Source organism: Ixodes scapularis, unplaced genomic scaffold (genome assembly GCF_016920785.2).
Source record: "Ixodes scapularis isolate PalLabHiFi unplaced genomic scaffold, ASM1692078v2 PGA_scaffold8__174_contigs__length_109621045, whole genome shotgun sequence".
NCBI classification, from domain to species: domain Eukaryota; kingdom Metazoa; phylum Arthropoda; class Arachnida; order Ixodida; family Ixodidae; genus Ixodes; species Ixodes scapularis.
In genome coordinates, this window is record NW_024609883.1 from 84,786,728 (window position 1) to 84,858,527 (window position 71,800).

The following is a 71,800-nucleotide window of genomic DNA, read 5'->3' on the forward strand; positions in this document are numbered from 1 at the left end:
ATCGTCCGTCGGTTGTTTGCTGCAATCCTCGATGGCATCTAAGTAATTAGTTTTTCCACGCTGCTAACAAGTGAAGCATTTACGCTTCGTTACGATAACGTTCGGGGTCTGTTCCTATGCACCGACCGGACTTACGCGAATTTATAAACAGCGACGCTTAGCGACGAGAGCTGTCGCGCTGGCAGCAAGCAGAGCGCACTTGATCGATATTTGCTTCCTAGAAACGCCGCGCCCGTTCGAGTGGCGCCTAGAATCGATATTAGACTCGCGCAAAAAAATAAAATGACTACAAAATGACTGTCGAACCGTCCCCTCTTCCGAGCACGACGCGTGAACCGAAATGCGGGGAAGTGACGAGATGGACAGCTGACTAAGCTACGTTGACGAACGTCACGCGGCGGTTCATCAATGGACGTCAACCACTTTAACAGGCACATTTATGAATCCGGAAAATAAACGCTATATCAGGAACTAATCGATGCTTTCTTTGAATATTTGACGCGTTGGTAATCGAAATGAATGAACTCGGAAAACGCGGCGCGTGAAATGAGCGTTCACGCACAGACGATCAACGGCGGAGTCAACAGACGACGCTCATTTGGAAGGTCATTTAGCAGACGACATCCCTATCGGGCTCGTCACAGACGCAGTTGACCGTGCTCTAACACTACACGGATGCTTTCCCATACCGGCGTTGTTACGTCAACCGGGCGAACGTAACGTAAACCGATCATCCGCAGTGCTGCTTCACCATCGTCGGCTTACCTGCGATGCGGAGGACGGCGCGATCGGCCGGATCGAGCTGGAGGATGCTGAGCGGTTGTTCGCGCACCCACTCCGTCAGACTGGGGCCCAGATCCATGGATCCGGGAGGCGCGTGCGACCCGAATGAGCCGTACCAGGCCCCGGTGCCGAGCACGGCAAGGTCCGCCGCCGAAAGCACCGACGGGCGACGCCGGCGAACTCCACCGCCGCTGCACTCCGACGCGGCTGCCCGTTCGACGGATACCAGGCAGTCCGTCCAACTCCGTGACCGTGGCTTGGCCAGTTTTCGCCCTCACATCACTACGCGCGTGGTGAAAGCCCACTTTCGTTTTCGGGGGAACGGTTGTCACCTTCGGGAGAGCGTGGCGCACAGCACGGAATCAACACAAACGAACACACACAGCCGATGAGCCCGCTTCACCGGCTTCACTCTTCGCGTTTTTTTTTTTTTTTTTCCTTTCAGGCCATCCCGATCACACACACCTCACATCCACCGCGGCTCGCGCCGCCGCACTCGTTGCCGTCGTCGTCGTCGTAGGGTACGCGATCGCACTGGTTTCGGACCGATCGGGAGTTCACGGCGGTAGCACGCAGACTCTTGCCGGTGGCATCCACGGCGTTCACGTAGCACGCTCGTCGAATCCCATGGCCAAACGCGGAGAGCCGCTCAGAGTGAAAACGTACGGAAGGGGAGAAGAATAAGAAAAATGCACCGAGAAGCCTTAGGCCTAACCGGAAGGGAGAGGGGCCGCTGACTTTCACGGACGCGTCGCTGCGCTGCGGCAACGACGCCGGACACAGTTGTCGTCTGCTCTACATTTATGTCCGCGAGGAGGCGCCACCATGTCGGCGAGCACCCTACTAAACAGAGAGCGCGGCAAACCCCCGCTTGCTGCTGGCTACCACTCACCCGCCAATCACGTGCTGTTGATTCAGCCACGTGGTTCTAACCGCCATGTTTTGTCTAGCAATGGGGAGGAGGGTTAGGAGGAGCAAGCGGAAGGCGCCGGTTGGCGCGCGCCGGATTTTCCGGCCACGTGTTTTTCTTTTTCTCCGTCCGAGCTCGATCACGAAGCGCCTTTTTCTCTCGCCGGACAATAAAGAGTAAAAAAGAAAACACAGGCCGGCTCTTCCTTTTCAGCGTGTCTATCTCAGGCTGCGATGCATACGAAGACCGTGATAGTCGCCCGCTCAAAAAAGAAACAAAAACACATTGCAAACACGTATGATCCAAAAGCGGTCAACCTTTTCTTCTTTCGACTCGCGGGCAGACGGAACAGGTAAAAAAGATAGGCTCACTTCTGCGTTTATTTATTTATTTCCACAACGAGCAGCACACAGAGCTGATGGACGACTTTGATAATAAATAAAACACCTTCGCATTGTGCTCTCAACTCTCCTCTCGCGGCACCTCCTGTGCCCGTGTTTTTTTTTTTTTTTTTTTTTTTTTGTTTAGTGGTAAGCCGACAAGGAGGAAACACGGAACGCAAAAGAAAATCTGTATATATACTGGGACACGTGACAGCTACTCACGACACTGATAATAAACTACCCAACGCGCGACGTAACTATAAATAAGAACAGTAGAACGATATCGTATTTCCTTGTTTCGTACCAAAAATGTACAAAAAAAAAGAGTTTTTTTTATTTTTATTTTTTTATTAGTGGTACGTCTCACGCGCCTTCCACCCAGCTGACCCGTTCGTGGTGCAGCACGGCGATTTTTTCGCATCAGCTAAAACGTGTTTATATATATATATGTATATATATATATATTCTGTAAAGGCCGCAGGATATATTTTTTTTCTAGAAAAAGCAACAAACAGGAACGGGGTAGGTGGCAGAAGATATCGATATGCGCACGCCCATGAGACAAAGGGAGAAAGAAGAAAAGTTAATAATAAACTCAGGAGAGAAAGAAACGATACCAAACGAATAAACGAAGACGATTGGTATTTGAATATTCATTTTCTTTCTACGGAGAGAGCGTGCGCCTCTTTCTTGTTTTCCCCGCATGGCCAAAGCAAACAAGGATGGCACGTCTTTCGACCGGAGTGGAAACAAATCATGATTGAACAAGGTGTGCGTGATCGGCGTGATCGGCGTGATCGGCTATCTGGGAACGCCCAACTTCCTCAATAGTAACAAAACGCTTCAGTTGATAGTCGGGTAATTGAGTTCAGAGGGGCACTAAAGTGATTTCTGAGATCGTTTATTTATGGCCATAAGTTATAAGTCAATCTGAAAACTCAAAACATAAAAAAAAAGTATTTTTCGGCTTTTGGTTTTCTAGTAAAAGAGATCAAAGACCGCTACACGACCGTTTTTATGCTATTCGGCGCGGAAACCAGAGGGCGCCATGGGACGTGCGACAGCCAACCGCGAGTGATCGCTTCCCGCTCGCCTACGCGTACACATTAGAGAATTAGTCCGCTGTTGTTGTTGTTCCAGGCGATATAGTTGGAAACAGAAATAGAGGTAATCGTTAGTGTAGGCTCATAGGACCGTCTGTCACTGCCTCAAAGCACTCAGTCCGGCCGTCGGTCGGCCCTTGCCACGCGGGAAGCGATCGCTCACGATCGACTTTCTGTAGCATGTCGCGCGTTCGACGGCGGCTTCTGGTTTCTAAACCGAATTGCAGAAACACGGTCTCGTCGCAATCTTGGATCCTGCTTTTTTAATAAGAAAATCGCACGCGTATGAATCTAACCTCGGGTTTTCTTGCCTGGACGCCGTAGATTGAGTTTTGACCATAAATAGACGACCACCCCTTTAGTGCCCTTTGAGTTCTTTCAAAGCTGTAGTATTGCTTTTTGTTTTTTTAATGCAGAAGCCATAATCGTTTTGATGGATCGAACCGGCGTTATCAGATTCTGAAGCCGCGCCAAACGGCACCCAAGATTTCCCTGTCCCATTGGAGCAACGCCTGTCGACTGTAGTAGCGATTTGATGAATAGTCTCCCATTGGCTGACGCGCGTCATTGTTTCAAGGAACGAGGCTCCCATTGGCTGGCGCGCGGCATAGTTTCAAGGAATGCCACCCCATGGCGCTGCGGGCCCCGTGCCGGTATGAGTTCCTGTACAGGCTCCCTCTACGCCCCGGTAAGAAGAACACGGTTGCGCGAGCTCGGTCGCTTTTGCTCCTTTCGATGATGGAGAACATGGCGGCGCCTCAAGCATCTACATGGTCGACGGCCGCAATTTCGGCAGTAGCGAAACCTGCGCGTTCACGCAAGTACTCCGCAGACGAACTAAGAAAGCGGAATAACGCAGCGCAACGAGCGAGGAGGTAGGTAGCCAAATCCACCATCGTTGTCAAGTCTCCGAATACACGACGGGCGGAGCGAGCAGCGGCGCAACGCACTAGGAGACAGAGCAAAGCCTTTCGAAAGCGTGAGGCGCAAGCGGATAGCGGTTCAAAGCGTACGCGGCAAGAGGACGAGGCCCTTCGACAAAGCGAGGGGGAAGCAGTACGCCGCAGGCTGCATGCTTTCGCATTTACAACTCCTAAGGAGTGCTTAGGTGTCCTCGGACTTTTATTTGTAATGAAATCGTCGGAGGAGGACACCAAGAAGAAAAAATGAAGTGCTGGGAGTTATGCATGCGCTGAGCGAAGTAGTTCTTACAGAATTTGGTTGTCAAAGGAAGAACCGAGGATTTTGGAGTTTGAAACGTGTACGCCTTGACGAAATAGCAGAAGACTAATCTAAGATGCACCTACAAATTCGACAGAAGGGAGAAATTAGTAACGGGGCTCGAGGAGCCGCTTTTGGATTTCCTCCTCAAAGATTTCAGGCTTCCACCATGCTATTTACAAACACCATCGAACTTGTTGTTCACAAGGTAATGACGTCACAAGGGGGAGCCATAGGAGGGCGCCACCAAAACATCTCGCCGCTAATATCTAAATTCGACAGAAGGGAGAAATTAGTAACGGGGCTCGAGGAGCCGCTTTTGGATTTCCTCCTCAAAGAAGGTGACCGCCCCGGTTCGCAGCCATTGCAATTTCCATAATGCCTTCAACAAGACCGTTAGTCCCCTCAGACGTTCTTCCCCGACCCTCGTCATCATAGACATGGGCATCTGTTCGTCCTCCCCAAAACGTCATGCAGAGGCCCTAATCTACACGGTGGGGCCAATCGGGACGGGGGACCGGGACATCGCCACCTGCTGCGATTGGCCAGCTCTGCGCCGCTGACCAATCGCAGCAGGAGGCGATGACGCGGTCTATTCAACACCAGTCCATTGGTCCCGCCGTGTAGATTAGGACCCCTCTATTAGACGTCCTTGCGACCGACGGTCTTTTGTTGACGAGTGATGCAATGACTGAGAAGAACCCGGGCGGCAAACCTCTTCGGAGGAAAGCTTGTGTTGCGTCATTATAAATGCCTACATGTTTGCGGTGGTTATGGGAAGTAGTTGCAGCATGTATTTTGTGCATATAACGAGACCGTGATATGCACACAAATTTGGAGCACGCCGGGATCGACTTTTCCGGAGCGCGATTATTTCACTGGGCGACCGGGATCGAGTCGGACGTGTTCCACTCGTCGTTTTTGATAAGCTCCCAACTCCCATTCCAGATCTCGATCCGAGTCCGAGAAAAGTCGCTTGGCCGATTTCGGCGCATCCGAATGGAAGCCAGCTTGGGCAGCCCTCGGCGCACACACGTGACTTCCTTTCCCGCCGGGTATCTCGCGGGGCTGCGAAAAGGGGATTCTCGGGAAGGTGATTGACGGGAAGGCATCCGCCGATCCCGGAGGAGTGGTCATGGAGATCCGGGGAGGGCGAGACTCCGTTTGGATCGCGTGCTCCATCTCGGATGGGGTCTACTGATCCCGGCGCGCTCCAAAACGGCCAGTGGTATTCGCCATCGGAGGTCATGACTGGAGCTGGGATTTCCGGGACAAGCCCCGATTTTGAAAAGTGACCCGATGACAGTGTCAGCTGCAGTACACAAATAACGAGCAATTTCCATTTTATTTTCATCGCCATTGTTGTACCAAATCGTTCCAATTTTATGTTGAGTGTACCGAAAGTTTCAATATTGTCCCAATCTTCCATTAAGTGACCAGTTGCTTAACTGAAACGTTTGCATACAATGTGCCTTTCACCGATTTTTGCATTGGCAAGGAACCAGCGTGGCAGGCACGTAGCCAGGATTTTGTTCCCGGGGGGGGGGGGGGGGGGGGGGGGGGGGCGCCCATGACAAAATGCTGTATGGGGGGGGGGGGAGGGGGGAGAGGAGGTCCCAGCAAAATAGAAGATTTCGGGGGGGGGGGGGGGGGGGGGCAGGGTCGGGCCCCATGGGCCTCCCGCCTGGCTACGTGCCCTTTCGGAATTTTGGCAACACTAAAAAAAATTTAGCCGGAATAGTAAAACATCTAGCAACATTGGGTGATCGCCGCCATTACGCAGGGTTCGACTCGTTCGACCGGTCGGCGTGCAGCGTAGCCGCCGTAGCGTTTTGAGCTATAGCTTGTGCGGGTGTTTTCCCGCGATCACCTGTTGGTCTAATGATCTATCGATACTGCCACATATAAGTGACAGAGAGATGGAGCAGTTCTACAGGAGCCGGTCAGGCACAAACCGGTGCATGGAAAGAAGCTACAACTTCTTCGTCGAAGCATACGCGGTCCCCGCATCGATAAGGGCTAACTACTCACGGAACAGGCAAGTTCTTTCTTGTTTTGTGGTGATTTTTTTAGTAACATTCTATAATTTTAATACAGTTAATCATAGTGATCGAGCTTTTAGCGTGGCCACTCCGAACGATCCGGTACGCTGCCCCCGTCGTGAGCTTGTCGTTCGGTGACAGCCGAGAACTCGCTAGTTTCGTTTTTCGTACCCCTCCAATAAACTTACGACCGCGTACCAGTAACTGCAAAATGTGCCTCACGAGTCAAAGCCTTGAGTGTTCAAGAAATCGCAATCTCAAATCGTACAGAACAGCAGAAACTGTTGTACGGGTGGGTGGCAGGCAGCATTTTCAATTCCTTCCTCGGTAACCTTTTAATAAAGGCTAAGAAGTTAAGCGGTTTATGGCATTGCTCACAAAGCTACAGAGTAGACTTTTCAGGACCACTGATGTATTGGGTTTATTTCACGGCGTTTGTAAACGTACCACGTTTGTTTGAACACACTCAAAATGCGACATTGCAAAAAAAAAAAAAAAAAGTGTGCTGGAACTGATCTTTATTTGCACAGAAAATATGCACAGCTGTTTGAGTGTAAAACCGGTCTATATTTTTTTTTTTTATCCCATTCAGTGCAGCAAGTTTCTTCATCAAGGGTTCCTGCTACCGAAGCAAGAGGAAGACCCAAGAACAACATACAATCTGTTCAGGAATAAAAACCGTTTAACAGAATAACAATTGTTGAACATGCTCTAAACACCAACTCTTTGGCTGCATTCTTACAAATTTCCAAACTGAATAGTAGCGTAACGTCCCTAAACGTCTAGCGGTACGTCCTTGGCACTCTGTTTAGGCCACCACTCCAAAAGTTCCCACGATCTCAAGGCGGGTTCGAGTAATCTTCAGATTCGGTGTACACTGCATTTAGTCTGTACACCCCCTCCACCCGACGTCTGTTTTCTGGAAAACTCTTTACCGGCGTGAGTAAAGGAAATGAACTTGCGGAAGAAGTAATCATGCATCTACACGCCGAAAAAGTACCTCAAATGGCCTCGGTTGCAGTGAAGAAGCACTGAAGGAGGGAGCCGCTCGCGCATGCGAGCCGCGCACTGAATTGCGGCCTTACCTTTCTAGTTAAAGACGGGGCTCGACACACGGCCACACTACTACAACATATAATCGTTAGCGATGCTTCCGCTTACGGATGATAAAAGCGTTTTCTTGTCTAACCCGCGAAAGTTTAGTAAACAACACGAGGACTCGGTTTTTCTTTTTGAACACTTTCGAACTTGTCTGAGACGTACTTTTTTTCCGTCTCCGTCAACGTATCCATCCTGCGTACACAAAGGTACGCAGCAATGCGATGGCATATTGATGCGGCGCGCGCAGACTGGGACTCGAAAGTGTAAGCAGCACCGTTGTAGGCGATAAGATGCAGGCGTTTCTGGCGGGACCCCTGCGTGATGGCGGCGAACTATAGTTGCAGTTGCGTGCAACAGGTGGCGCTCTACTTCGAAAGGGGTCTTCCAACGGCGTTCAAACCGGATGAGCTGCCTTAGATGAGCCGGCTGCATTCCCTGCAAAGCATGTTGCAATGCTCACGCTCTCCATCGCGTGGCAGCGTAGATTCGCGAGTTGCACCCTACGGTAAATTCACTTGTGTCTGATATGGAAGAAGTGCTCTCAAAATCTTTGAAGCAACGATCGCTCTTCGTCTCCACTACAAACGTATATACCCTCATCTCTGGATGGTAGGCCGATGGGGCATGTTTCGAAGAGCAGCAATGTACTACGCACGAAACCACTGCAAGGTGGCAGACCTTGTGAAGAAATTAAACGGGACAACTGCCGCCGCCGAGCTGCTGCAAGAAATTGTGACCAGCGACGCTCTTGCCAGTGATCTGTACAGTACCGAGAAGTACGGATTTATACCGAACGCGATTGCAAGGCTGCAAACTGCGGGGCTCGACGCAGAGACGCAGTTTGGAACTTTGGATTCTTTGGCAGAGAAGTTGGACGGCTCTACGTGAAAAAAAAATTTGTAAATTGCTTTAAAAAAAAAAAAAAAAAAAACCGAGATAAAGTGGGTACATTTACCAAAAACTCTAAATGGTGTTTATGACTTCGACGCCAAAAGAGCTCTCGGGTTTTTGCCGCTTGTCTCTGTGGAAGTGGAGCGACCGTTCTCCGACAGAATTTGTTGACATAGAAAATGCATAGTAATCACTTGAGATGTTCCTGACCGTTTCCTTTAACGCACTAGAGTAGAACGTGTGTTTTGGTAATAAAAAACAAAACAGAATAAATATTTCAACAATAATAAACACTCTGAGCGTACTCACACAAGCGCCCACAGTGTCCCGGAAAGTGTCCCGATGCTTTGGCATTTCCTGCCCCAATTTTGTCCCGATTTCAGCAGTAATTTTGTCCCGGAAATCCATCTCGGGGCATCTCAGACTCCCCTCAGATTTTGATGGGGCGTCTGAGACCCCATTGGGGAGTAGATTCAACCGTCGCGCTCCTAGCGGCGAAGTTGAGAACTAAACCCGTTGGTACGATCATGAATTATGTAGTAATACTTCATATTTTTGACGACCGTTTTCCAGCATGGTCGACGAACCACAACAGAAACCCCCTGCAAACCGGTGAGAGACTTTAAGCTCTGCATACATGGACATTATGCACGGCCTCCTAGATCGCCGGGGCGCATAGCTCGGACTCCGGCAAGTTCCAAACTCTAGGCCACACAGCATAAGAAACGTCACTTTGTAGTGGGCCTAGAATTTAATAAGCTTGTTCCAATTGATTGATTGGGGTCACGTGGTTTGTCGGCCGTGTTTGCACCAATGAGCTGCGAAAATGTGCCGAGAGCGTTGATCGTCTGCAAGCGTCTCGGCCTCTCCGTCCGCTTTCCTCTCCGCCACGCGACAACGCAACGCACGCGCACTTGCGACCAATTCGAGCGGGAAGTGTCCGCCATTTTTAATTGCAAACGCCCCCTGTGGTTCGAGTACTCCGTTCCTCCAGTCGTCCGGCAGTCAGTGCTTTCTTCCATGCAACGTATACCTTTTACAAAAGATGCAGGGCCGTCCGCAGCGCTCAAACGCGTCACAGGAACGCCCTGTACAGAACCGGATGTAGCAGACGACGGAGTAGTGATGCAAAACAAGGAGAAATTTACTATCGATGCTATCGACAGTTACTAAAACTGTCAATGGTTTTTCCAAAACAAACGAAAACTTTACCATCGATAGTTTGGAACAGTTTTTCCAGAACTATTTTCGATACTATCGACAGTGGACTATCAATAGTACTATAATAGTACTATCGATAGTTGACTACTGATAGTACCATCGATAGTACTATCGATCATCCACAATTGATGGTACCATCGATAGTGCCGTCGAAAGTAAAATTGATAGTTGACTCCCGATTGATTATTGATGCCATCAAAAGTAAAAAAAAAAAAAAAAAAAAAAACACCATTGATTGTTACGAAAATGAAATCAGGACCCAAATAAGGAATGACGACGGATATGTGCTATGGGCAGACACCGCCGGGTTCTGGGAAAAACCTGAAATCAAGAGGAAACTAATCAGAAAGTTGCATTCTCATGATATGAATTTAGAGATAAACAAAAATAGCGTTTTGCTCTTTTTCTACGCGCATATTTTGTATATTCTTGGGGTTCAAACATCAGGCTTCGCACTTTAGTATATCCGCTTTTGCAGAAATTAAAATTCGCAATTTAGTATGCCCACCTTTGTAGAACTTAAATTATACTCAGCTGATATATATATATATATTTTTTTCCTTGTAACTACGGGAAATACTTGCTGAATACATTTAGCATCAGAGTTTTTTTTGCAAGTTTGTTTAACGCTCATGTTTCTTTTATTAGTCAATTGTCACATCTACTAGCTTTCACGGTCTTGAGTCTCTTGACCACTGACTAGTGAGAATGAGTTCGCTGGAGATCATAAATTGTTATCTGCTGATGACCATTCATGACGAATTCCAGATGACCATGAATTAACTGTTGACAAAAGTATGTTAGGCTTGTTTGCCATGATATGTTGCCACTTCGTTTTCGGTTCTAATTTGGCAGATTCTAAAACAATGGCTAGTAAATCATTTACCTGTTGCAATAAAATACAACTTCATGGCAGGAGCCGCCACGTAATGTATAAATAAATATTCTTGATTCTCTAAATGTAACGTAAGTTTTGTTGTGGACACTTCAAATTGAACATTACCAGACAAAAAGCAATGCGGAGCGCAAGTTCGTCTGCTTCTTGCAGAGGGGTTGCGATGATGTCAGAACGCCGAGCTCTTATTGGTTGATTGACAAAAAAAAATATAGTGGGTAGACCTGAAGGCACCTAGCATTGAGGTCTACCCACTATCCTTTCAATCGAAGCCAATCAGAGCACGGCGTCGTTCTGACGTCACCGCAACTCCTGCGAAAGAAGCAGACGACTTACTCTTCACATTCCAAGCCAACATTGTTAGTTAACTAAATCAGAAATAAAAGATAAAAACGAAAGTGTTTTTTGATGACAAAGTAACGATATTATTAGCAGTACTAGGCGCATTATTTTAGTGAAACGAGCTTGTGAATCCGCCGGGTGAAACGGGTTGTACGCCGCGTTGACTGCATCCCTACCGAATGTCACCGGACACTCAAGGCCCGTTCACACTCTTGCGACCGAGTACGACTGAGAGAGACGAGATCTCTTAAAACTTCTTAAATGTTTTTAGAATGAGGGAACACACTGGGCATTGTGGCGCCATCTATGCGGTGACCCTGGAACCACATTTCACAAGAGCGAAGGTTTCGCGGGATTTCCGAGGTCAAATGTGCGTAGTACCCATAGAAAGACTCGTTTATGACATTGACACAGGTTTCTCGAGCCAAGAAAGAAAGGATAATGTGTGAGAAATAAAAAAAAAATATGCCGGACCACCGAGTTTCCACTGCTTCCCAATAGATGGCGCCAGTGTGTTCTCTGGTTTAAGGAGTTTTAAGGAACCCAGGTTTAAGAGGTCGCAAGAGTGTGAACGGGCTTTCGCACTCTAGTGTCCGGCCCATCGTAAGGTCGAACGGAGTATAGATATGCTGCGGGGGCAAGGGACAACGATCTCAAAAGGTATATTAGTCAAAGGAACGACGTCAAGAAAACTGATATTATGTGAGGCTGGGATCGGCGACCTCATGTCCCAACGCGGCTGATAATGCTCTAACAAAAGCTTTTTTTTTTTTTTTTTCGTTTTGCCTTTTTTTATGTATGCAACGGCCGGAGGGGAGCATCGCACACCGCCAATCTCTGAGGTCATGACTTCACCACGGTCGGGCCGGCTGTGCTACTTTCTGAAAAAATACTCAAACAACAGGCGAGCTGGTGACAATCCATATTTGAAAAACTTCGAGACTGAGGAAAACACAAACAAAAAAAAATGTATATTTTCCTCAGCCTCGATGTTTTTCAAAAATGAGCTACTTTAGTGGCGTCAAGCTGTTTCGGTGGTGCCCTCTTATGGTTTCCCTACGTGACGTAACTGACGTCACTACTAGAGTTACAGTAGCAGAGTTACGCGTTCAGCCTCAGCGGGTGACCGTAGCGCCGGTTTTCCTGCACGGCCCTGGATGATATGCTCGTCACGGGACTGAATTCGTCGAATAGTGGCGCCGCGCGCGCCGCCGCGCATGGAAAACAGAAAAGGAGGCGAGGGAGGCGAAAGCAGGGGAACATACGCCGGGGCGTGTGCAACGATCGATCTCGGCGAATAGCGGCGTAACGGTGCGGGGAAAACAAATGCGCAACCCTTCGGAAGAGCATATCGAGGAACTCTACTCACTACCAAGGCCGCACAGGTGTTTGATGAGTGACGTAGATAATTCAGCTCTCTTTGTTATCTAAGTGTTGGTGGTAGGGCCGTGAAACCGGGGGAAGAGGTGAGAGGGGAACACGGAAAAGGCAACATCACGTTGCGGTAACGACTTGGCGGCTTATGGAACGGGTTACGGGAGGGCCCACACTGTGGCCGTTTCCCGTGCGGTGGCAACTTCCTATGCTGCACGTGCTCTTTCCTTTTTGTAGCGTGAGCTACACTGGCCGAAGTTAAGCGGTTTCGCGTGGCTGTCAAAGAGTCGTGCTGCGCAAGCGCGAGGAGCAGTGACGTCACACGGCGCACAGCTGGCGCGCCAAAGCCGCCGCCGTCGCGCGCTCCGCCGCCACCGCGCGCGCCTCGCCGGTCTGCGCATTCCAAAGGAGTCACGTCATAGCCGCGGCAGACGCACTGGCGCCGCCGCGTGCCCAGCTGTGCGCCTCCATTGCGCAGTAGCCAAGTCTGCGGCTGCACCGGAGCCGCTTGATAGCGCCTCTCATTTTGTGCACATAAGCTCACGCTACGTATATCCTGGCATAGCCGAGCTAAGCCACCGCAATTTATTTACCCCTGCTTTTCCTGGGAAGGGGCACCTGAGTCCCTAAAGTGGTATTTCCACGGGGGAGAAATACGCAGAGGAACGTGCGTGACGTCGACAGCGGCAGCCATTCCCTTCCGAGCTTCGTCGTTCACACCGTCGAGGTGCCGGAGCGAGGGATGTCAGCGTTTGCAGTCCGATTGTATATTTTATTTGTATTTTTGCTTTGTTTGCCTCATTCTTGTGGCTGCCTCTGCGCCTTGTAGGCGGTCGAGGACTCGTCAAGCTGTATGCGACAGCGTTTTCCTCCGACCGCCCCCATCAACTGAGGATGTAAATAAAGTTATTACTATTATTAAGTAAATTGTAGGTACATCGTGAGCAACGCACTTGAAGTATTATAAATACAACGCACTTTCAAAATAAAGTACAAGTACTTTTTAACACAATCTTTCATGTTGTCTACAGGCCCGACGCAAAAATAAAACCTTCCAGAAATTCAGTGAGATCTGGTGGCCATAATGACAGTTTAACTTTTGCCGTACTAATGGCGGCAATGAAAATGGAGTCTGTCGTATTTTATCGGGCACCGTCACTTTAGCAAGTCAACGGCAAACGACAGTGTGCGCTTCACAGTACATTTCCTTCTCAATCTCTTTCAGTGACGACAGAAACAAAGATGCAACCAGTCAGAACGAGGCGTCAACCCACGTACACGGCTTGATAAAGTTCTACAAATCAAGGGGCTTTGAAGCACCTTGATGCTACCAAGAGATTGGCTGGGCCCGAGCTAGAAATGAACGCTTACGCAAATCTTGCTTCCAATTCCTGCTTCGCATCGTGCCAACGTCACGAATGCATAAGCCTCGAATTATCTGCCAAGGAGCATCTTCAACTTCGTTCATAAGTAAACAGAAGGCCGCCATTAGTACGGCACATATGTCATTTTTCCGATGATGATGGTGGTCAAAGTGGCCAGACTGAATTTCGGAAAGGGTCTATTCGCGTTTGAACGCGTTTGAGTGCGTTGCGGTGTCCTTGCGGCCAGGAGCGGTCGCTTGCGGTGCGAAGCGCGCCTTCCCGCAACGCTCGGTAGCGCGACGCAAGCGAGTAGAGTGTCGCTCAACTTTCCGAAGCGCGTTGCGGTGCGATAGACCAATCAGAAGCCGAGAGAGGAGAGGAGGGTGAAGTGTTCGCTCGCGCCTCTCGGCGAGGTGTAGCCGGTTCTTCGCTCGCAGAACTTGCTTTTTTCATTTTGGGGAGTGATGGCCGGGGACTGCTTTTTCCAAGGCGATGGTTCAAGCTCGACAAAATGTCGAGGAAGCCAGCGGAATTGTTCCAAGATCAAACACTTCGACGCTGTCACTGGGCGCCGCCCTGTTGCCGCGGATTTCGCTTACTATTGGTGAGCCGCTAGCGACGATAGCGCGTTTTTATTGGCTCTTGACTGCTGACTACGTGTCAGCACAACTGTGTGTACAAGCTTGGCGCAAGCGCTCTTCGCAACGCAACGCGTCCGCTTGCCGCTACGGAACGCACCGCGCTCAAACGCCGATGTGCGCTTCGTACCGCGCCGCCAGTATGATGCCTGGAATGCGCCCCGTACGAAAATGTGAGATCAGAGCGGTTCCAGTTCGGATACGCGCGGTTCTAAACTTGTGAACAGTTCAAATCCGCGTGAATCCAATCTGGTACCGCGCGGTTCTGGGTGTAAACAGTCGGATCCCAGGCGAAAATCAGTCCACTTCCAGCTGGATTATGGAACTGGAATGAGGAAGTCCAGCTGGGTCCAGCTGGACTCCAGCTGGGTCCAGCTGGAATCCAGCTGGACTGCCTCATTCCAGTTCCATAATCCAGCTGGAAGTGGACTGATTTTCGCCTGGGATCCAATGAAACGCAACGCACGGGAACCGCACGGTGATGGGTGGATCCGATCTGTTCCATTTGGTTCCAGTAGGGTGTGCTCCCAGCCAGCGGGAGTGCACATGCGTGACTGGAGGAGAGGGGGGGGGGGGGGGGGGGGAGGGGGGTCGGCGGGAAACTTCCGCGGTCTCGCGCAGGTTACGTGTTAGGGACAGGCGCATCCGCTATGCAGGCGCTGCAAGCCGGCGTTCTCCGCGCACGCGCACCTCGCTATTGGCGAATTCGCGTGGTTCTTTCTGCGCGCTCTCGAGCGCTCTTTCCAGAGCGCGCGAGATCGGGTGGTTGAAAGAGAGTGCTGCGGCCTGATCGGGTGGTTCATTCCGAGGACGCCTCTCCCTCTCAGAGCGCTCTTTGGCACTCCGTGTGTAGCCGTCGGAGTGCGGAGTGGCGCAGGCGTCACGTGGTACTTGGACGGGGATCACGTGGTTTTGTTGACGATGGCCGGCAGTGGTCTGTGGTTCGGTGGTGGTGTGCGGGGTACGGCATGACGGCGGTTGATTTGTGGTTCTACGAAGTGCTTGTGAATTCGACGGTGCGAGGATTACGACGGACGGGACGACATTCCTTTTTCGACCGTAACAGAAAAAGTTTACGTGTGAAGTATTCCCAGTGCTTTCACGAGATCGTTCATCTCACGGCGGTGAATCCGCTAAGCCTAACCGACGAAGAAACAGCTCGCAGGGCTCGCCGCTGTTTTACCGGGTTTTGTGGTCGCTTCAAGACATTTTCAGGTTTGGTAAAAGTGCGTTCAAAGGTTTGTGTTCTAAAATAAAGGGAGAGCCGAATATAATGCACTGTGATTTTGGCCACATGGCGATGCTTGCGCGATATTTCGCCGTGACAAAAATGCGGTTTATTAACCATTTTATATTTGCCTGTTCTGTCGCACGCATGACCGCTATCGCTGCGCGTTCACGGACGAAACCCCGATGAGTTGACAACTCTTTCCAAGCGTTGGCTTTCGTTCCGTTCTGCGAAAATCAATTCGCATGCTGCCGTTTTCTTCTTTTCTTTTTTTACATGTTGATGCGTAAATTAATTTACGTCCCAACACTTATTTCATCACGTTGCGAGTGTAAAATTTGCTCAGTCGTCCACCGTACGCTGTAAGATCGTGTTGTTTTTAATTCATTACCAATGTCAAGAAATATGAATTCCGTGACTGGTCTGAGAATCTTGGAGCGCTCTGAAGCCAGCAGTTGTGATCGGCTGAAAAGGATCCCGAGTAGCTCTGGCGGAGAGGAGGGTGCGCTCTGCTGAATCGAGGTCAGAGGAGAGAGGCGACCACGCGAATTCGCCATATGTCTGTTGCAGTCAAACGAGAGATCGTCGCGATTTCAGACCCAGGCTCTTTCGCCTGGGTCTGAAATCGCGACGATCTAGCTTGTAACGGCTAAGGACATCGCACGAAATACTTTTGTAGAGTTCAACGGTGAACACAGCTGGAATTTCGGCAGCGCAACACCTGGGTCTGAAATCGGGGCACCAGTTGGTACCGCGCGGTACCGGTGGCTCTGCAGAACCACTGGAACCAGCCGGTTCCGCCTGGATCCAAAATTGGGGCACCCGTTTGTATCCCATCAGGAACTGCGCGGTTTCAGGCTGGATACAAACTGGTGCCTCAATTTTGGGTCCAGGCAGAACTGGCATTTTTCATTCCGGCCTGTATCCGACATTTTCGTACGGGCCCACACGAAAATGTCAGATCGGAGCGGTTCCACTTCGGATCCGCGCTTTTCTAAACTCGTGGACAGTTCCGATCCGCGCGATTCTGGGTGTAACCAGTCGGATCCAGGGAGACGCAACGCACTGGAATCGCACGGTGATGGGTGGATCTGATCCGCTCCCCTTGTTCCAATAGGGTCTGCTCCCAGCCAGCGGGCGCGCACATGCGTGACTCGAGGTGGGGAGGGAGGGGTGGGGGTCGGCGGGGAACTTTTGCGGTCTCTCGCAGGTCACGTGTTAGAGACAGGCACATCCGCTACGCAGGCGCTGCGAGCGGGCGTTCTCCGCGCGTGCACCTGGCTTTGTCTGTTGCAGTCGGCGGCAGCGCCGCAGCGCTTTGAGAGTTTAGTTTCTTCGCACTCGTCGGACTGTCGGTCGGCGCTCGCCGGGCGGCGACGTTCGCGCTGCGGGCGCACAGATACTGACGCGCCTATCGTTGCCCTGGATGGATACCCGTTGACCTCGGCTTTGAATCTTTATTTAGTGTGAAGCTGCCGACCCATTGCACCTTGGCTCAGCATCTGAATGCGCTTCGCGCTGGTGTGCTTAGTGACAATAGGTTGTTTGCACATGACGTCAATCCGCCATTTTGTTGTATGTTTTTTCAAACAAATTTACTACATTGTAGGATTACATCGTAACCGGTTGAGATTATGTCAGCGGTACTCTACTACGCATTTGAGGGGTCATGTAAATCCTTGGAATGCTCGAGTTTGGCACACGCCAGACAGCTCACAACAACAAAATGGTGGACGAAATTACGTCAGTGAAAACGCCCTATACTTGGACAACTCGGGTACCGCTTGCCCGCCGGAACTTCCCGATGCACTCAACGCTGGATACTGTGCTTGTGCGTGCTGTGTGTGTGTTCCGTGCACCGTGTTTGGTGACGACGCGCACCTTCCCATCTAAAAATTATCATTAGATCCAATTAGAAACCTAACTGGTTTTAATTTGAACCAATCGGTTTTAATGGGTTCCAATTGGAAGCACACTGGCCAATGGGTCTAACCAGTTGGAAAATATTGTCCAGTTGCAAACTTAATAGGTTTCAAATGGTTCCCATTACAGTGACCAATTGGTTGTCCGAAAACCTAACTGGTATCAATTGGAATTTCCAATTGGAATCTAATGAGAATTTTCGACTGGGTTGCATTGTCTGTTGCAGTCGGCGGCAGCGCTTCGAAAGCTTAGGTTCTTCGCTCTTGTCGGACTGCCGGCCGGCGCTCGCCCGGCGGCGACGTTCGCGCTGCGGGCGCACGGATACTGACGCGCCTTTCGTTTCCCTGGATGGATACCCACTGACCTCGGCTTTGAATCTTTATATAGTGTGAAGCTGCCGACCCATTGCAGTTTGGCTGCCTCTGAATGCGCTGGTGTGCTTAGTGACAATACTTGGACAACTCGGATACTGCTTGCCCGCCGGAACTTCCCGATGCACTGAACACTGGATACTGTGCTTGTGCGTGCTGTGTGTGTTCCATGCACCGATAACACATACCACAGCGCACTATAGCAAATAACACTCACACCTTACACACGAAAAATAAAGCAAAATTCAAACAAACCGGGATTGCGGGTGCGACGTTCACTTGCCATCCTGTACAATTTTAGGCAGGAACAGAAACCAATTAACTCGAGAAATTATCGAAGCAGAACATATCGCCAGGAACTATAACAACTGTATAAGTACACCATCTTTACACCTGACAGAAACAGAGAAAACATTTTTAGGCATCTAGGAGATCGGTGCGCGTGAATTGGGAAATTCGGTGGTGCTAGAGGTTGAAGAAGACAAAGTTATATATCAGTCAGCGCGGTTTGTTTGAATTTTGCTTTATTTTTCGTGTGCAAGGTGTGAGTGTTATTTGCTATAGTGCGCTGTGGTGTGTGTTATCATGTGCAACCAACTCGCCCAAGCTGCTACGTTTCCATGCACCGTGTTTGGTGACGACGCCTGGACGACCGTGTGCGCCGCCGGAATTACCGCTGCGCTCACCGCTGGACTCTACAAAAGTATTTCGCGCGATGCCCTTAGCCGTTACAAGCGAGAGATGGTCGCGATTTCAGACCCAGTCCGCCTGGGCCTGAAATCGCGACGATCTCTATGTTTTAACGGCTAAGGGCATAGCACGAAATTCTTTTGTAGAGTCCAGTGGTGAGCGCAGCGAGTGGTGCATTGCCTGGGTGCACCACTCGCGGTTCCAGGCTGGGTACAAACTGGTGCCCCAATTTTGGGTCTATGCGGAACCGGCATTTTTCATTCCGGCTTGTATCTGACGTTTTTGTACGGGAGTACACAGAAGCTTCGGCAGCCAGGAATTGTGACGCGGCGACGACAGCGACACTCGCGGTCGCGCCTGCTTTTCATCAGCAGTTCTACAACGAACCGCCAGGATCGCGACATCCGGCAAAAGGATGCTCCGGCTTCTGTGACGTCATATGTTACCACTTCGGGACCACCAGAGCCAGGGGCGGATCCAGAACTCCGTTTTTTTTGGGGGGACGCTAACATTTCATCACCATGCGATTCCAGTGCGTTGCGTCTCACTGGATCCGACTGGTTAGACCCAGAATTGCGCGGATCGGAACTGTCCACAAGTTCAGAACCGCGCGGATCCGAAGTGGAACCGCTCCGATCTGACATTTTCGTACGGGCCCGTACAAAAATGTCGGATACAGGCCGGAATTAAAAATGCCGGTTCCGCCTGGACCCAAAATTGGGGCACCAGTTTGTATCCAGCCTGAAACCACGCAGTTCCGGACGGGATACAAACTGGTGCCCCAATTTTAGATCCAGGCGGAAACAGCTGGTTCCAGTGGTTCTGCAGAACCACTGGTACCGCGCGGTACCAACTGGTGCCCCGATTCCAGACCCAGGTGTTGCGCCGCCGAAATTCCGCTGTGTTCACCACTGGACTCTACAAAAGTATTTCGTGCGATGCCCTTAGCCGTTACAAGCTAGATCGTTGCGATTTCAGACCCAGGCGGGGAAATTTGCAAGGATTGCTTCCATTCAAGGAGCGGTTTTCCAAGTTCAGAGTACAAGTGTGCCTGCTAGGGTGCGACCTACCCTATTTTGAACCCTCGTCCTCGAGTACTGAGCCTTCTACCACCTGGCAGGCCGGTAATCAGTTTTATTTCGAGGGGGGGGGGGGGATATGCCCATGTCAAATTGCCCTCCGAGAAGGGGGGAGGGGGGAGTCAACTTAGTTTGGGGGGGGGGGGAGGGGGAGCGGCCGCACCCGTCGGCCCCACCCTTGGATCCGTCCCTGACCAGAGCAGTGGGACAACTTTTGATGTATGGGCACGGGATGGGACACTAACATTCCAGTCGCAGACGTGCTCCAGACACCATAACCACTTCTTGCCACAAGGACGTATAACTTTGAGTGACCAAATCGAACGTTTGCTTCAAGTTCTGAAGGTTGCAATGAAATTGCACTTTTTAAATATAAAAATATTCTGATTCAATTACGCAAATGACATTCCACGTGGGTGATAAATATGCATTTAAAAATCCAGCTGAACTCTAGGTTAATTCCCAAGCTTCCATTTCACTATTAAATCTACTTTGGTTTTAATTTAAGCTTTATTTACAATGTCTACAAACACTTAGATGTTTGTGGGCACTGTACGAGGAGAGCCCTCCTCCCGCGGTGGAACTAAACGACTGATCGCACATAGAAATAAAACCTATATTAGTCCAGCCACACCTAGATTTAAATATCAATTTTGAAAACAAATCGCGAAACATTATGCCCTCATTAGGATACTGCGGTCTATCAAATGCTAGCATCAATTTTATTCTAAAAACAAAAACAAAAAAAACGGTAAGGTAGTATTGATACAAATTTTCACCAAAATCCCATCCCTACTTTTTAACCTTTTTTTCTATAGCTCAACACGTGCGAGTGCACATGCCCTCTCTGGAGGAGAGCTTCTCCTCTCAGCGCGAGGCTGTGCCGCGGCTAAGTGAGCTACACAAAATCGCGATGTCAACTCCGCGGGTGTGGCTTCTCAGCAGTGTACCGATGAGCAGTGAGAAGCACACTCAACAGAGTTAACCCGTGTGAACAGACCACAATCAATCAATGAGGAATGTTGCGAAAGTTCCAAGCACTCCGAGTGCTTGACAGAAAGATAAAAAATGCACACCACATTGTTCGAGGCGATAACCGAAAGTTGTGAAAATTCGCACAAGTCAGTCGTAACAATCTATCAGTGAGGCGACGTTTGAGCTCTAAATTTCCATAGTATGCGAAAGGAACTTTTGGGACAATGTTAGTGCAAATTCTCGACTTTGGGGCAACGTAGCAGGGTAGGTAAGCTCTTTGGTGCAGTCTGGTGTGCAGTCACATCCCTGCACAGTTCAAGGATTAATTGAAAAGATAATTGGCAAATACTGAGGCTTTATTTCATTCCTTGCCCAATAATGACCCCAGCTTTAGGCAAGTGGAAAATTTCTTTTGAAAAAGCACCATGCCAACACCTGACGTAAGCTGCTTACCAGTCAACTTATACCTTTCGTTCTCAGACATGCCAAGTACCAGGACATGAAAATAAGGGAAATCTTGCATAATGAGAGATGGAAAACTGGGAAGGGGGGTGGGAGGGAGGGAAGAATTGAATTATTTTACAGCAAAACTGTTATACGCTAGGGTCTGGGAAAAAATGCGTCCTCACATGTCGACAGAAAACTCCCCATTGGTCGTGGCAAGTATGAATAAATAAAAACAAAAAGAGGGGGCAACCTGCATGAGTCAGCCTTCCTTGGCATTATTAGATAGTGAGGTTCTGATCCTTTGTTATCATCTCTAGGCATCGTCCTCGAGGTCGTCCTAGAAGTCATCCTAGGCGTCGTCCTAGAGGTTGTCCGAGAGGTCATCCTTTAGGCGTCGCCCTAGAAGTCGCCCTAGAGGTCGTCCTAAAGGTCTTCCTTGAGGACGTTCTAGACGTCGTCCTCCAGGCATCATTCTAGACGTCGTAAAGGTAACAGCTTCACTGGTCCTCACTCTTCACGTGAAGTGGAAGGGCTGTACAATATTTTGTTAAAGTTTTCTGGAAGTGGACTGAACCCTTCTCAAGGTTCTGCGACTAGTAGTAGGTCTGCACACTTTTCCAGGTGAGTTTAGAATGTTTAATGCCAATGTCAATGGTAATCAAACTACCGTAAAATACCGGACAAGCACCCACTCAAACTTTGGAGATGATTGCAGAAAAATGGGGGATGGGTGCTTGTCCGGTCATCAATTTTACATATAAATGTACTTAGCCCATTTTCTCAAATCTTACAAATTTGGTAATAGGCGCTTAATGTGGAATGGGCGGATGCGCGGTATTTTACGGTAAATAAATACCATTAAAGCTCGAATACACGCTGGAGGGACAATGGTTATAACCGAAACAATGTATAACTAAAAAAAACAAAGCTCTGGAATTGCAGAACTTTTAGGTCCACCATAGCCAAGCTAAGTCAAATTAAGGTGCCACCCTGGTCAAACTCAAAGTACCCACCAGCCCAATTTTACATTGAGATCGGTTGAGAGTAGGTTTGGAACCAGTCGTCTGAAACACAATCCCCAACTGAGATTGTGTCACCTAGCAAAGTGATGACACTGACAGATGACGGGCTAGGCTACAGAGTTTCCATTTCTATGTGGCCAGGCAAGATCGACTGCAGGTTTTGTGCAAAAAGCAAAAGAGTACTCAATCATAGAACCATACAAACTGATCAAATTCCCACACATTGTAGTAAAAATAATCCGGGGGATAGGGCGCGCATACATATGCACCACAGCACATAAAGCAAACACCCACGCTAAAGAACCCAGTGATCCTGGGCTCCACTCCCCACCCCTGCCCTTTTTCATATGGATGAACATTGTACCGGCGTGCGGGTGGGTGCCGCGTGATGCATTTCAAAGACCTCAGGCTAGCAGCTGTACTGTGCCGGCAATATTTTCGTCCACGGCGGAGATATCAGATGCCCACTGGGGTTGACCAACTTCCCGATGGTTAAACATATACATACACACAACTTACTTCAAACGGCCATCGCCTGCCAAGGAGAAATAACAGGCACCAGAGAGGGAAAACGGATGATGTATTTTTATCAGTGCAAATAGAGGGCTGGTACACAAAGCACATCACTACACACACTCAATGGAATCCCCCCCGTAACGATAAGGCCCTCGTGATGTGAAAGAAACGAAGAAGGAAGGGAAAAATAAAGAAGAAAGACAAGCTGAAAACAATTTTGACCCCACGTTCAGAGCGGCCGCGAAAGCGTTGTCTTCCTCTCCGTCGGCCACGTCTTTGGACTGGCAGCAGTGTACGGGGGGTGAACAACAGCAGGCTTCCTCTAGGTTACCTTTGGAAATAGTATGTACACGTTTACGTTGGACGTCGTTTGAATGCCTCTTCACCGCCGTCCCGGGAACCAGCGTCGCTTGGTGTAGCCCTGCGTTTTAGCAGAACTGGAACGTAGGAGAGACACGGTTAGCACATTTTCCTCCACACAATCACCACAGAAAGTTCAACCTGTCCAGTGGGCGTTTCGTGTGCCTCTAAATGCCTGTTCACAGATACGCCACAGCGGTAACTCGTTGCTATAGACACAGTGCCGACTTTGCGCCGTATCAGCACTTTGCTGCCGGTGACCCCACCTTTCGTCACATATATACGGGCGATGCAATGCTAACTCAGCAATGGGTCAGTGCTGACAGTAGCGACAGTACAGCCGCTGACTTTCCATTGTCGCGCAACGCATGCGTTAAATGATATTACACGGACACAAAGATGTATAATCTGAGCGGTTCACTGTGAACTTTCTGATCGTGCGGGTCTTAAACAAGCCCGCAGTTTCTCTTAGGCAGTAGTCCCGCTGGCTCAACAGACAACTGACACTAAAAACTGACAAAACAAAAGCGGTCTTTTGGCAACACCAGTAACTTTCAGCCGAATCGCTTGATCACAAACAGGTTGGGGACACTCAAACGGAAAAAGGGGACGTCTACAAGCGGAGCTTGTTTGTTTGTTTGCACAGCAAAACAAGGAGTAAAGGTTTTGCTTTGCTTAGACGGGTACTCCGGCGATTTTTTGAGCAACCCCACCTTACTATATTTTCGAAATTGCCATCTTGTCCTTCTTCCGGCATGCTATTTATTAATGTGAAATTCAAAATAGTTATTGTGAAATCGGCAGATGAAAACAACGCCAAAACCAGGATTCGAATATACCTGCGCTTTCCATTGCCATAACGTCACGGGATGGCAGGCTTGCAGTTCGAGCGGGCTGTCTAAAAATGAACTATGCCGAGCACTTGTTTTGTGCTGCTGCGCGGGAGCTGCAGCAACCTTCCAAAGCATTCATTTGACACCATGAAACTGTTTGTAACCAGTTGGGAACAAAGTCTACAGCCCAAAGAGTGAACCCCTGCCTTTCCATGACGTCACTTTTTCAATGTTGCCAGTACTGCTTTTCACTTTGAAAAACACGATGAGGACCAAAATTGTAAATTCCATAACTTCGTGAAAAAAAGTTATTTTGGTCAAATATTTAGGTTACTATATCAGCGATGTTTGTTGGTGTGTTTAGCAAGTTTTTAGGCAAATCGGCGAGTATGAGGAAATTGCTGGACTAACAGTACTATGGCACGAGTGGCATAGTACTGTTAGTCTTCATAGGGGAAGAAATTTAAGTACACTATTTTCCATTTTATGAGTTACCTGTGCAAATGTGGCACGGAGGTTATATTTCTCGTTCCATTCATTGACAAGAATATAAAGGCTCCTGCATGTGCATATATCATTATAACAGTATACCAAAAAATACCGGGCAAGCATCCACTCAAAATTTAGAGATGATCTCGAAAAAATGGGGGATGGGCACTTGTCTGGTCATCAATTTTACATATAAATGTGCTGTGCATATTTTCTCAGATCTTACAAACTTGGTAATGGGCGCTTAATTTAGAATGGGCGGATGCGCAGTATTCTATGGTACATATGTGGGCTTATGAATGCAGCTTTGCCGTGTCTGCTGTACAAATATACATACAAGTGCATTTTACTATATACCAACTTTTTGTGAAAATAGCAGTTTATAGGGGGTGCGACTTATAGACTGAAAATACAATATCTGTTTAAGCCGCCTGCTTGCAACAACCCTCCCTCCCCCAACCTTGAGTTAGGTGACTTATCTCTGTGTAGAGAGTGCACTGGGTGTTTGGAGCCGGCAGATGCAACCTCTAAATCAGAGTAGAGTCAGCTTAATGTAGCAGGCAAGTTTTGATTTGTTCGCCGCCTTTTTTCCAGTCCGCTTATAGGACTTGTTCGAAGTAATGACAACAAGGCAAGACAGACATGTGGTAACTTAAAAAGGCATCTCAGTCGCAAGCTTCCAACGCTCTTTGTGAAAAAGGTTACAGTAATTTAAACCAGTGGCAAACAATGTGTGTGTGTGTGGGGGGGGGGACCTGGGTTTTAGGTACTATAGCCGGTGACAGGTCAAGAACAAAGTGGAAGCTCCTCCCACCTTTTTCCACTTCAGCGGATTGAACTGTGGAGAGGAGGTCGCCCCCTCTCCAGCATTTGCTTTACTAAACTGGAAAGAGGTGGGAGGAGCTTCCACTTTGTTCTTGACCGGTCACCGACTATAGGTGTCCCAGTCACAGGGGGGGGGGGGTGCCACCTCTGACAGCTCTCGAACCCCACCCCGCTTTGCTGGTCGGTTGCGATCTCAGGCAGTGAATGGGGATGGGCTATGAAAGACAAGGTCCCCGGGTGCCGGATGCCCTAGCTATGCCACTGAAAGAGACAATGTAATTTTATCGTCAAAAGAGAATTGTAATTTAACTTTTCTGAGAATAATTGTTTCCACTTCCTAAGGTATAATATTCTTGGTGGATGCTGAATATTTGCTTAAAACAAATTAGGGATTGAATGATTCGGAAATTGTTCTTCCAAGAAGTTTCTCTTCCTCACCTATAATGACAGAACAATTGTGACCTCGTGGGCATGCTTAGCAAAGCCACAATTCTTGAACAATTGTGGCTTTGCTAGAGTTTGAAATTTTAAAAATGCCCTACTTAGTTGACATGCCCACTTTACACATTTGAAACACTGCTTTAAGCACCTTATACAAGCTCCCAGGTTATGGTACCTTTCATGTGAGTGAGAGTTACCTCCTCTCAGAACAAACTTATTTAAGCTACATTAGGAACACCTCCCCCCACAGCTTTCGATTTTACCAAAGAAGAAAACTGACATGTTTACTAGCTTTAATTTAACCTGAAAGTTACGTGTGATTTTTTAAGTGAGCAAAGCAGGCATTCCTGCAGCTTAAAACATTTCTTAGGCTATTTTTGCAATTCTTTTCATGTACTGTGCATGGCCCAGGTCTCATGCACAGTACATGTGGTGCCATCCGACAGCGGTAGATAAGATTATACACAGAATGTGTTTAGTAAGACTAAAGGAACTCGCACAATGACAATGACTAAATAGTCTAAACCCTGAGACAATAAGTAAAATAACAGACATGTTTTTCACAATGATGTGAAAGAAATTTACAACAGAAGTAGAAAAAATAAAATCTGCACTCTAGTTTTTAGAAAATAATTGCAGCAAAAACTTTGTCCAATACAGATACCAGACACACAACCTCTACAGAGGCAAAATTTTAGTAGGAGTTTCCCTAAATATTTATGTTTTTTTCTTGCCAATTACATTTTATTTTCTTTCTTGTAAGCACTCAAGAAGATAAAGTAACACAGACTAAAATGTTGACAAACAGTTTCTGTAAATACTTGCCCAGTCAGACATCTCTAACTGAAAGGAACAACCAAGTTAAAATAAGCCATCAAGACACCCATGTCATCAAACCATACCTTTAAAACTGCAACACCTTTTCTTTTACACATTCTAAAACTGTTGAGAAGAAAAACGTATTGTTTGCAAGGTCGAAACTGGGTTGCACCCTTAGCATTGCTTGCAGATATACCGTAAAATACCGAGCATGTGCCCAGTTCACAATAAAGCCCACCCACTATTCTCCTAGTCTGCATCTTCTTCAAGCACCCTGGTGCAAAGTGAAGAAGGACACCTCACCAGTGGCCTTTCTGCACTTTTTTTCATCTTGGGCCTAAAAAGCATGCATCCCCCAGTTTTTCAAGATTATGTCCCAATTTGGGGTGGGTGCTTGCTGAATATTTTACAGTAGGTAAATCTGGGCACAATTGAGGTAGTACTGGACAAAAGTTAAGTTTCATGAAGTTTCGGCAATCGGTGCTCGTAATTTACGGCTCTTCTCACTATGTTTTGCAGTTTTCCCTGTCAATGAAAAAAGTTGTCCCGTATGAGGCAGAAAGTTTAACCACTTAACAGATGGTTTTAGCAGTTACAAATTTTTTTTTAAATTTAAGATGATTGAAGAATATCTTTTGATTGCTACATATTCAACAGCTTTTAAGCCCACATTACAATTTTACAGTTCCATTAATTATATCTTCAAACAGCATATATAGATGTTGCAAATATTATTTGCCACAAGTGCCACGTAAGGGTCCATTAGTGTTGCCATAGCAAAAACCTTCTCTAGGTGAGGTAGATTGGAGTGCAAACATACAACTCTGGGAGCAACAAATGACTGCCAAACAAACCTAGAAAAGAAAAAAAAAAAGAAAAAAAAAACTGCTTTTACATTTAGTGGGTACTTTTCCTGCCGTGTGAACATTAAAATACCATCAGTTGGCAACTTAATGTGGTCATCCGTCTGTACTGATCATTATTAGTTGTAAAAGTAGTGAAGTGATCTCGGCTGAATATTTCCAAGTGGCACCAGATGGCTCCAACAAAGGTTCCCGACAAAACGCATAAAATAAAATGGGCAAGAAAGTTACAATTATCAAAATAAACGTTATACCTAATCAAACCAAGGTACCAAGCGGACATCTCACAGAAATTTAGCGTTTCGGCTTAAAGCAATGTTTTGCACCGCTTGATTGTACTAACTTTCGCACGGTCCCCATCGAGTCCGAAAAATCGGTAAGCGATTACATATTGCTCTTTCCAGTCTGTAATTACCAACAAATATTTCATTTACAGCTTTCAATTCTGGCAACAATGTTGCCCCGAGAGCTTGAGATGAAAATTTAGATTGCCTTCTGCCCAACGAGCGATTTACATTAACTATTGCACGCCCGCCCCCTTTTGGTGGTCGTGTGCCCTTCCCGGAAAGCAGGGGGCACAGGGGACTCACTTTCCACCGATGTCCGCACTCGTTGCAGTAGCAGAAGGTCGTCATCGGCTCGTCGGCACTCCTCGTTTGTACCTGGTCGTGGGAAATGGTATGTGTCAGCAATTAGGACGCAAAGCCAAAGACTATTTTCAAAATTAAGTAGAACCAAGTCTGTTGGCAAACAAAAAAAGACTTAGCACTCGAGCAAGCAGGCTTCATAACTAAAGTTAAGCCTTTTTTCAGGTACACAAGCATCTAGGCTTAGCGGATAAGGCTGAGCCCACTAATAATAATAATGTTACGAGTATGCTTATGCAGCTGGAAGTTAGTCAGCCTCAACGGGCATCTGGTGTGTGAGCTGTAGATGAGAAATTTTGTGAGTGCAGTAGTCCAACCGCTAGGCTTTAACGTGCACCACGCAGTAGTGCTACACGACTGCACGCTGGTACAACGCTAATCCAGATCGAAACAGACAGGGCTGGGGACTGAACCCAGGATCCCTGGGTTCTGCAGCGCGAGCTTTCAATTCACATGCTTCGAGCTCGTGTGGCTAAGCCCACTTGATAACAAGAATGCTGAGCAAACGAGCAAGTAGGCTTAGCGAGCAAAGCTATGTCCAACGTTACTAGAACGACTCAGTTGGGAAACTGCCATAAAGCCAGCTCTGGAAAAGTGTCACCGATCCATACTCGAGAACTGAACTAATGGAGAAGACGACGCCACCATTTCTCCTGCAGCGGCCACTCGGGGAACTGCATGGCTGCTTCTATCGGTTCGTGAGTATCGCATTCGATAACAGCCACTGTGACCTCTATTTCGGCTTCACTCGGCCAAAATCATTTTAGCGCCGAAACATATACGGTGCAAAGGGTTTCGGGATGCTGACCCCCGTTTCCCGAGCGGACGCGCCGCGAATTACTACCAAAGTTAGGACGCACCCAGTTCGGGATGCGCTACCTGAAACCACTGGTGAGACGTGGTTGTATAAAAACATTGATTGTGCTGCAAAACCTTGTAAACTAAAGATTTTAGAAAACATCACACGCCTGTTATTTTGTACTAATATCCAACAAAAGTTCCTACAAAAAGAGTTTTTTCTGTTTGTTTTTATGCAAAAACATGTTTTCTGAAAGCTCAAGGTGACCACAGTAAAGAAAAAGATTGAGCCGCCATTTTGGCATCTCGAGCCTGGAGGTTTTGGTACTCTAGGATCATTCAATGACTCTAGTGGTAGCCATACAAAGCAACTTTCATGTTTCAACTCATCTCTAAAAGGTGGTGCTGCTATTGGTATTTAGCTCGGTCTCAGTGTACACCAGCGGCCCAGGTTTCAAGGGTAAGTTTCCCAACTGAGTGTTTTAGTAACGTTGGCTATACCTATCCGATTGCAAGCATGCTTAATGTACGAGCAAATAAGTTGACACGAGCAAATAGGTAAATAGGATGACGCGAAAACTGCTTGTGACACCACAAAGTAATCTTCCGTGTTTTTTGGCAAAAATACTGCCAAAGGCACTTAAGAAAGGTTTGCAATTTGGGAAGCATCGTTAAAGGTGTGCGTCTCCATTGGCGGAAGCAAGCAAAAATCGAGAGTACTAAATAAAAATAATCTTAAAAAAATCTCGCGGTATAAATTTTGTTTTAATTCGAAGTTTGTCTAATTAAAAGCATTCCACTGTCCCCGCGAGCTTTGAATTAATGAAAGTTGACGGTATGGTCAAGCAAGTTTTCAGGGTCTCTTGCCATACCTAGATACTTGGGGAGCTAATAAGTTAGGTATATGAAAACCAACACTAACCATTACTTCACAAGTTGCATACAGAGAATATTTTTGCTTTAACACGGACCCCTAGTGTTCTCTGAGGCGCTCATCATGATCCAAGAATCGAGCGCCAAAGGACAAACCTGGTTGTAGGTACAGTTGCTCTTCCTGCACTTGCCGCACTTGAGCAGGTCCGTCTTAGTGCCTCCCGTCACCGCCATCTGGTGATCGTTGATGGCCTCCTTGGTAAACTTCTGCCGCATCTGCTTCATCTCGTCGCTCGCCATCTCCTGCACAGCAACCAGTCGGCAACGATCCGGGTGCTGCCGATTTGATTCCAACGAGCACCCCACATAGGATACCCTCATTTCCTTTCAAGGAGGAAAGCAAAACCATAGACACTCCAATCACAGAAACCAATGGCACTTTCCTATAACAACCCGCAACATTCGCATTGTCTTAAATGCAGAGTATTTATAGGGCCAGTTCTGAGCACTTTCGATGCCAAGTCTGGAATGTAGCCTCAACAAAGCATCCAGCGCAGAGCGTGCGTTTGCCGGCTGCACATTCTACGTGCAGCCGGCGACTGCTCTTGGAGCGGGGGCAGGGGGCAGTGTGCGCTCAGCAGTAGTAAAGCGGAATACATGTACTAGTTGACTGTACTACAGATACTAGTATTGAGGTTCTTGCTTGTGGGCTTCATGCACAACGAAAGCAGCAAGGATCGACAACGGTGGGCACGGCAAGGTGAGGGGGGGGTTACAAGGGACACCACTGCAAAATGACGACGCCCAGCCCAGCAGCAACAAGAAGCCAGCTGCCATTACACAGAAGCCGATCGGCAGTTCATGGGCCTGTTCACAAACAAGCGGTTTGGTGCGGCACGTAGCCTGCATAACGTGTGTGACAGATTGCGGTGTTTTGTCCTGGTGGTGATATTGTTTCACCACAAAAATAAAACAACATGATCCAGGCTCAACATACATGACAGAAAAGCAGCGTACTGCTTGCCAAGGTCCCTCGGAAATAAAATAATGACATCAGAAGCTCTTGGCGCCCTATTGCCATAGCCACGTATGCGATGCAGCCGGAGATTGACGATTCCTCGCTTACTATAATTGCACTTTGGAACACGATGACATGTACCGAAAACTTGAGCGAATTTTTGTTTCCTACATATATCATTTAACATCAGGCTCTCGCCGCTACGTCAGAACTTGACAAGCAAATCAACATACCTTTTGTCACATCCATTCTGTTCCGACACAGGGCTGTACAAGCAGGCACTTCACTAAAGCACGAAGATATGAGTGGAGGTATAGACTATATACATTTATTTATAACCTTGTCTTTGAGTCAGCCTGATGCCAGGACATTGCCAACTTTGAGTCAGCCTGATGCCAGCACATTGCCAACTTTGAGCCAGCCTGACACCAGCACAATGCCAAGTTTGAGCCAGCCTGATGCCGGCACAATGCCAATTTGAAACTGGCACGATACCAATACAACGCCGGTACTCACGTCGGCCGTCATGCGAGCAATGCGGTCGGGATCGATGGCCCCGTGAAGCACGTTGAGGCGCAGGTTCGGATTCTTGGAGTCCTTGAGGTTGGAGACCCGGCTGCGGACGCGGTTCTTGTACTTCATGTTGGTGTCGCCAAACTCCTTGAAGATACGTGCGTGGCCCACCGAGACGGCCGGAGGGAATGAGTCAAGGGTGCACACACCGACCAGCTGCAGTCTAAAAGGGTGTTCTGAACAGAAAGAAAAACCTCCCCTCTCAAGTTGTGTTTATCCAAACTGAGAGACTCCAGCTGAGACTACCGCATAATGTGTGTCCTGTTCAGATCATGGCCACCTTGGTGGCTATAAGGCATGGCGCCAGCCTACGGATCCCAAGGTGGCGGGTTCGAATCCCGGCCGGGGTGCCCGCAAATTGAAAGAGGCTTATTGTGGAGAAGGTAGGGTGTAACCGAGATTTCGGTTGCATGTCGAAAAATTAAAAGTGGTCAAAATTAATTTTTAATGTTCTGTTGGGACATCAAAGATGCCTTTTGCTAGTTTGGCATGTAGTTTGGCAGACCTCTTTCCTTCTGATGCTACTCACATTTCTCGCTGTTTCTCTACTGGCTGACAAACAGGCTTCCGGAACGAGGCTGTTGCCTGCTACGCTCTAATGTTCACAGACTGCCACCATCCATGCATCGCAACTTTTGGTGCCACAAAGCAGAAGACTTCACTGGCTAAACATACAGTCCCTGGTTACAACTATTTTACAAGCTGATAGCATTTAATTTTGGGTGAACGCGAGCCGAGAGCAAAGTTACTAGGGAGCTTAGACATGCCAGTGCCACACACAATGCCACGAAAGGATATATTCTTCGATCTTCGCTGCCAATCCATCGAGGTCGCAACCGTCTGGCATATCTGCAAGAAGACAATTTCGTTTGGCCACATTGTTGACTTCTTCAATATTTCATCGAACAGCAGAGAAGTACAGCTTGTGCAAAAACCAGTCTGTAAAGCCGACATGTTCTCTGGCGCTCACAAACCTAATTTAAGGGGAGACACCCCCTGAGACGGTCAACTTTTGAACCCTTGGCTCAAAATTCATGAAATTTACAGGGTAGGCTGGTGGTCATGCTGGAGGGTGCATAACAAAATTTCACGTCAGTCAGTTAAGTGGGAAGGAAATTAGGGCAGCTTCTATCAGCAACACCCCTACATTGTTTAGTTAATCTATCGTCAGAATACTATCACAATATTCAAGATTTTTATTCGCTAGATATGTAGCAGAATGCCCAGGATATGGAAAGTGTTTTGCAAAAAGTAATTGATTTCTATCGATTTTCCCTTCTGCAAAATTGGTCAACTTTTTGGTCTTCTGTGTCTCCGACAAAATGTCAATACTTTTTATAAAAGACATCCATAAAGGGACAAACAAGCTTCATAGGCACATTCCTTATTAAATTTCAGTCAGGAAAAGTGAAGAACAAGCCTTTCCTGTATTATCAAACAATAGATTGACTAAAATGGAATTTATACCAAAAAGTGGAACGGAGAAAAATGTGTTCAAAGTGCTCCAAACCCTACCTTTTCTTTAGCTTCGGTGGACAAAAAATAATTTATAAAAAATTAACTATGCAGTGTAAACTAGTAAAAATTTCTGTGAATACTCTCTGGATGTAGATGGATGTAAATATGCAATTTTTCAAAATCAATGTTTTTTGCACAATTTTTTTTTTCTCTGGGTAGTGTCTCCCCTTAATGCAGATTCCTTATTTTTATAAAAGAACAATTCGCAGAAAAATTATAGCCATGAGCCAGAGCCTTAGCACTTCCTAGCTTTATGCTAAGTATCAATGCTATTTGTAGAAATGCCTGCAAGCTAAATCAGTGGTCAGAAACTTCTCCACATGGAACGTTTTTACAGCGGAGCTGTTAAGGGCTCGTTTCCCTAGGATCGTGTCCGGTACCAAACAAACGTCGACACCCATGGCCGACACAACACTCTGATAGCCGCCGTCGCTCATAGATGGCGGTAGCTGTCCAGAGTGTAGTGTTTGCCGGTTGTCTGCTTGCCGCCGTCGCTCATAGATCGTGGCAGCCTTTCTTTGGAGGAAGAAGAGCGGAAACGGAAAGAGCGGCAATGTGCGCAGCAGTGCGAATGGTTTCGCAATCGCCGCAAGGTCGCTATCGCCTAAAGTTACACTGTGTCGAGCGCTTCAGATTCCCTTGCGAAAGAAGAGCAGATAGCTCGCCTGGAAAGCCACCACTGAGAACAGAAGCTACAGCTCCGCTGCTCTTCCTTCTTTTTTTATTTTTTTTATTTAACATATTTTATGTAGTTTGGTTAGGCCATTATATAAGGAAAAGTTATATATGCAGTAGTTTCTGCATAAAAAATATGCACTAACTACATATTTCTTATCCTTTAAAGGGGCCCTGCAATCATATTTAAGCATCTACCTTTTTTGCAGTTTCCATGTCTCTTGGGGTTCGGGCAAGCCAGTGGGCACGGAGAGAGTAACTAAATATCAGTGTACGCGGAAACCTCCTCCACCGACGAGGGCGACCCGCAGTATCGAAACCGTGCAAAATGTGACGTCTATGGTCCTAGGCTTACTACTGGTCAGAGCCGCTAAAAGCTTTTTTTAGTCGTAATGCAAAATGTAAGTGGCGCGAGCCGTTTTAATTATTTATAAAAGTAGTCTTTGTTCAGTATTTTAGATCAGAAAAGAAACGAGTGCAGTTTAGAAAGTACGGAAACAAGAAATGACTCGTTGACATACCCGCCACCAAGCGGTGGAAAAGGCAGCGCATACTAGAAAGGAGTAGTGGGATCAGGCCCCGACACGGAAAGGTCCCGGATGTACGCGGCGGCACTGCGGTCGTATGGACAGGGGGATCCGACCGGCTCCGAGCGTTCCGAAGGCCATCGGCGAGAAGCTTTGTCTTGCGGTTTGGCTGTTTCGCAATATGGCAGTGCGAAGTGGCTCCCATTCTGAACTGCTTTTTACCCCGTGTTTCTGTCATTTGTGGCCAATGAAGAGTTATGCCGAATTAGTGTTTAATCGTGCAGCAAATGCAATGAGAGCCGCTCTGGCTGCCCGCTGCATACAGCCTATCCAGAACATGCCTTAGTGGCGCCCTCTTGCGCCATCAATACGGAGTGCGGTAGCCGTGAGCGCTCAATGAGCTCACTACCCCTCCTCTAGTTCACGGCCACTCAAGCAACCAAGGACGTCATGAAGGAGGTTATTTTTTGCTTGTTTTTGTAATTTTAATTTGCCTATAACTTTTAAAATAAAGCGAATTTCGAAAAAAGAAAAGTTTCACTAAGTTACTACGTTCAGTGCGTTCAGGTTTGGTGCAAATTAAAAACCAGTAAAAAAGTCCTTGCAGGTCCCCTTTAAGTGTCTCTTCAATTTTCACATTAGGCCCAAGCATAAATTAAGTTGTGACACCACTTGTACTAAAATAAGATCAGTCTCTTTTTTTTTATGCGTCACCTTTCAAAATTAAGGCTACCGAATACTGACAAAACCTAACAAAATCGACGTTTCAGCGTAACAAGTGACGGTAGAACGTCCCTCTCCATGTAAACTGATATGGCTACAATAAGAATGTAGTCAAGCCAAAGGGAAGTAGGTTTGTCATAGCGTTACAGGCAAAAATAAAAGGGGGACCGGTGGCCGAGTGTGCTAATGCACCACAGCTCAAAGGACGTGGAGTGAAAACTTGCACTGCAGAACCCAGGGATCCCGAGTTAAATCCCCACCCCTGCCGTTTTCGATCTGGACGAGCATCGTACCGGCGTGCCGTCGTGTATAACTGCTGCGTGAAGCAAATGAAGACCCCAGGCTAGCAGTCGTACTGCGCTGGAAAAATGTCTCATCTACAAACACTGCCTAAACACACACACAACACAAAAGCAAAGCCAACTAGACGTTGAATGTTAGACAGCAAGGGGTTGGTCCATCCTTTAGGTATGGCAAAGCTGGTTTACACTGCAGATAAAAAATTCATCCAGTGCAGTATAAAGGCTGACCCGTGGTCTTTGATGTGTGTTACGAAGTAATGATTATGCACATATGTGGCAATATGATGCTCATTCATATCGAAACGTACAAGAGTGGCAATTGAACCCGGGAACGATTTTTAGGCTCCGCAATGGTAGCTTTTGCTCACTGCGCTTCGATCTATGGTTAATTAACGCGCTCGGCCACTGATGCCGACATAGTTAAGGTACTCGGTAGTCTGTTGCAGGCTAAGAATAGCGGGGCACGTCGCTTCCACAAAGCCCTCTATCCTTTTCAGTTTAGCAAAGCAAATGCTAGAGGGGAGGAAGCCGTCAGTCGTGATGAGCAGAGAGCCCAGTGAAGGGGAAACTCTTCTCCTTCTTATGTTGCACCAGATTACCATATAAAACTCTTTCCTGGACTAACTGGCTTTGCTATTGGTAGGTTTGACCGTGAGAGTACTGCCCCAGTAAAGCCGACCAAATCCGAAGACAAGGAGCCTAGCCCTGGCAAAGAGCCAACTCACCGTCGCATTTGAGTGCGCTGCTGATGAGCTCCCGGCACTTGAGCCGCACTGAGTTGGTGGTGTCCGCCGGGAAGGACGTCTGCTTTGCGTTGTGCGGTGCCTGCTTGGCGCTGTACGTTGTCTGCTTTGAGGCGGCGCTCGTCTGTGCTGTGGCCTTGGGTGTGCTCACGGTTGTTTCCGACTCCTTGCTCGAGCCGCCATTGCTGTCCCCGCCCTTCGATCCGGGGGTACCTGCAAGGCCGGAAGGGTGGTAGAGTTCGGACATTACTTCATCGGGTCATGGTCTTTAAACATCTCTTGTCTGGAAAAGCTTTGCAACAAGTGTCATTGGGGAAAAACAAACATTTTTGAAAAACCAAATAGTTCTAGAGCAATATTAGTCAATCCATTTTTAAGATTTATTTATAACAGATTGAACATATAAACTGGTTCTATATTTAAACAAAAAAGCATTTTGATGCTATCAACAGTTTAAGCTGGTTTAGGCATGTGTTCGAGTGTGTCCGATTGACTACACACTGCACGGACCTTGGTTGCAGTGGCAATAATCTTATTATAAGCAATCATAAGTGGTCATATTGAAGTCGGTCACAAGTCGGTCACACACAAAGACGCATGTCTGAACCAGCCCTTACAAGTTGCTGCGATAGGCAACACTATTAGTCTGCCATTTACACTAATTTTCGTCGTAGTCGTCTGCTTGCTCAGAGCGGTAAGCCTTGCAACCTTTATCCAGCGGCGTGTGGTGGCAGCGCTGTCTCATTCACGTTGGCAGCCTCAGACGTGCTTCTGGCAATGCTGGAGTATGTTCCAGCTATCGACACCATCTCTTAGAACACACAAAAAGCTATGAAGCGTTCTTGAAACATTGGTGAGATTTTGAGGTGAGTAATGGATGTCTGGCCATGTTGGATCCAAGGTCTTCGCTACTGCAGGAGACATGGAGGCGTAGGTGGCGGAGGCTGGGAGACGGCATGCTGCGGCGTGTGGAGCAGAGAAAATATAGTGCGGCAACACACCGCTCAAGCGCTGTCTTCCGGTCAATTGTCTCCTGTTTCTCTTTATGCCCTCGATAGAACGTAGTAGCCGAAAACAATGCTGTCGCTTTGCAAGCCATAGCTGTGTGTTGTTGGCTGGTCCGAGGTGCCCTGATGTGCCGGTCGCGTGTCGCTCCGCAAGCATCGCAGACTCTAGCAACGTAATTGTCCTCCGTGTCATCTGTTTCCCACACTTTGAAAACATATTTTAGAACATCGCTTACGTCACAAAACAACACAATTATACTGCACCCAGTGGCTACACATAATCTTCAATGGTCAAGGAAGCTTTCGTTCGATTTTAGTGCAGGATGTATATTTTGCAAACGCAAAGCGAGAAACATGCTCTGCCTGAAACTCGGCGCCTGCAAGGTCGCTTTTCCTCATGAAAGTTGGATCCAGCTCGGCACACGTGACTACTTCTCAACCAATATGAAGTTGGCGGAGCGAGGAAAAAGAATGCAATACTCTAGCTCTGTAAGCAGAGCCTATACAGTGTAGAAGCCACTGGTTCCCCGTTTCCCCCCCCCCCCCCCCCCCCCCCCCCAATGAAGCCATAAGCCGCGAACGTTCTGGCAGGAGTCGTCTGGCTTAGAGCCTGCTCGCTCTGTATCATGTTAGGGAAAGTATGCCACCTTGCTGGCTTACTCTCTTGCACTCCGTGCGCCTCTCAATTTCAAGGGACCAGCGAGATTGCACGGGACAGTCGGGCGTCCCCTCTTTTGAGTGAACGGCCGTCTGCTCGAGGAGTCCTGGATTGGATTCTGGGTGACGGATCGAGTCACGGCATGAGCTCGTCCGACCGGCAATGACTCAACGCTAGCGTTTCCACTGGCTCCGACAGTCGGCGTCCTTTTCTCTGAGTGGACGTCCGTCTGCCAAAACTCCGACCCAAGCTCCTGCGACGACAGGCAGCGGCTAACTCGGCCCACTGGCGACGATTCCGTTTGCGATCACTTTTGGCTCTCAGGTTGGAGGGCGCTGAGGGGACTGTGTCCACAGCTTGCCATGACCGCATTGTCATGTTGGGGACCCCTATTTCCCATTAAATGCTATTGGATACTGTTTGATCATTGTTGTCGGCACGGCATTAGCGAACCCGGTGCGGCAACCGCCCTCGCTGGTAGCCGTCGGCCGCGCAATGTGACGGGCATCAGGTTACCCTTTGTGCATCGGTCTTGGGACGTAAAGGTATGTAACCCCCACTACAGTTACTCTACTCCCGCCGCCGAGAGTGCCCCCCACTGGTGCTTCTGTTTGTCCCTAGGTAAAGCTCCTCCTTAGCATGACCAAAAGTTTCCAGATTTTAGACACCTAAAGACCGGGCTTTAACTCACATGAGCTCTTCGTAGGGAAAGCCTGTCCGTTTAATTAACGAAAGGAAACCTGCGACTAACGGAAAAAAGATCATGTTTGGACCGTGGAGCTTTGAGTATCTTTCCTGGAAACCTCCCAGCCCACCAAGCTTACCGGAAAGCAGCTTTTTCCAGCTTTTGATGAGGAGCTTGGCCAGCGTTATCACTTCCTCGTCGTTGCTCGATTTCCGCAGGGAGTTGACCGCCATGCCTATTCTTGTCCTCTGCAAGATAAAGAGCTGGCATTGGGGCCTCCAACCTTTCATAATCTGCGCATTTTCTAGAGATGACAACCAGCAAAATTTGAAACTCGAGTGTAGCATATTTGTGTAAAAGCGAAAAACAGAAAATTTCGTGGCCTTCATAAGGTAGAAATGTCACAATGCCCCTTTTTGCACGTTTCTCCTCTCTAGTGTTTTCCACATGAACTCACTTAAAAATTGCTTAGGCAAAAACATCCTTACATATCTCTCTCTCTTTCTCTTTAGCACATAAAAAGTAATGTAATAAAAAAAAGGCTGAACTGTTTTTAATCTACACCATGAGAGAAGGAGACATAAAATCAGACAACACGACACAAAAGTGAGATTTGTGTCTGTTATTTCGTTCATTCCCGTCTCGGGGTTGAGAACCTTATGACGTTTCCTCATCAGCTTGCCTGCATGCTTTCTCTTACTAAAACGTTGCCAGTTTTCTGTTTTTAAAAGGAACCATTTCAATTAATAAAGTCACTTGCAGCCCGTGCCTGATTTCAAGGGGGAACCACATCTCAGAACGACGACACTAGGAAGCTATGTGGCCTTTTATCTCAGAACCGTTATTTGCTAGACAATGAAAGCAGCTGTTAGTGGCGCAAGAGACGGACAGGTGTAAACCGAGCCAAAGAAATAAATACAGCAAAACAAAAAATGCACATCTTAAAAGCGCTAGCACCTCCTGCTGTATGTTCAAAGCGCAGCATGGTAATGTTGTCAATGAAATAACTCTTTGGATAAGTTTCCAAAACTGAAGATAGGAACAGGAAGCGGCCCTTGGTGGATGGGTCGACGGCACACTATTGAGATAGTGACGACATGACTGAAATTACTACATCGCTCTTCCAAGCGTCATTGTGGGCCAGGCTTGCGGCACTTCTTTTAAGCGGAATTTTCTAATCGGGCAAGAAAATGCGGAAACCAATCTTTGAATATCTAGAACAGGGGCAACCAACCAGCGGCTCGCGAGCGGCATGCGGCTCTTCGTGGGTCCAAAGGCAGCTCGTGGCTCCCTGGTAAATGTGCCGCTTCTATGTCCCCAAAACGAAAAGAGTTCTAAAACTTGAAACAAAAAAGCTCGCAATCTTGGCAGCCTTATATTACACTACGTACATAAAGCTGGACTGCTTTCTGACACATCGATGTAGCCAGCGATCCTGTTTTCTTTATTGTTCTAGAAAGAATTTCGAGCAATATACGCATAACGGACGTCAGGGGCAGTGGCTAGCTAGCGAACCATGCGTTCATTTTCGCTTAGCGGTTGAAGAAATGCTCTGTGGCCTGGAGTTATTTGTTGTTGTCAAAAATTAAACTTGTCCCCTTTAAAAAGGACTGTTCCCTCCATGGTGTTTTTTTCTAAAAGTAGCCCTCGCCATTTTTGTTTTCTTTTTTCTGCGGATCTATGAATTTTTGTATTTTTGTCTGCGGCTCTAACCCCATGTCACTGCGGCCACCCCTGATCTAGAAAGTCGCTACCTACAGGCAAAATGACCCATAAAGCCAATAATCAAAAATTAATGAACAGAATATAGTCAATTAGCGAACTTACCGCACCGGTTTCTCTCTCATCCAATGTCCGCTAGCCTGATAAATACATGGCGAAGACAGCACCTGCATAGCTCTCACTAACTTTTTGTTTTCATGAGATTGTTTGAATAAAAATCAAAGAACCTGTATAACAATGAATGTTTTGGTTCAGACTTTAATTGTGTTAGTGTTTTGCACCATATTTTGGACTTGTAATAACATAGGTCATTGTGCACAATAAATTTAGATGTTGCCATTTTAGCATTTCTTTTAGAACAAAATCAGGGGCTCTCTTTTGAAGTTCATATTTACTGAAAATTCAGAAAGGATGTTTAGCGTTGGTCTAGGTAGAATACAGCAGTTTGCGAGTTTAGTAAAACAGCCTTCTATAGAGAACACAACAAAAGGTAAGCCTTCCACAACATAATTATATTATAAATAAGCCTAGAGCTGCACACTCATATGTCTCGAGACAAGCCCTCTTCAAAGGGATGTGCCAACTAAAATTTCGGTACTCAACAAAGTGCAAAGGTTTCCATTAGTTGTGCTAACTTGCATGTTGCAAAACTTGCAGACAATAATGTTGTCGCTGCCAATCACTTCAAAATCAAGGAATTCTTTTGCTTCCTACCTGTCACACGGAGGCACTGAGATGTCTGACTGAATCTACTGAACACCTGTCGTTAATGTGGAAAGGCAAAGTCAAATTTGGTGTTTTATATGCCAAACCAACAAAGGGCATCTGGCACGCTCCAGCAAAGTACTAAGGATTAATTTCGAACACCTGAAGATCTTTTGACGTGCGACCGAAATCTCAGTTGCCTTCTCCGCAATAAGCCTCTGTCAGATTGCGGGTCTCTTTGGGTGGGATTCGAACCGTCCACCTGGGACCCGTAAGCCGACGCTTTACCTCGGAGCAATTGAGGCGGCTCCTTCAATAGAAGGAGGCCGGAGAAAGGCAAATAAATGTCGAGAAAGAGATAACATTAGCACAAACATGCAATCACCAGATTTCACCAGCCAAAAAACTTCTAGTGTGGTGGAAAGTCATAATTTAGGCTGGTAACTTTAGCAGTAAAGTTTGATGCCCGTCGATACTGGGCCCGAATAAAACGCAGAAAAGCGTCGATGTCATGTTAGCGCTTAGTGTTTTGCAGTGTGCAGGATAAAAAGGCTTTAAGTGGGGCGGCAGAAACAGCAAGACATGTTCAACTATTATCGTACAAAGTTACCCCCTTTTCCCGATAAGAGATTGATTTTCCGATAAGAGATCGAAAGACATTCTTTTGCGATCCCTAGAAACTGAAGTCACAAAAGCTGTCATATGAATTACAACAACCGGTCAGGATATTTCAACCAGATATCCTTAAATTCGTAGTTCTTCAGATAAATTCCAATATGCCATATCTTTACCAGAGTGTTTTCCGGATTTTATCAGATTTACAAAGAACCCTATAATGCAGTATTAAATGTCTTCACAAAACATAACTTCATTTTGGAAGAAAAAGTCAGGTATTACAGTGTATGTAGTTCATTATCTGTATTCCAAGATACTCTTTTCCCATCTTTGAAAAGCTATCTGAGAAATATCCCAGATAAACATATCTTACTGCTTGCATTCCCGAAAGCTTTTCTAAGAATCTCTGCCCAGCTCAACCAATCACAGACAGAGCAGATTACGGGAAAACATTGTTTTGACTCGCCTGTGCTTCTTATTCGGGAAGCTTCTCGATTGCCATGCAACATAGTAAGCACCAATTCCCCATAAGCTTGTAACTGCTCTCATTTCAGTTGCCGTGAACACGAACCAGCATTTAATTCATTACCAAGGGAAGTTTGATAGAACAAAGTCTCCACAAACTGTCGCTCTGTTCTGCAGATTCAGCCAATACTGTGATATTAAGTCTTTGTCGGTAGAACTGTTTATGAATGCCTTAAAATAATGATCAAACTTCATCACTGTGGACGTTTAACTGATCCTTGTATTCGTTCGACAAATCCATGTATCTTCAGATTTCTTGTTGTGTCTTAATACGCATATGCTACTCATGTCTAGATAGTACCGTTAACTATTCATTCGTTGGTTTATTATCGTTTCCGCTATTCCAAATGCATGGACACAGCCTGATCCAACCAAACGGCTCAAAGCTGTTCTCACAACCTTGTCGATGGCCCACCATAGCTCCAAGTGAACCGATCGTGTCAAGGGGTAAACAAAAATTGATACTTACTTGAAGTATCTCTAGTGTTATCGGCAGTTCTTGAAGGTTCTTCAACAGGTCCAACGCTTGGGCTTGGTCCTGGTGTGAAAATAAACAGCGTGAATACACAAAACGAATGTACAAACGGCGCGGCGTTCGTAGTAGCAGCCAGAGATAGAAAAAAACAGAAACGAACTAACGGGGAGTGCTGATCGTGCGTGCTAACATTTCCGACAGTGAAGAGAGATGCGACGATTGTCCGTTCGAACTCGTCTACGCAGCTGAAAGAACATAGGCCGAAATTCAAAAGTAAACAGTTCTAAATTACGATCATGCGAAACGGACTCAAGCGCGTCGGGGCTAGAAAGAGCCTACAAAACGTGCCCAGCGCTTTATTGTTCTTGAATTAAGAACCACATCACCTATATTTGGATAGCGACGGGTGTTTCTCGGGGAAGCCGATATACCAGTATCGTCTGCTTTGGACGGCATGCACGTCGCACACCAGTACACTACTACGCCCCAATAAACGCGTATTACATTGCGGTCTTCAGTGCGAACACTACAATCTAGCGCGTGCAAGGCCGCGAGGTCTTGGAAGCCAGAACGCGCCATGGAGTGCTGTGTTTGGAACATCGCTGTTGGCGCTGTTTTCTCTATGGCCAAGCGTGTAGGCTTTTTCTAGAAGTCTCCAAGCAAGGACACTTACATCGCTTCCTGCGGATGCCATTTTATCTAACCGTTTGGCGATTTTCATGACTTCATCTTCGCACCCCATTCTTGCCGCCAAGAACGACACGGAGCTCGTCCGATTTTTAATAAGAGCACGATATTTGCCGTTCGCGACGAGCAAATGGCGAGGCCTGCCTCCTTGAGCCGCGGCGCGCGCGGTGTTGTGGGATAGGTGGCTGTGTTAAGGGAACCGCAGCACCAGAAGTGGCGGCGAGGTGAACTACGCTGAAGCATCTAAATCTAATATTTACCTTGCGTTGTCCCTTTTTATGTGGGTGGCTTTACTTAGGAAACCCGTTACAAACCACGATGCTTTTAGCTTTTAACCAAAACTTAAACATCATTAACGAAACATTTCTGATAACAGGTTCCGATCTTAGACTTTCATAGATCTTGTTTCGGTTCTAGGGAGCAGAGTGGTGATGCGCCTCGAACATTTTTCATATGGGATTACGACAAAAAGAAATGCTGTGTGGTGTGCAGCTGAACATATGATTATACAACACAACGTCTGACATAAAAAAAAAAAAAAAAAAAGAAGGTATTTTTAGCTTACGATGTGCGAACAAACGAAAGCAATAACTGTAGCACGGTAGCGCAGTGCGGGTGGAATGGTGCAGTCACGTACCTGAAGACGGAGGTGCGCCGTAGTTCCCATAGTCGTCGTGGTTGGGGTTAGTGATGCAAAACTATCGATAAATTGACTATCGATGGCCGCCACCAGTGCTCGGTGGTCCGTGAAGTGGGTAAGCGCGGTGGAAGTTTCTGAAACCATCCAACATTTCGCGTAGCAACTGGATACTGCCAAAGTAGGATTTCGCATAACGCGAGTAATGCTTGAAAACAAGTCTTTCAAGCAGACGACACGGAAGACTCTCCTTTCGTCGCGTCGCTACTGGCAGGATGCCGGGGCTCCCCATCTCCGCGCTGCACGGCCCATGGGAAAACCAGACTTCTCTGGCCTCGCGCCAAGAGCGGAGATGGGTTTTTCCGTAGCGGCGACGACAACGGACGAGGTCGAAATCTCTGCAAAATGTCAGTAAAGCTATCGCTTTAAAATATAATACATAACAATGAAAAATATTTTTGACAGAACACCAAAATCAACTTGACATATGCCTATTAAAAAACGGTGAATTCAAAAGTGCTCAAAGCATAAACAACTTACCTCCAATGTGATTTGCATACAGATTCAAGCACAACAGTGAAAACACCACCAATGCAAAACTTATCACAATATCCCCACCCTTTTCACACACAAAAAGAACAGAAATAAGGAGGAAAAATATCTTTAATAACATTGAGGACACCTCAGAACTCAATTTGGAAATCAAAGTATGAAGGGTCAAAATAATGGACCCTGACGTAACCGTCTTCACCACCGCTGCTGTAGCTGTAAAAGAAACGAAAACCGGCAAAACATTAGCAAGGCAAACATACATTGACATCAGTGGACCCGTCTCAAGAAGAGTTCTGCGCATACACGGGCCGTTTTCATGCAGTGGTGAAAGCTCAAATGACGGCCTCTGGAAGGGGAGCTGCACTACCTCTCGTAAGATTTTATCTGAGTTTTTGAGGAAGCAGGAGAGATGGTGCGATTCCCCTTCCGGATGCCAACTGCATTTGAAACTTTTGCCTGCTTAGTGTGGTCTTTGTGAAAAGGGCTCATTTTGACCCTCAAACAGTCTATGCTAATCATAACAGCACCGCTGAAAAAAGAGAAAGGTTATAACTTGTTTTTATAAATTCATTCACACACAGAGGATGTGTGTGTGTGCATTTTTAACCACAGCACACCAAGGACCAGTGTTTTTCTCTCCGTTTTTTCTCAGTGATGCACCAAGGATCTCTTAAATTATTACTGACCCACCCTGCTAGGGCCTGCAGATTGTTATAACAGAAGCGCACACATAACAATTAGCCTATCCTATCAAACACTTCTAGCCTACTTGTTTTTTAGCAGAGCACTCTCTGAAATAGAGAAAAATATTTCTTGTACGACATTAGCAGCGTACCATGTCTTTGGGCTTCATTGTGTCCCACAAATTCAATGTTCTTCGGTGTAGGAAAAAAATCGGCATTTATTAGGGCATACAGCGAACGAAACGGGTCACAGCCGCGGAATATCCCAATCTCCGAAGAAAACATGCGCGCGACCTGAACACTTGGAGGACATTCCAGTAGAAGTATGAGAAGGGACCAGATAAGAGGTGTAGTTCCTAAAGAAAGAATTTCAGCGTGGGCTGTGTTCTGGGTACGGTGTAAGGTATATTTATATATGTCTGGACATTGCGTGTGTCGCAGTTGCCAGATAAAGTCCTCTTCTTGCATGTTGAGCTATTTAGTGCACAAAGCAGCGAGAAGAACAGGACAGAAAAGAGTGCTACTCACAACTATAAGTTTACTGACAAGAAAAAAAAAAAGGAAAAGAAGGAATGTTCAGCCTGGACACATGCATCTGTCACCAGCCCTGTTAATGATGGTCGCTTGTTCGACCAGGCACGTGCGGGGCCTTCCTTGTCTGTTGTAGGAATTCTTTTTTCTACTCACATCTATAGTTGTGAGTAGCACTCTTTCCTGTCCTGTTCTTCTTCTCTCTACCTTGTGTGCTAAATACTTCAATATGTTTAGACTGCCAACTAGCCCAAATGTCAATCTTACTACCCTTTATTGCTCTCCTCGCCCTGGTTGCAAGCGGCACCACCAGATGGCTCCTCGATGCGCGGCTAATGGCAACCTGTCGTAGGCCTGGTTTCCTGTGCTTCTCTATGGGAAACATGCTCGCTTTTAAAGTCATTTTCTGGGTACGCCACGTCAAGTAGAACTTGGCACTTGAGCTATGCGTGTTGCTTAGAGACTGCTTCGTCATTGAGCCAAGTTTCATGCCTTAACGGCGGCAATAACAGTCTTATGAATACGTCAAAGCGGAAAGATCTCTGGCACGGTGTTCGAGCCAGTGTCCTTCAAGGTTCAGAGCAGACACTCCAAATGGAAAGAGCGCGTGCCCAAGTGCAATGGGAGTAAGACACTTTTTTTTTTATTCTTATATCAGTTGCACCATCTGGACAGCGGAAGCGCTGCCGACTGAAGCTGCTCAGGCACTCGCGGATGGGACTTTATCTGGTCAATAACGTAGCAGCGTTCGTCGTGCTATGTGTTCTCACCCATACATGTCTCACACCGTGTTTCCAGTCCAACACAAAATGAAGCTGCAGATAAAGGGTGCTTTTCTAGACGCATGGGTTGCTCTTCTTCAGGGACAGCCCAGATTTGGGATTTCATGGGACTTCAATAAAACCGGCTCGTGCGTTGCTTTTCGGGGTTTGTCGAAATATACAGAAAACGTGGAACTCTCGATATACACACTAACTCTGTTATGTCACGCCGCAGTGGTGGCGTTTCGGCGCACTTCCGGACTGGGTGTGTGGGCGGAAGTCGCCATGCAGAATGGGCATTCCTTTGTTATTTCGGAAGAAAGCCGACTAAAACCTGCCTTCTCGTCAAAATGCCACGACTGGGGCTGTAATAAAAGAGCTAGAAAAAAAGTGAAGGTAGGTATTTGTATTGCTGTGTTTTCTGCCTGCTTGGTTCGTCCGAGATTGTGGATAGGTGCAGTGAAAAGGAAAAATCAGACACAGTCAAGCCACAATTCCTTGTGCGAAAAGCACTTTGGGTTGAATTCAAAGATACTGGTGGTCGTTGGATTCATTTGTTTCGTTCCAACATGAATGCGGGAAAACCGTTATGTTGTATGGGCCACCTGCAGACCACATTCAGGTCACTTTATGGTGTCTGATCGTTCAAACTGTCACCTGCCCTTTCAAACTGTCGTCTATTCGATCAAATGGCAGTGGCCAGTAGACCAAACGTTATAATAAGAAGTAAGTGCAGGCCAAAATACTTTTAATTGAAGGTTGCTTTGGGTAAGGAGGCACGGTGTAAACAGTAGATACAAGGAGATGTTGATCACTGTTATCGAACATCGCAGCTATTCTCCACGCTTTTGCAGACCGAGCGATGTCGCGACTGAAAATAGCGAGCAGGATTTTATCTTATCATGTGAATCGGGCTTTAGCGTCCATCCTGCGGCGTTCACGCGGAATAAATCACCGAATGTCACACTAGTTTTTACACAAAGTTTTGCAGTGCAACAAGCCTCGTTAATTTCACTCAGGCCACTAAAGTAGTAAACATATCTAGGAAGACTTAGACCAACAATTGCAAAGCAAAAAAGAGCACGGGGACTCGCACCGACGCTGAAAACATTACATTCCAAAAATTTGTTGATGCGGGACGCGACGCTCCATGCCCACACCCCATCGCCAATGCGCAGTGCCGGCGGCATGCCGCTACGGGCGCTCCGGTTTGTTTGTAAATATGAGGTGGTGTATGAGCAACAGTATTAGAGGGCAAACTGTTTTTAAACTCCATCTGCCGAGATTGCCATTTCCCAGTGACAGTGGCAGTGACCTTGGCTTTTAGCATCCCAGGGTTGCAAAATGTTATGAGGACCACATAGCTAAACCTTGAATTAATGCTACAGTTTAGCAAAGGTCTCTGGTGACTCGCCATTTTGTTCACAATTCTGGCAATTCCAACAATAGACCCCTTTAAAGACTGCACCAAGCAACATTGGTGGCCCCCATTGCTCGAGCACAAAGCCCGTGATTGGATTCAAGTTCTCGCTGAATGCTAACGCAGCACTCGTTCTCAATGCGGGGCACAAGTTTGTCTGCTTTTTTTGCGGCGACGTCAGAATGCCGAGCTCAGATTGGCTCTGATTGAAGGATAGTGGGTAGACCTTAAGGGACACATGCAAAGGAAAAAAAAAAAAATTTTTAAACAACTTAGATCGAAAAAGGATGTCATAAAAAATTTTACAACAAATGAAAATTATTTTGGAGCTATATTTACGGCGTTACACGAATTTGTAGTTGGCGCCTGCGGGCGCCGCGGAAAAGGGGCCCTTATTTATCACGTGACTGGCCCTTATTTATCAGGTGGTGCTTGCGCTCTTTCGGAAGCTTCCTATGGCCTCTAAAAGTAACTTATTCATCTTTGTCTGAAGTTTAACCAAAAACTAAGATTAATAAGGAGCTTTTAGAGCCCAAAAGAAGCTCCCGAAAAAGCGCAAGCAGACGTGATAGACCTGTGCGCCGATCAGATGACGGCGGCGGCACCCCGAAGCAGACAAACTTGAGCGGCAGCGGCGACGGTGGCGTGGAGAAATTCGTTGAAGCGGCATCGCGCAATGCTTAGCTTGCGGCGGCGACGCAGCGCCGCCGCAAGCCTACCACGTGACCAGTGGCGGCTCCCGCGGGCGCCAACTACAAATTCGTTTTGCGCCGTAAATATAGCTCTAAGTTTTTTTTTTCTTCGTTGTAAATTCGTTTTATAATACTCTTTTTCCCTCTAGCCCATTTAAAAAAAAAAGTTTTTTCCCTTTGCATGTGTAATGCAAGGGATATGTAATGCATGTGTAAAGCAGCTTAAAGCAAGCTGCCTTGGGGTCTATCCACTATACTTCAATCAGAGTCAATCACAGCTTGACGTTCTGATGTCACCACTAGAGTCACTAAATAAAGCTACGCTCTCAGAGTACCGAAACTCCAAAAGAATGCGTCTGAAGCGCGTCAGGCGCCGCCATCTTGGGTCCACGCACAGATGGAGGGATGACTCTAGCCAAGTCAAGCCGAGCTGCAGCCGTTGCCTGCGCCACAGCTGCGCACAGCCGCAGCTGTGGCAGCGAATCAAGGTCTTGTTCGTATCTTGACGTACCATGAAAAACACGCATGCTGAGCAAAGGACTTCAGCATGTGCGTGCAGTAAACAGATAAACAGCAGCAGGCAGATGACCACTGGACCCAAGATGGTGGCATTGAGAAAACGCGATGATGATGATGATGATAGCGACTCACGTGACTGCGCCTGTCCAATGATGCTGCAGCGAACCAGAATATTTTTGGATAGAGCGACTGTATTGTCAGCAAAATGCCAAAGAAAAGGATTGCGGTACTCTGAAAGCGTAGCTTATTTAGTGACTCTAGTCACCACAACCCCTGCAAAAGCAGCAGACGAACTTGCTCTCCGCATTAGCCGAGCCAAATTCACGCCGAACGCCGACGGAAGTCGTCATGTCCAATATATGCTTGGAGCGTGTGCCCAAACAATGGCGGATTTGGATACCTGGCACTGCAGCCTCTACGTGGTGCTCACTTTCGAAAAGGGTCTATTGACAATTGTTTGCTGCCTCCGACTGAACGCGCTGTCGGACACTCACCTCTTTCCATCGGGGTGGAAGGCGACGCTGTTGATGGGACCGAAGTGGTCCTTCACCTTGCCAAACTCTTCCTCGAAGATGAGGTGGAAGAAACGGGCATCGAATTTACCCGCCTTCGTAGAAGAGGTCGTTACATCCATGGCTTCCTGACCACCTCCAAGCACCACCTGCGGGGCCCCGTGTCAATCCATGCTTTTAGGCAAGGCAAGCCGCAAACACAACAATACAAGTCGTAAGGAATGAAGAGGTCGATCCACGCTTTTAGACAATGCAAGCCACGTAGAAGTTTTGGAAGACTCGCTCAAAAACTTTTGTTTTATTTCTGCACTAACAATTTTGCTGCCGACATGTTATTTTCTCTTTCTGCTCAGTACCCCATACCCCAGCGACAAAGTATTCATGTTTGCCGAGTCTTTTAATCTACGAGGACTTTGTCATCCGGACAAAATATCTGCTGCTAGGAATCTGGCTTTCTTTCAACATGAGAACCGCTGGTCGAGAACTGATCATTTGGGAAAGTTCTCTCTCTCTCCTCCCATTGGATAGGTGGGACAACGACATAGTGCCCAAAATATTTTCCAAGACGTAGACCACCTAGCACACATACTCACAACCAAAAGTAGTGAAATCCATGAAGCGTTTTTATGACAACTGACACACTGAAATCACATTGGTTTAAAGGAGCTTTTGAGCGCATGGTTTATTTGTGCGACAATGCGAAGAGCAACATTGAATTAAAAACAGTGCAAATTGACGAGGACAAGCAGAAGGTCTTCTGCTTTTACTTGTCTTTGTCCTTTTTCGCTGCACTCATTTCAATATGCGTGACCAACAAGCCCACCAGTTAATTCTAATTCCTCATAGCTCCCGTACACCAAGACGCAATAATGCTGGTTTGATTTTTTTTAGTTTTTGTCAGTGAATACTAAGCACCTGTGCAGTAAAACAACTCTCGAGCAACAGGTACCTTGACCCCCATACTCAAAATTTTCAATAAAACAATTTTTTTTTTTTATTTTTTATGAAAGTGTCTTTTTAATCACATTTCAATGCAATTCGTAAGTGGTGAACACAGTGGACCTGCGATAATTCAAGGTCGGATATTTCATACTTCCAGTTAATTCAAACAAATTAAAGCATTTTGGTTGTCCCGCCCCGTAAGTTTTCGCTTAATTCATACTCTTTGCTAAGTGCAGAGGGTTAACCCTTCTGAGTGCAGTTCTCACCAAGCACCTATGCACTGCGGGAAACCAATACGTGTGAAGCTCGTGGGCAATGCTTTTCTGGAGTATGCGGGTGCTTGGTGAGAAGCGCACTCGATGGGACTAATCCACCGCAATTATGCAAGCTGTACTGTCCAGACAATCTGCTTCTAATATTTGTGCTTGTTTCTTTTATTTTTCCAAGGGGGTTAAATTTTATATTTAGATTATTCAGATTAGTTAGATTCACATGTTGGAAGCAGATTTATAAAATCCCTCAATTAAGATAGCTGGGCGTCTCTTTAGGTTGCATTTTCCATCAAATCTGTCCTTTACATGCCACCCTAATGTAGGCACAGAACTTTCTGAGGCCACGGCTCATGGATATAGTTACATTAAAGCTAACTGAGCTCAGGAGTGGACAAGTGGAAGGTTGCGAACAACCTTCCACATGACTTCAGTTGAATTTTTGTTTAAGCATGGTACAATGGTAGTAAAATGCTTGAAAAAACTATTCAATATTCGATTAGAAAGTATTTGGCCAAAGCCACTATTCGCTTCGAACTTCACTAATGTTTTATGTGTATGCCTGATTATAAATAGGCCTGTGTAGTGGAAAGTGTAAAAATTCTGCTAGGTATGTGTAGCTATTCCTATAGACGCTCTACACAGGCGCCAGATTAGAGCCGCCATTGCTGACCTTCTCTTGTCTCACCCAGATACCGAGCCACTGAAACGGGTATTGACAAGCCTTTACAAAGGACAAAGCTGGGGAGAAGGCCAGAATAGAATCAAACGTGGCAATAAGCTGGCCTGCAATGCTAAGGATGATGTGAAATAATCGCAACAAGAGGAAACTAAAACTGAAGGTCGGTTATGGCGGCGCCCATGTGCAACGGCTGCAAAGCGTATATAGCAAATAGCTACTTTGCATGGCATCATATTTAGATAAATTTTTGATAATTCAAACTTGTGATATATTTCAAACTAAAGTATGTGGCTTCCTGGAGTTTGAATTAATGAGAGTCGACTGCATTTGACTTGGGTCGGAAATGCCACCCAGGTGCGGTATCATCGAAAAGTATTGTGAGCTTGGACCGTGGAGGCCTCATTTGCCGGTCCCACATCCCTTCCGCTGTAGGCCTCACAATGTGAGATATTTTGGCTGCAATAGATGTTGCATGCTAAAGGAACTTGTTGCCATCGTCGTCTATTGTGTTGTGTTGTTATGTTGTGATTAATGAACACTTTTCGTAAAGCTCACCCCCTGCAATAATGCCTAATAACAATGCAAATATTTCTGTAAAAAAAAAAAAAAGAATAGGAGTTACGAATTTGAGCCTTAGAGTCTCATTCCTCTGGCATTAATGTTTCCATGCAAAACGCAGTTGTTTATTTTTAAAAATAATATTACTCGCCATAAAAAAACGGTCGGAATAGCTAGAACAGACAACGCCGGCAACAAAAAAAAGCAGACTACCAGACTCACATGCTCCTTGATGGGGGACAGCGAAGCAGAGTTGACCGGACGTTCCGTCTTGTATGTCTTGAGATGCTCCAAGGTGTCTGCATCAAAAAGCTGACGACCAACGAACACGGTAAGTCGCCGACCGGCTCGACGAAACGCATTGAGGCACGACCAGCAGAACTTGCAGGAACTACGCACAAACCTAATGCTTACAAAAAATCAGACTGCTCGGAGCGAGAAGGCTGCAGTCTTTAAGAGCAAGATCATCACTTCAGCAGGTAAGTTAAGAGCTGTCATACACTTCACTTGTGACGATTTTGCTTGTTTCTTCCTCCCCCTCGTTCACCCCCTGGGAGATAGTAGTGTCTATGGAGGTAGTAATAAAGACAGCTTCAAGCGACAAAGGTGCTTCCCTGCTATTTTGACTTTTGACGCACATCTGTGCAGACGGCTTGCATGCCCAGAAAGCGTCTTCAACCAATGTGCTCATAGTCGGTGACAGGTCATGAACGAAGTGGAAGCTCCTTCCACCTCTTTTCACTTCAGTAGAGCCAACGCTGGAGAGGAGGCGACCTCCTCTCCACATTCGCTCCACTGAAGTGGAAAGGGATGGGAGGAGCTTCCACTTCGTTCTTGACCTGTCACCTACTATAGAGTCCTATACTACCCGTGGACCGGAAGCAGTTCCGAAGCGGCAACGAACAATGCCACAGGAACCGCCCTGTCATGCTGTCGGACGTCGTGAACTGGGCGACTGATCATAGAAGTCCCGGCGAAAACAATGAGCTAATACCAGTGTCGCCGTCGTCGCGGCATTCCAATTCGTTGCTGCGTAAGCTTCCGAGGACCATCAAGCCAGGGGCGAGCTATGGCAGAACAGGCATCTGCCGATGTCCATCTCTGCAGCTGCGCCACTGCCTGAATCACAGCAGACGACAGCGTGACACTTCCAAGATGTCGCCGGGTGGAAATTCAAGGACCATGTTCGAGGATGCAATAAGCGCGGCAGTCGGAGATGCGCCCAGGGTACCATACCGTCGGCCTCATTTATTGGCGATTGTTAAGGTGTCCATAAGGCATATGCAAATGGATGAAATGTGCATACCTTAGCAGTGGTGTCTTTGGAGGCGGTGATGAAGAAGCTCTGGTCCTTGTTATACTGGAGATCGTTGATGGTCAAGTTGTGTGGCTTAATCGTGTTGAGCTGCTCTCCACTCTGCATCCACAAAGAAATGCAAAATACGTCGCAATACTGTCTCTACCTTTGTATCAAACTCCAAAACAACATAAAACAAAGAAAAAAAAAAGTTATTGGTTGTATTTATTTGAGAAGTGGGTGACCCAGCCGAAAAAAAAAAAAAAAAAAGAAGGAAAATTGACTAATGGTAACAAAAATGTGCACGAAAGCACAAAGACAAACAAAAGAAGTGCACCGTATAGGCACTGCTTTGCTCCTTTCACTGGACTTTGCTTTTTTTTTTCACTGTTCTGCTATCACTACTCATGAACCAACTGTGTTATTTGGTGACCGGATCTTTAGCCATACCAATTATTAAGGTTTAATGCTATAGTCCGTTGCAACTCCACGTCCACTACATCACTAACAATGCAAATCGCACCCTCGGCTACTTGCGTCGTAATTTCGCCCAAGTACCCTCCTCTCTCAGGCCACTTTTATATCGGACACTCATCCGCCCGAAGCTAGAATATACATCAAGTATATGGGACCCGGCTCAACATACTCTCATTGACGCAACTGAATCTGTTCAGAATCGATCAGCGCGCTTCGTTTTTAACTATTTTCGTCTTGCTAGTGTTTCGTTAATGAAATCTAATTTTTGCCTTCCTGATCTATTAATTCGAAGAAAAATTTCATGTCTCTCTTTCTCTCTTTCATAAAATTTTCTTTTATAACCCATCTTTGAAACAGGAATTTATTTCACAGCCTTTATACCTCTCATCCTGCATGGATCACCAGTTCAAAGCTGCCATTCCTTACTGCAGCACAAATATGTTTTATGATTCTTTCAGCACAAATATGTTTTATGATTCTTTCCTCACTAAAACCAGCTCAGAGTGGAACCGGCTTCCCCCTTCCATTGAAGATTCGTCATCATTTATATCAGCCTATAACCAAATATATTTCTAATCCTGCACTTGTTTAATGTTTTTCTTACTACATATTGTACCACTGTGGATGTATTTACTCCATGTACCCACCCCCTCTGTAATGCCCCAGGGGCCCTGAGAGCATTCAAAATAAAAATAAATAATAAAAACAAAACAAAAAAACTCAAGAAGGTAGGCCAAGGGAAAGAAAGGTCGGGGAGGAGGAAGCAGACGAAACGCTGGAGAGGAGAGGGGGAACATCCTCCTTTCTCTAGCATTCTGTCTAATTCCTCCTCCCCAGCCTTCTTTTTTTCTCACCCCCACCTTCTTGAGTTGCAATGGACTTCAGTAATTCAGCGTGTTCGATACTATCCAGCAGCTAAACGAGCAGCCAATCAAAACTTCTCTGACCTTACTTCATGCCCCATGAACAAACAGACCGCAACGCGGGTTGTCCAACAGGGACAAAGTGTTAGCCGCAGAAAAGGAAAGCCTGGTAACGCTATAGACTTCAATCGTTCACTTAGTGCAGTGCATGCCTGCACAAAGCAACAGCCTGTCGCTTGCAAAATCCACTAATAAAACACACACACACAAAAAAGTAAAGTTTTGAGAAAATGTCTGCCCCCGAGAGATTGCCCATCCCGTTTTTAAGGCTAAATATCTGTACCATAAAAATTCCGAAACATTGCCCACCCCCTAATTCCCGTCGGACGTCACGCGATGCCTGACGGGAATTGCATTCGCTGCACCACCTGCTGTATCGGTACATCTGATAAGCAAGTTCATTGCAGGTTCCTGCATTTTTGTCTGCTATCTGCACGTGCGATATTAGCTCCCGCAACACGCGAGTTGTTCCCGCGTGTATATTGCATCGTGAAATGCGAACCTACTGCATCCGAGATCTGTGGCATCCGTTCCTGTGACATAAGAGTCTCTAGCGGATTTCCGGATTTTTGTTGCGACCTGCGCGCACAATATCAATTCCCGTAACACGCAAGTTGGTCCCGCATGTATATTGCATAAAAAAAAGTGATTCTGCTGCGTTCGCGATCTGCGGCATTCCCGTGACATGAGAGTTTCTAACAAATTTTTGCATTTTTGCCTGCGATCTACGCTTGTGATATCGGTTCTTGTGACAGGCAAGTTTGCAGCGAATTCCGGTGTGCTTATTGCATCATAAGACTCAAATCTGCCGCGATTTGCGATATCTGTTCTCCCAAGATAAGAGTTCTCGGCGGGTTTCCGCGGGTATTTCGCATTGCGAAATCTGCTGCGTCTGCAACCTGCGGTATCCTTTCCCATAACACAAGAGTTTGTAGCAAATTCCAGAGCGTTTACCGCATCGTGAAACGCGAACTTGCCGTGTCCCCGATCCGCGGTATCAGTTCTCGTGTCCCGTGATTTGCGGCCAGTGCCAGAGTGTTTATCATTAATTGCTGATAGTTTTGCAGTGGCATCCAAAGATAGCCCTCCCCATGGTTTTCACCAGTTATCTCCTCAATTTGGGTGGGCGTTCTTTCGGAACTTTACGGTACAGTTATTGACAGGACGTGAATTGCAGGGAGACCTTTCAGTTGTGCTGCCTCCAGCGTATGCTTCCCACCTTCAATAACTCTTGGGCATCTCATGAGCCCCGAGTGTACACGTGCAGCCCAAGTATGACAGAAGGCCATGAGCACACACTGGAGGACTGGAATTGTAAAAAGATGCCCGGCCGTCCTCATCCTGTCAATCACAATAACACCTTCACAGCGAACAAATAAACAGGCATTTGGTACCTTGATGTCCCAGATGGAGACGGTACCGTCCTCGTGGGCAGAGAGGATTCCGTCGTCGTAGTGCCACCAGAGGGCGCTGGTCACTTTGCTCCCATTCACGGGGATCACCAGAGCCGAGTCGTGGCCCTCTGCGACAAACAAACATCCATCTTAGCGGCCCGGATTTTTGCACAACACAACCTAGAAAGGTTCGACAATCCGGAAAAAACATCTGCAACAACCCAAATTTATATCTTTTGCCGCACGATGACGGCCACTCGACTCCACTCCTTTCTCCTGAGCCAAGTAAGATTGTGACACCAAACTCGGAATATTCCGCAAGTGGTAGGCCGTCGAGGCACGCCTTCGTTAATAGAACAAACAGAATCCATGAAACGTAACCTTTTGATAGCCTGAATGCCAAGAACACAATGACCCAAAGGGACTAGGAGAAACAAAAAATAAAATATGAGGTAACTCTACAGCTGGGACCCACTGTATGCTTCTATATCTTAGCTAAATTTGTTTTGGGGTGTATCCATGGGACCCTCCGATACACCCCGTTTGGGAAGGCCGCCACGCTTGGCGGGTCAGCGACATACTTTGCACACTGTGCAAAGCGACGGACTTAACTTTTTCGGCGTCTTGCGCTTCAGCTTACTCCTTTAACTTCCGTGTTTCGAGCATGCGGTTTCCAGACAATGACGTCTACAGCATCGCTCGCATCGTCGGAGTCTTCGACTATGATCACAGCAGCGATGAGAGCGATTGTTATCGAGGTGTTGGAAGCAGGTCATTCTGACTTCGACCTGCTGGCGACCAGCTCCAGCGACGAGGAGATCACCACGGACGAACTTGCAATTGTTCGTGCGTTGCCGTGCTAGTTGGAAGGTCAAAGGGCAAGGGGACAAGAGTAAGAATAGTGTTGGGGTAGCCGAGTAGCGCGAGAGGGTGCGACTGTACCGTGGTGAGGCGAGCTTTGGGGTGCCTAGGATGAGAGAACATTCAACTACAGATCATGATCAGGTGGTTTATCGGCACCATATGACTGATTGGTCGCCAGATAAAAATGTTCAACATTCGTTAATTGATTACTGCAATTACTAGAGCTCTAACAGTGGCAAAACTTGGTGTATATACTAAGCAGCCTATGAGCATTGCATTTCAATAATAATCTAATTGTTTGATTCTCGTGTCCTAACCCATCTAAGGAAGCTTTCAGCATATACCGTAGAATACCGCGCATCCGCCCATTCCACATTATGCGCCCACAACCAAATTTCTAAGATAAGAAAAAATGTGCACAGTAAGTTTACATGTAAAACTGATGATCGGACAAGCGCCCATCCCCCAATTTTTCGCGATTATCTCTAAATTTTGAGTGGGCGCTTGCCCAGTATTTTATGGTAGTTGTGTAACGTGAAACTACTCAAGCGACTTTCGGAGTTGCTAAAGTCATTTCTTCGCGCTAGTAATCTGGTTTTCGTTTCACCTAATTTTTTTTTCTTTCGGCAAATGTGAAATTATGCGTTGAAAAAAGAATTGCATGTTCTCTTGACAGCATATTTTATCACTTTGTAAGAAAGAATCAATGACTTCTTATGAGTCCCGAAGACAAATGAAATGCAGAAATACGACTGCGACACATACCCATTTGCCTCTTGTCGGCCGTGTCTACGATGTGGATCTCGCAAAAGCGTCCCATGGACTTGTCCGTGCTGTACATGAGCATCCGTCCGCTGAACGAGAACATGCATGTCCTGACTGCCGTTGCCGTCTCAATCGTGTTGATGTTCACTCCTGCAGAAAATGTCGGCATTAGCATCAGTAACAGGCGACGCTACAGGCACTCCTAACGTCGTCTTAATTAAGAGGGAATAAAAACAACAATAAAGAAAGAAGTCATGGGCCCACCCACCTCTTTCTAGGTCCCACACACGGCAAGTGTTGTCACCGGCGCCCGAGATGACCTTAGTTGAATCCCCTGACCGTCGGTGTCAAGGGAAAGGTGCAGGAAGCGAACCACCCAGGACAAAAAGCCCAGACTTGCCAGGTAAAAGAATCAGCCAAAGAAAAGCCTGCTACATCCTCAAACGTTAGTCGCGACCACAGCTGCAGCTCACAAGCGTATGCTACAGTCGCGCTACCTCGGTGAAGGCCAGAGCGTGACGCGACACGCACGCATCACCACACCAAGGATACAGTTGACGTCGATGCACCAGACGGCACCCGAATGGCCGTGGAAGTTTCCCAGACGCTCCCCGTTGAGGGAGTAGTACACGTTGGGCGTGTGGTCCTTGGCGCATGAGAAGAGCAGATCCCCTTCCCGGTTGTACTTGATCTGAGTGATGGCCCTCTCGTGGCCGTGCAGCATCAGCGGTTTCTGAAACGAGACCGCCGTCACCTCCTTTGCCCTATGCACATCTTTCAGAACCTATATGGACAGCAAGCACACCGAAGAGTGTCTCTTCACACATGAGAGAGGGAGCGATCATGTGTGCGACGAAGATCCGCCCCCACAGCTGTTGTTTGCTCTTCGGCGGTGGGGGCAGTGGGGAATAGACGCCAGCATTTTCTTGTTTGATGGAGCACGTCTAGCATTCATTCGTTGACAAAAAGAGAAAAAAAGGGTACCTTTTTGAGGCATTTTATCTACCCCTTTTCTAGGGTGAAATCCTGATTCGTAAAAAGCCGGTGGATTACCGGAAGACGTAGAAAAGGCAAAGCAGCCATTGTTGGGACAAGCAGACGGCACCGGCGTTGGGGACCTGAATGCCTAAGCTTAATGCCACCGCTCCCTCTTCAGGAAAAGCAGACGATTGCCTTGCTCGCTATGGTTGGAGGAAGACAGCGGACCTTTGTGTCTAACCATTATCCTTCCAATAGGAGCTTGGCACTCTGACATCACCGCACCCTCTGCACAAGAACCAGACTAATCCATAGAGGGCCCACTGGCACCCATCTAAATGGCTGTTATCTGGATAGTCAACTTTGAACAGCAGTACAAGGTTAAACCCGTTCTGTGCAATTCGGGCCACGTTAATACGAGTGATTTAAGAACCCTACACTACCTTTCCGTGTGAAATAGGTGTAAGTGAGCATTTTCACTGCAAAGTTCGTTGTCCACGAACTAGGGAGCGCGACTGTCACGCTGCGGTACCACCATAGCCGAAAGTTAAGAATGCCGAGCTGGCAGTGCTTAACGCCGATTAAAAAATTAAAATATGCTAGAGCACCACCGACTGCTTTGGTGTCGTTTGCTTCAGTTTCTAAATAAATGACACGCTCAACCAATGAACGACGTGCTTCGAGTTTTTGTTCGTCATACAGAAGCCCCCACTGCAGATGAAAGCAAAAGTTTGCACCAGGGGGGCTATGTTTGACAAATGTTTCGTTTCTCCTAAAAAGAAACGGAAGTGATGGAACTGACGATATCGCGTCTGATTGGATAGAGGCTCAAATGACTAAAGTTCCCATTTAAGCCTGTAGCCAATCAGACGCGATATCGTCAGTTCTGTCACTTCTGTTTCTTTTTAGAAGAAACGAAACATTTGTCGAACATAGCCCCCCAGAAGTACTCTGTACAAGCGCTTGAAACAATGCGAATGTTCCCAGTAAAAGCCTTCTCATATATCGTCTGCTAAACTCTGATGACTTAGAGTTCACGAACGACTTTACATTGACTCTTGGCAACCCTTGTCTCATTGAACCGCATCCCAGTTTAAAGGGATACTTCAATGAAATTTGAAATATTCCTGCCGTGTTCAAAAATAGGTTGAATATGACTCACAATATCTGTAAATGATAATCGCACGTTTACATTTTGAGCCTGGTGGCTGTATTTTTCGTTATAAACGGCCCACTCTGGCAAGCGCTCAGAGAAGGCCCAGCGGAGACCACGTGACATGCAACGCAATCGTGACGTAGGTCGCCTCAGGACGAGCAAAGCTACGGCGAGGCTGACGTCGAGAGGATGGCTTAGTCGTTCCAGCCACCGAAGCGGCTGCTTTTGTATGAATTCTGAGTGACCGGTTAATCTTCTATAATCTTGTAGAGGGCCAATAGCGATTTCTGCGACACACAAAAGGAATTCTCGGGAAGAGGGGAGTTCCTCCTTCCCCTCTTTTCTCGTCGTGGCCGGAGGCGAGACAACCTCCGTCACTAGCTGTCAAGGTTCCTAGACGGCCATTACAAGCGAGGCGTTAGCGACATCCATCAGGTGCTCTTTGCTAATCGTTTAATTCATTTTAAAATTAATTTTCGAGACTTTTTTAACAAGATGTTGGTATGTTCGATGTGATACTGCTCCTTTGAACACATATAGACCAAAAAATGAGCGCCGAAATTTCGTTGTAGTATCCCTTTAAGCCCAACAAAGTCGCAACCTTCGACCATCAACCACAAAACATTTATTTAAGGTATTCTAACGCTTTTGATATTTGCAGCCAGTATATCAACTGGTATTCCCAGAAACCGGAAACACGCTAAAAGTTTCACCGTCTAACAACCTACAAAGGTAAAAAATTGCAGTTTTCCCTGTTTCTCCCACAAAGTCCCATGCCTGTGTCAAGCGATGGCAGCCGGTGGTGCCGTTCGACCCGAGCAAGACAAGCCACGATCCGCGAACCAGCCTACTACAACAGAGACCAGTGATCTGCCCGTACCAGCTCTCGTGGAGGTTAGAGAGAACCGTTTTCGAATGCCGCTCTTCCGTGGAGCTCCCGTAGAACGCAGAGTTGGAGGTGTCAGTAACGGATCGACGTGTCCTTCCGCCTGCTACGAAGACTCTATCATGAAATAAATACGTGATATTCTGAGCATTACTGACTCGTTATTATGCCAGCATTTCCAGGAAAGGAATGCTTAACTGCGTCGTTAGGACGTCCAAAATGTCCGAACACGTCAATATGGAGGGGCCGGTTTGTCAAACAACATTCAAAGGGAATCCGCGCACTTCCTATAGGCCCAGATCGCCAGTGAACGATCTCGAGAGAACCCTGGGTATTCTGCGTGACCTCTCGAAGCAGTATGAATCAAAATAACTTACCATTTTGGCGATTTTCTGTCTATTGGACTTCTAACCCACGTTTCCTACGAGAGGTAAAATTCCAGAAGAGGGCTGATGTCTACTTCAATTGAACGGCCAGCGTGAAGGAGCATTTTTTGTGACGTCGTTGGTGACGTCAATGACTGCAGCCGGATCAGGATAGGTCGGATGAATTGGGCAGGTGAATCAGCCGGTGTCTTGCGCCACCTAGAGCACTATATAGCTCCTTCGGAGCAGAGTAGCGCAATCCAGAACGCCGCCTCTCGGCGACTAGCGGCGAACGCCCGGAGGTTCCAACTGCGGTCAGAAATGCATGGAGAACGTGAGAAAATCGTTGTTTCTTCAGCATTGTGGGAATATACGGAATGGCAATCGTTTGTGACATAATAATGGAACATTTTAGAATAATTTGCGCTAAGTTTTGTGACCCGCAAGAACCTGACTTTTTTTTAAAAATTGCTTGAGCGGCACCATGCAGCAGACGACACGGCGACGTCACACCATTGACGTGACCCGCTCCCGCCAACCCGAAAAGCCCATCTCCGCTGCGAGCAAAAATCGTCTGCTTCAAACGCCATTGCCTTGGAAATTGCCTTCTCAAAATTTGCACACGCATCCGATATTATTAAAACTTTGACAAAGTGTTTAGTGCTTTACTAAGTTCACGACAGACTAGTTTTGAAAAGTGTGAACTCGCCGTTCATTTTTTAATCAGCCGTGTTGTACCGATCTCCATGTATTCTCCCATAGGGCGGGCCACTGATCTCTATGACAATTGCTGGATCGCGCTTGCCGCTCCCGCAAGTGAAGCCACCGGGCCTCACTCGCTTGGGATACGATTTGCCGTTTTTGCTAGCCTTTGCTGCGGTTTTCCAGCGTGCTGACGACACGTTTTCTACTCGTTCGTCGTCATTCGCCGAAGAAGTTTTTTGAAGACTCTGTGTATTGTTGAGACTTGCCGTTGTGAACACGTGGAAAAGTTTACGAAAGTGCAGTGTCGCAGGAAAAAGGCACAACGCGTCGAAAGGAAGGGCTGGCGGCGTGTTCAAAGCATCCTTGGCACGCCGAAGTGCCGTGTCTCTGTGCCTTCGCGCGCTTGGATACCGACCAAGAACCGACGCCGTGTGAATGTGTTTAGCGAGTGGAATGTGCGTGAAGCCGTATCAAAAGGTACAACTCGTCGAAAACGTGTCGCCGGTGTCGCGGCGTGATCAAAGCTTCCTTGGCACGCCGAGTGATGCATCTTTGTGCCTTCGCACGCTTGGATACCGGTCAAGAATTGACGCCGCGCCAAAGTTCTGAACGTGTGTCGCGCGTAGATGCCTTTAGATCATTTATATATATCGGCCACGGAGTTCTGGATCGTCCAGCTGTTCCGGTGAGTTGCTATCAATAAAAGGGGGAGATCTGTACGTGTTCTTATGTACTATATTAACCATGGCTATGTCCCAAATCTACTCTAATAGATTCCGCGGGAGCACGAATAGGGCAACGTTGTGGAGCCAGGGGGGTTTTCGAAAGCAAAAGTACAAGACGGCGAGAATGAAAATCTTTGAAGCGCGGCCGATATGGTCGTGTGCAATCTGTTGACCAATTACAATTAGGCGAGCCGCGCTCAAACGTCAAGTGCAATTAAGTAGGTTGATAATAAGCCAGCACTGATCAGTGATGAGGAGCTGTTGTGCACGGTATTGTGTAAATCGTCTAAGGACGAAAAAAAGACGTACCTTCTCCCCATCTTCCGTCGCTAGTGGACGCTGGATTAAGCTCGTTCCTAAACCGCGAGAGGAAAAGACGCTGATCCAGAGGCACGAACAGCTTCACGCACATTGCACTCGCTGAACACATACACACGGCGTCGGTTCTTGGTCGGTATCCAAGCGTGCGAAGGCACAGAGACACGGCACTTCGGCATGACAAGGATCCTTTGAAAACGCCGCCAGCCCTTCCTTTCGACGCGTTGTGCCTTTTTCCTGTGACACTGCACTTTCGTAAACTTTTCCACGTGTTCACAACGGCAAGTCTCAACAATACACAGAGTCTTCAAAAAACTTCTTCGGCGAATGACGACGAACGAGTAGAAAACGTGTCGTCAGCACGCTGGAAAACCGCAGCAAAGGCTAGCAAAAACGGCAAATCGTATCCCAAGCGAGTGAAGCCCGGTGGCTTCACTTGCGCTGCAGCGAACAAGCGGGGAAGCGCGATCCAGCAATTGTCATAGAGATCAGTGGGGCGGGCCGCCTCCTGGAACCCTGAGTACCACGTGACTCGCGCCGAGCCGCTCTGTCGGCCATCTTGTCGGAAAAACACGAGGTTCAAAGGATTGCGCTACTCTGCTCCGTAGGAGCTATATAGTGCTCTAGCGCCACCTAACGTTTTGTGCATCGTCGAGCACAATTTTTTTCTTTAGTTATTTGTTATTTTATCCGATTTCACCGGGGGAAGAAAAAAAGGCGGGGGGGACAGAGATTAAAGGCGTGATGCCTGACTAGGTCTCCGTCCTCTTTACAGTTCTTGAGCAGCATTGTATATCTTTTTGTGCAAAACAACAAGAACAACAAGTTACAACAAAAAGATACACACACTTAAAAAAAAAAATATTATACATAGGCTATGCAATTAAAAAATATACACAACAGTCAAAACTTTTAAACATAAGCCCTAAATACCAACAAAACTCTATCTTAAAAATATAGCAAGCGGAAAGAAAGAAATATAATGGTTAGAACTCATGAAAGGCACATAAATAGTAAATATAAAAAATAAAGCAATGCCACTACCCACCAAAAGTGTCCTTACATCGTTTTTTTTTTAATTGTAGAAAATAAAAGTTAAAGTTAATTTGATGTTATTTGAATGTTCGAGACATGAAATTTTTTTTTTGTCTGTTTCCCGGAGTTTAGTTTGACGTGAGCGCGTTGGTGAAGTTAGATAAAAAAAGAAGAATAAACATAAGACCAGACAGAACAGCACCTCTTTCGAAGTGCTGTTCCGCCCAAGAGATGCTGTTCTGTCTGTGTCTATGTTCATTCTTTCCATTTTATTCCGCAATTTGTGCGGATTTTTGGTTTTCGTCTGGTTGTATGCCTGAAGTTGTAACTTGTTGTTTCTGGCAGAGTTTCGATTAGTTTCTGGCTGTGTATTACTAGTAACAATTCAATATAATACATTTGATTTGCCTTCAGTAGGTAATATTTGTCGAAAAGCGGGTCGGTTGGAAGGTCTATAGGCTTCCCCATGTAATTTTCGAATATTCATAAAATCGTGTTTTTTTGTGTTTTTTTGTAAGACAAGCAACTTCTTATAATTTGTTATCGATGTTGTACCCCATACCAAAATACAATAACAAAGTTTGGAATGAAATATTGAATATTATTTATATATATATTTTTTTAGCCACAAGGGTATCAGGTTTTGTATTTTATATAAACATTCTACTGCTCGGGACAGCTTAGGTTATTGACGTGAGTTTAGTGCTTCATTAAACCATGCCCCAATAAAATTTTGTTCAGTTACTTCTTTTATAACTTAGTTTTTTAAGTATACTACCATATTACAGTTGTCGCATTATCTATTGGAGACAACACTATATGCTTTTTTCAACGTTTAACTGATAGATTGGCAAGATAGCTATTTGCCATGGTTTCTAAAGACGATTTTAAAGTTGAAGAAAAAATGCGTTAGTATTGTCTGCAAACATGACAAGCTCCGGGGATTCCATAATAGTTGTGATATCATTCACATAAATAAGAAATAGAAGGAGGCCCAAGATGGACTTTTGTGGAACACCGTATTTAATTACGAGGTCGAACCCAGAAGCGATTTTGTAAGCGATTTTGGAAGTAGTTTTTTTTAATAAATCAAGAGCCGTAACGTTAAAGTTTATTCATCAGTATGCCATGTTAGATAGTATCAGAAGCTTTTTTGAAATCTAGACACAAGCCTAATGTGTATAACAAATTTTCAATGTTATCTATTGTCTTACCCTTGATCTTCACAAAAGCCTGCTCCAATGATCTCGGTTTTATAAAGTCATACTGATATTTATTTATTACGTCGTGCTTGAAAAAAAAATCTAGTCTAGTATTTATAACTCCCTCAAATATTCTTGAAGAAATAAAAAAAAAGTCAAAACAGAGATTGGTCTATAATTTCGTACAAGGAGTTTTCCTCCTGCCTTGTAAACGGGAGTTACTCTCGTCATTTTTGGTTCACCAGGAAATACCCCAATTTCTAAACTACGATAAATAATATACGACAAAATATAACATATTTGTTGCGAGACATATTTGACAGACAGGGAGGGGTTTCAAATCGTCAACGCCTCCTGCAGCATTATTTTTAACTTTATTTATGAGCCTCTTTACTTCGTATGGTGTTGTTGGTAATAACATAATTGTGTTTGATACGGAAGTCATGGCCTCTCTGACGTAACACTGGAAATTATTTTCGTGTGTTTTAAGGGAGCGAATATCTGCGAAATGCATCTTCATTAAATTTGATAGTTCGTGGCAGCTCACGTTTCTGCCACCAACAGTCACTTTGTGTACTACCTTGAATACGGATTTTTCTATCGGTGATTGTTTACAATTTCCCATATCCTTCGTGGGTCATTGTATATTCTTGAAAATAGGTTCAGATAATACTCAAATTTTGCATTTTTCTCGATCGGAGGTTAATTTATTTCTAAATTTCTTGAATTCGGTGAGTAGGTTTCGGTGTGGACACTTAAGAAAATCGTAGTACTTCTTATCCTTTCTTTTAATTCGTTTGTATAATCGAATTGTGATCAAGGGTTTTCGTACTTTATTTTTACATCTACTTACTTGTATGAGGGGGAAAGCATTGTCATAGCAAAGCTTAAATTTATGCAACAAGCTGCGATACGCGAGGTTGGGCTCACGTTCCAAAACGACGCTTTCCCAGTCAGTTTGGTCAACCATGACACTAAACGTTTCTAGTGATTCGTCATTTATTTTTCAATAAGAGCAGGTATTTCATTCTGCTTTGTGTCTATCTCGCATTAACGATGTTAGACAAAAAGTTGGCACGTGGTCGCTGATATCTACATTAAATACACCAGATGTTACTTCGCTAGCATTAAGATTGGTTATACATATGTCGATTGAACTAGAATTTTCCAAGGTTACCCCGGTGGGCAATGCCACGGTATTATAACATCCACTGGCCGGTAAAAAATTTTTTTAACTCGAGCACATGACTATCGTGCGTGAGTAAATTGATGTTAGTATCACCCATAATCAAAAATGGTTTAGGGATGGCCTTTTTCTTATAGGTTAGAATTTTTTTAGCTTTTGCGAGTGCAAAATTTATTTGATGTATGAACAAAAAATAAACCGCCCAGCATGATTTTTTTTAGACTTCGCCACCTAAGTCCAAAGTCACGGTGGTGGAAGGGCACCAGACCTATAATCAAACTGCCATGTGCTAGATTTATGTCTGGTGTCCTCGGCTCAAATGTCGCTAAAATATTAAAGTTCAAACTGAGACAAGTTGTCATTTAGGTGATTGATGCAGGGTGACACGAAGAAGTAGATATGGAAACTTCATTTCAGATTTAAAAAAAATATAATTAAAAAAAAAAAAAAACTGGAATTTTTTGTGCGGTTAGGCTGTTATCGAGCGACGGCTGTTATCGAGCGCAATTCGAGCTTAAAACCTCGTATGGATAAGCAAATGAACGGAGTCTAAGAAAGCTTTTCAGAAAGATGTCTTAGGTGGAGCGTGTATCATACTAAAATCTTGTAAGTGTAGATTCCCAAAGGAAAAAAAAAATCTTACTATTTTTTATGTACAAGAAAAGAAAACAAACCATCTGGTTGACGCTGGTGGTGCCACAGACGCTCGGATCTGCTGGATCTGGGCGCTTATCCCCGTCACTCTGTACAGTACACTTTTTGGCAAATAACGCAAGCAGTTGCGTTAGTGACCCGTTACTCTTGGCGTCGCATTAGCAATGAATGCAGTCAACGCCCACGCATGAAGTCAACGTCATCAGAAGGACGCTGGTTAATTTTTTTTTATCGGCGATTTATATTCGTGTTTAAACTTCACAGTGAGCAACGCGAAACGCATTGGAGCCCAATGCCTTGGTGACAAAATTTGGGAATACACGAGGCTGGTCAAACGTTCAGAGCGTTAGAAGAGCAATAAAATAATACACCAACATCATTTACAAAAAAGAAAAAAAAAGAAAGAACAAGCTTCATTACAGGTGTTATATTCTACCAATTATTACACTAATGATTTTTCTTTTCTTACATCGAAGCAGTTAAGGGCTAGTTTCCCCAGGATCGTGTCCGGTACCAAACAAATGTCGACATCCGTGTTCGATACAACACTCTGGTTGCCGCCGTCGCTCATAGATGGCGGTAGCTGTCCAGAGTGTTGTGTTTGCCGGTTGTCTGCTTGCCACCGTCGCTCACAGATCGCGGAAACTTTTCGAGCCTCGGCAACCAGACAACTGGTTGCTGCCGTCGCTCATGAATGGCGGCAACATTTTAGAGCGCAGCTCTTAGGGGCCCGTTCCCGGCTTGAGCGGCGTCGGCGTAACCAAGGTCACCCCAAGGTCAGGCGGCCCCCAAGGTCATCCCAAGGTCACGTGACCCCCAAGGACATCCCAAGGTCACGTGACATCCCCCGAGGTCACGTGACCACCCCCAGGGTCACGTGACCCCCCGCCGAGGTCACGTGACATCCCCGATGACGTCCTCTGAAATTGGAAAACAGTGCGCAAAAAGACGAAGACGACGAGAGAAGAGCACAGGACAAGCGCTGACTATCAACTGAAGTTTTATTAAAAAAGGCTCAAGCAAGAAAACCCCACAGTCAACCAACGCCGAAACAACCAATGGCGTGTCGCTCACCAGTCATCTATAAAATCTATCTCTTTTTTATGAAGATAAACAGAAGGTTGGCTGACGCAGTGCCCCGCGCCAGCTTTTTCGATAGCATGCGCCTCCAGCACCTCTCTTTGCACTTTTGTGCGCCCCCTGCCAATGATTAAGGTATTTTGGAAGACGGGGTGACACTGGCAGTTTCTGCAATGTACGTACAAGTGACCTCCGGTCATTGACCGCAGGGAATTCGCATGTTCACGCATTCTCTCGTTGACGCAGCGTCCCGATTGTCCAATGTAAACCCGTCCGCATGACAATGGAATTTTGTAGATGACACCCACAACGCACGACGGGTTTACATTGGACAATCGGGACGCTGCGTCAACGAGAGAATGCGTGAACATGCGAATTCCCTGCGGTCAATGACCGGAGGTCACTTGTACGTACATTGCAGAAACTGCCAGTGTCACCCCGTCTTCCAAAATACCTTAATCATTGGCAGGGGGCGCACAAAAGTGCAAAGAGAGGTGCTGGAGGCGCATGCTATCGAAAAAGCTGGCGCGGGGCACTGCGTCAGCCAACCTTCTGTTTATCTTCATAAAAAAGAGATAGATTTTATAGATGACTGGTGAGCGACACGCCATTGGTTGTTTCGGCGTTGGTTGACTGTGTGGGGTTTTCTTGCTTGAGCCTTTTTTTAATAAAACTTCAGTTGATAGTCAGCGCTTGTCCTGTGCTCTTCTCTCGTCGTCTTCGTCTTTTTGCGCGCTGTTTTCCAACTTCAGAAGTCATGAACCAACTCGCTTGCATCGCCACCTTAATACAGTCCGATGACGTCGTCGTCACTGATGACGTCACCGGCATCCGCATCGTCATCGTCATCATCACTGATGACGTCATCAGTGACGTCACTGATGACCTCACCGGCATCCGCATCGTCATCATCACTGATGACGCCATCAGTGACGTCACTGATGACGTCACCGGCATCCGCATCGTCATCGTCATCATCACGGATGACGTCATCAGTGACGTCACTGATGACGTCACCGACATCCGTATCGTCATCGTCATCATCGCTGATGACGTCATCGGAGTCCACATCGTCATCGTCACTGATGACGTCATCAGTGACGTCACTGATGACATCATCGGCATCGTCACGTGACCCCCCTTCAGGTCACTTCACCCCCCCCCCCCCCAGTTCCCTTCCCTCCTCCTCCTCAAGAGCTGCGCTCTAATTCGGTGTTACAGGGAGTTGTAAACGGCTTTCACTTTTTTTTTTGAAGGAAAAAGAGTGGGAACGGAACGAGCGGCGATGTTCGCAGCAGCACGAATGGTTCCGCAACCGCCGCGAGGCCGCTATCGCCAAAAGTTGCACTGCGTCGAGCGCTTCAGATTTCCTTGCGAAATAAGAGCAGATCTCTCGCCTGAAAAGCTACCGCCGAGAACAGAAGCTACAGCTCCGCTGCTCTTCCTTCACTAAAGTTGAAAGGCAGAATTTTTTTTTAATTGGAGAACTTACGCAACCGAGTTTTCTTTTGTTCCATGAAGACTTGTCGTTATCTGAGAGTTATGCATAAAACAAATATAGAGGCAGCGCCTCTTCTAAACATATTGTATACTATTTCCCTGAGGCGAATGTTTTTGTTTTGTTGCGAAAAGGCGTGTAAAGTTATAAGTCATGACTCGTTAATATGAACCCCGTTAATATGGACACCCTTTATATGGACACCATCTTTGGAGACCGGAACTGGGAAAATACGTGCACTTTTGTTTCGTTATTATGGACGATTTTTCTTCGGGGAACGGAGGTGTCCATATTAACAAAATGTCACTATACAAAATAAAAAAAAAAAAGAAGAAGAAAGTGAATCGTTCAAACTATTTATGGAGCTGTCACAAAACACGTTTGAGAAATTGCTTCTCACAGATGTGTGACATGTGTGAGACATGTCACACAAGTAACGTTATATGTGCCATGGGTGTTCTTACACCCTTTGTCACATATAATACACCTAAAAACTTCTGTTCGACGTACACCGTAAATGCACGACTACGAGAACATGATCTTTCCCTACATGCGTAACCGTCAGGACACTTGGCCATACATGTCAGAGACAGTAAATGCACTCGATCCTCTATTCAGTCAAACGAAAGTGCGCAATCGCTTTCGGAGCAAGAGAGCCACAGAAATTTTCGAGGCAAGACTATAACAGAAAAAGGATACACGTCCATTAGCACACCATCAATTGCACTGTCCGAGAAAAAGATAGGGTACCTCAACCTTTTTTTTCTTAATCTGGCTGCTTTTCTTTTTATTTTTACTTTTCTATCCGTATTTTCTTTTTTAAATTTAATTTCGTTAATTTTATCACATTTCAGTTTTCGTGCGAATGCAATTGGCATTTTAATTTAGTATTTCTCCTCTCATATTTCGTTTTTTTCTTATCATGCATTAAACAATCAGTTGTTGGTAAGCGCTTGTCCTGTTCGTTCTTTGTTCTGTCCTTGTCCTTTGCGCTTTTGTAATTAAGATGTTTAATCAACTAGCCCAACAGTTAATTTTAATTCAGCGCACTAACGTTTAACCGACGGTATCAACGTTTACGAGCGGCTTGATAGCCGAGTTGTAAAACTGACTAAAATAGCCTATGTACGTGTGTCTGATTGCAAGAAAAGTAATCAGGGTTTTCTTGCCCATAGTGCAGAACCTAGGTGTTTTTTCTTTTTTTCTGGTAGTTTTTGATACGTACTTCAGCAGTTTAATATGTTATATCCCATCGCCATCCAAGCCTTTCGTAAAAGTTGGGGCATCCAGTTCGACGATCGGTGCGCTGTACGCCGAACTGAAGTTTTGGGGTGTCTTACATGTAGGGTTCCGTGTTTTAGGATAAATCCGAAACTATGCGAAAAACACTTGCCAGTAAATTTTCCGTCAATACGAATTTATCCGAAAAACTCCGAGTTTCGAGGTCACAGCGACAAAATAAACAGCAACATATTTACTGTTTATTTTGTTGATACAGTTTAATAAATGAAGTTTAATTTTACAATTAAACTTTATAAGACCACAATGTCAGTGGTCCCGAAGAGATTCCAGTTTAGTTTCCTTTGAAATCTAGAACTACTGACAAAAGGGGTTTGCTTTTTAGCACGTCGAAGTTCCTTCGGGACTACGGGTGATGGTACCCGGACCTTGTTTATTTTCATTTTCATATTTCTTTAAAAATTTTAGGCAGTAAAATGAACATTGAATTTTAAAGAATGGGGAATTTAACAAAGTTAAACTACTATAAACCCCGAATTCCAAGCGAAAAATGAACTCCGGAAAACACCCTCCAAATTTTACGAGAAATAAACTCAGAAAGCACGGAATCCTAGTGGCTACGCCCATTTTTTTAGGGTGCTGTTGTGGATTCAAAAACCTCACTGGACGAAATTTTCGTATCTAATAAGATTGTCACAACGCGGACTATGTTCATAAAATGTGATAAATTTGATATTTTTTTTACGGACTGATACCTGAAAAGGTATACAGACAGAAACTGACAGGAAGGAGGAGATAAGAGCGTGCGGAAACGTCGGAGCGCCGATCTCCCTGGTTGGAATGATTAATGGACAGACGCAAAGCTATACCTTCTTTGTCTGAACCCACTGTTCGAAAGCGCTGAGCTTTGGTGGTAATGATTAATGGGTAGACACAGAGCTATAGCTTCTTTGTCTGTCGCCACTGTTAGAAAGCGCTGAGCTTTGGTTGGAATGGTCAGTGGGTAGACGCAAAGCTATAGCTCCTTTGTCGGAACCCTGGTCGAAAGCGCTGAGCTTCGGTTGCAATGATTAGTGGGTAGACGCAAAGCTATAGCTCATTTGACTGTACCCTGTTTGAAAGCGCTGAGCTTTGGTTTTAATGATTAGTGGATAGACGCAAAGATATAGCTCCTTTGTCTGTACCCACTGTTTGAAAACGCTAAGCTTTGATTAGAATGACTAGTGGGTAGGCGCAAAGCTATAGCTTCTTTGTCTGTACCCACTGTTTGAAAGCGCTAAGCTTTGGTTGGAATGAGTAGTGGGTAGACGCAAAGCTATAGCTTCTTTGTCTGTACCGAATGTTTGAAAGCGCTAAGCTTTGGTTGGAAGGATTAGTGGGTAGACATAAAGCTATAGCTGTTATGCCTGTAGCCACTCTTCGGAAGTGGTAAGCTTTGATTAGAATGACTAGTGGGTAGGCGCAAAGCTATAGCTTCTTTGTCTGTACCCACTGTTTGAAAGCGCTAAGCTTTGGTTGAAATGAGTAGTGGGTAGACGCAAAGCTATAGCTTCTTTGTCTTTACCCACTGTTTGAAAGGGGTAAGCTTTGGTTGGAATGAGTAGTGGGTAGACGCAAAGCTATAGCTTCTTTGTCTTTACCCACTGTTTGAAAGCGCTAAGCTTTGGTTG

At 46.3% G+C, this 71,800-nt stretch overlaps 2 protein-coding genes across 2 annotated transcripts; both read right to left on the reverse strand.

Moving 5' to 3' along the window:
• Positions 1 to 22,566: 22,566 nt before the first annotated feature.
• On the reverse strand, positions 22,567 to 42,811 carry LOC8023421 (transcription elongation factor A protein 1). Its single transcript, XM_029974328.2, has 9 exons — positions 42,612 to 42,811; positions 41,933 to 42,001; positions 38,036 to 38,144; positions 35,529 to 35,759; positions 31,857 to 31,907; positions 31,002 to 31,156; positions 29,624 to 29,770; positions 27,740 to 27,811; positions 22,567 to 22,956 (listed from the first exon to the last, which is right to left on the reverse strand). Exons 1-9 carry the CDS (start codon positions 42,678 to 42,680, stop codon positions 22,948 to 22,950), a joined length of 912 nt encoding a protein of 303 aa, XP_029830188.1. The 5' UTR covers positions 42,681 to 42,811; the 3' UTR covers positions 22,567 to 22,947.
• Positions 42,812 to 43,907: 1,096 nt separating this feature from the next.
• LOC115315082 (eukaryotic translation initiation factor 3 subunit I) lies at positions 43,908 to 60,611 on the reverse strand. Its single transcript, XM_040218681.2, has 9 exons — positions 60,501 to 60,611; positions 57,656 to 57,836; positions 57,372 to 57,437; positions 57,104 to 57,253; positions 55,475 to 55,602; positions 52,690 to 52,800; positions 51,606 to 51,695; positions 48,915 to 49,081; positions 43,908 to 44,027 (listed from the first exon to the last, which is right to left on the reverse strand). Exons 1-9 carry the CDS (start codon positions 60,501 to 60,503, stop codon positions 43,946 to 43,948), a joined length of 978 nt encoding a protein of 325 aa, XP_040074615.1. The 5' UTR covers positions 60,504 to 60,611; the 3' UTR covers positions 43,908 to 43,945.
• Between the last annotated feature and the right edge of the window lie 11,189 nt (positions 60,612 to 71,800).

Excerpts from the sequence above, each read along its gene's own strand:
- LOC8023421 (XM_029974328.2), bottom strand. The coding sequence starts at position 42,680 with ATGGGGTGCGAAGATGAAGTCATGAAAATCGCCAAACGGTTAGATAAA. Across the intron at positions 38,145-41,932 it reads TAACACTAGAGATACTTCAA|AGGACAAGAATAGGCATGGC; the intron begins GTAAGTATCAAT and ends TTTATCTTGCAG. Across the intron at positions 35,760-38,035 it reads CTGGAAAAAGCTGCTTTCCG|GTACCCCCGGATCGAAGGGC; the intron begins GTAAGCTTGGTG and ends CCGGCCTTGCAG.
- LOC115315082 (XM_040218681.2), bottom strand. Across the intron at positions 55,603-57,103 it reads GGCCGACAAGAGGCAAATGG|AGGGCCACGACTCGGCTCTG; the intron begins GTATGTGTCGCA and ends TGTTTGTCGCAG. Across the intron at positions 51,696-52,689 it reads CCAAAGACACCACTGCTAAG|CTTTTTGATGCAGACACCTT; the intron begins GTATGCACATTT and ends GTTGGTCGTCAG.